The sequence below is a fragment of the Panthera pardus genome, unplaced genomic scaffold (assembly GCF_024362965.1).
Source record: "Panthera pardus isolate Hobbes unplaced genomic scaffold, ASM2436296v1 HiC_scaffold_6, whole genome shotgun sequence".
NCBI classification, from domain to species: Eukaryota; Metazoa; Chordata; class Mammalia; order Carnivora; family Felidae; genus Panthera; species Panthera pardus.
This window is the reverse complement of record NW_026526991.1, coordinates 55,022,943-55,095,031: the sequence shown is the minus strand read 5'-3', so window position 1 is coordinate 55,095,031 and position 72,089 is coordinate 55,022,943. Positions and strand designations below refer to the sequence as shown.

General features: G+C 34.9%; 1 pseudogene; it reads left to right on the top strand.

Annotated features, from left to right (window-relative positions):
* Positions 1-40,704: 40,704 nt before the first annotated feature.
* Positions 40,705-43,576, top strand: LOC109270254 (bcl-2-associated transcription factor 1-like; annotated as a pseudogene).
* The last annotated feature ends 28,513 nt before the right edge of the window (positions 43,577-72,089 follow it).

Sequence of the window (72,089 nt, the reverse complement as noted above, 5' to 3'; positions counted from 1 at the left end):
TTCTGCAATGTCTAATATCTCAGTCTTTTACACCACATTTTTAAATAACATGTAACACTTTTATAGAAATGAGATTTTTTAAATATTTTCCACATGGCTTTACACATTCAAAATATATTCAACCTTCTTGAAAATGTGGAATAAAGTGATCAAAGTGTTTTGTAGTGTCCTTGTCTAAAAATTCTATCTGTTTTATTTTTTGGCCAGTTTCAATTGATTGTCATTTCTCCTCCTAATAGAGTTATGAAGTTTTCCAGTCTGGCTTATGGAACCTGGTAATATTCTCATTTCTCTGTGAGCTTCACACGTTGTTCCCTTCAGTTTTTTTCATGGAGTTCTTTCATTGTCTTCTAACAGTTCATGCACTGAACAGTACTCAACTGAATACTTGAGATGGACTCTTTGAAGATGTCTAGATTTTTCTCTCTCTGTACAGTCTGTTCTTCTCTCATACTCTTGCAATGAAATCTTCCCTGTGTCCTAAGGGAAACTATTTCTATCTTCCCAAGTCGTCTGCTATACAGACATATTTGAAAAGAAAATCCAGAACAAAAGCCAATACAAGGTGTGCAGCAATAAGAGAGGTCCAGGGAGAATTTTATCTCAACAGATACCCTCTTCTTACCATCTGGCACCATTCTAAGCCAGGCAACCACTTAGACTGTCCTAATCCCCTTGTAAATTATCTCTACATACATCTTTCCCATTCCAATACTATTTGTATATGGAAGTTAGCATGAACTTTTAAAAATATGACTTCATATTTTTTTATAAACTCTTTGTGGACTCCCAAATGTATGTAACATAAAATCAATTACCCAACTGAACCTCTATACTTTTCAAATCTTCTCTTCCCTCTCTTGTTTCATACTGTCATTTGAAATGTCTTTATAAAAGATTCTAAATATTCCATGTATGTCTCATATTAGGGCCTTCATAGATGCTACTGCATTGACCTATAATGCTCTTTCCCCAACATAGCTGTATCCTTCACATCATTTTTATTTCTAGTTATTGTACTTTAAAAAGAGCCAACTCCAGTAGTGCCTGGGTGGCTCAGTTAGCTGGGTGTCCAACTCTTGATTTCAGCTCAGGTCAATATCCCAAGGTCATGGGATGAAGCCCCACAATGAGCTCTGGACTGAGCATGAGTGTGCTTCAGATATTCTCTCTCCTTCCCTGTGCCACTCGCCCCCACTTGCTCTCTGTCTCTCTTTAAAATAATAAAAAAGAGCAAACTCTAACTACTATTACTATATTAATTTCAATACCACCCCTGTTTCTATATTTTTAACCATCTGTTTCCTTGATTGCATTGTTTATCTATCTATTTATTTATTATTTAGATTTTGTACATCTCCACTTATAATCTATATACAGGAGGAAGGACTCATGTCAGTATTGTTCAGAGCTCATCACAGGGTTACACACAATGATGCTTGATACTTCTTAAATATATTGATAAGTACTTAAAACCCCTGGTTAAATTATGTCACCAGTATTTGTGTATGGGATTTTCCCATAGTTCCCAAAGTACACTATTGAATTGTATGAGCTACACTTTATCCATCTTTATAGTCTCCGCTGGTTTGCCTGACCTAAAATGTTTTGTTCAGTAGTGACCTTGGTTTTTTGGGGTTTTTTCTTTTCAAAATTTTATTTAAATTCTAGTTAGTTGACCTACACTGCAATAGTGCTTTCAGGAGTAGGATTCAGTGATTCATCACTTGCATACAACACCCAGTGCTCAACATTGTAAGTGTCCTCCTTAATATCCATCACCCATCTAGCCCATCCCCTACCCACCTCGCTCCGTCAACTCTTAGTTTGTTTCTATGGTTAAGAGTCACTTATGGTTTGTTTTCCTCTCTTTCTTTTTTTCCTCCCTCCCATCTGTTTATCTGTTTTGTTTCTTAAATTCCACATTTGAGTGAAATCATGGTATATGTCTTTCTCTGACAATAGTAACTTTGAACGTGATATAACAGTACAGTCATATATTCTGTTCTACGTCCTGCAAATACAGCACTGAACAAAATAGGAAATGTTTCTTCTTTCTTTGGATTTACAACTTACTGGAAGGAAAAAATTCTAAGCTAACAAATATTTCACATTTAGGCTGATGATAGGTACATTTTTTAAAAAGTTGGACATGGGGGGCATTGGAGTGGCCCAGTCAGTTAAAGCGTTGGACTCTTGATTTTGGTTCAGGTCATGATCTCATTGTTCTTGTGATCAAGCTGCATGTTGGGCTCTGTGCTGATAGCATGGAGCCTGCTTGGGATTATCTCTCTCTCCCTCTCTCTGTCTGCTCCTCCCCCACTCACATTCTTGCTCTCTCTTAAATACAAAGTTGGACTTGTTAAGGTGACAGTCAGTGATGGTGGGTGGCTAACGATGGATTTAGAATGGTCAGAAAAAGCTTTTGAATAAAATAACATTTAGTGGAATTACATAAATTCAGAGGGAGCAACATGTTTTCCTTGCATTAGGCATCCCTGGACATAAAATGGTACACACAGACACAACAATAAACATGACACAAACAAAGGCAGTCCACCTAGAACCAGGAAAAAAATATTTTTATGTCATTTATTGCTCTAAGTAGAAAAATGATTTATCCATATTGTACTTTTAACTACAAGGTTTTTTTTTTTAACTTTTATGAGAATTTTCATCTCTCTGTATAGTTTTTTTAAGTTGTATTCATGTATATATACCCTGTCGGTACAGAATGTGATTTCTCAGACTTACAAACTACACTGTATGTATATAAAATGAAATATGGAACTATTCTGAACCCTTAGGTAATTGGAATGTGAGTGGTAATCTATATTGTACATATAGGACAGTCAACTTTTTAATATGGATTTCTCAATTGCATAGAAAACAAACACTTCCAAGCATGCTGTGTCACATTATTTAATGAATATATAAAGTAATTTATATGCAAAGGCATATTAAGTGACCATTTTTCTTCCCACTGTAGGTAAAACAAAACCAGAGGTTAAGATAGGGCATGAGATTTCTTTCAGGCATGAGACACTGAACAGCAAGGTAGAGTTCTTAAGTTTTATAGATGTTAAAAATGGGGATGGAAATGAAAGTGCTGACACAACTTTTACTCCAAAAGTGCTTCCCTAATAAAATTTACAAGGTTCAATAAAATTTCTATGATGTCTTAGCTCATGTCAATCTTCTCACGTAACTCTGAGGTTTTAAATGCACCAAGACATTGAAAAGAGTGACAACTTTGAAAACTACATTAATGTATTAAGTAAGCAAAATATTTCTGGAAAAAAAAAACTTTGGGGAACTTTGAGGTAAATATGTTTTTCAGATATGGTATTTTTATTGTGGTGAGAACACTTAATCTGAAATTTGTCTGTGTGCCATACAATACCGTTAAATTCAGCAATATATTTTACAGCGAATATCTAGAATTTATTCATCTTCCATAACTGGCACTTTATACCTATTGGTATAAAGGCATAAATTTCACATTTCCTCTTTCATGTAGTCCCTGGAAACCATCATTCCCCTCTCTGCATTTATGAGTTTGATTATTTCAGGTACCTCATATAAGTAAAATCATGCAATATTTGTCCTTCTGCGACTGGCTTATTTCACTGAGCATACTGTCCTCTAGGTTCATCCAGGTTGTTGCAAATGACAAGATTTCCCTTTTTCTAGGACTGAAATATATTCCATCGTATGCACCATATTCGCTTTCTCTATTCATCCATCAATGGATATTTAGGTTGCTTTCTTATCTCCAGTTACAGATAATGCTTCAGTGAACATGGGAGTGCAGATATATCTTCAACATCCTGATTTCAGTTACTTTGAGTACACCCAGAAGTGGGGTTGCTGGATCATATAATAGTTCTTTTTTTTTTTAATTTTTTGATGAACTTCCACACTGTTTTCCATCCTGGCTGTACCATCTTGTTTTCCCACTAATAGTTTTAGTTTCTCTACATCCTCTGTAACAGTTGTTATTTTTTAAAATAATATCCATCCTAGCAGATATGAGGTAATATTTATTTTTTTTTAAATGTTTATTTATTTTGAGAGAGACAGAGCACAAGCAGTGGAAGGGGAGAGAGGGAGGGAGGGAGGAAGAGGGAGGGAGGGAGGAAGAGAGAGAGAGAGAGAGAGAGAGAGAGAGAGAGAGAGAGAGAGAAAGGAGAGAGAGAGGAGAGAGAGAGAGAAAGAATTCCAAGCCAGCTCTGGAATGTCAGTGCAGAGCCTGACATGGGGCTCTATCTCACAAACCATGAGAATCATGCATGACCTGAGCTGAAGTCAAGAGTCAGACTCTTAACCAAGTGAGTGACCCAGGTGTCCCTGAGGTAATATTTCATTGTGGCTTTGATTTGCAAGTATCAGAATACATTTTGGACATTAAAATCAAGTTAAATTGACTAAAAATAATTATCTAAATTTGGAATTTTAAGAACCAAAGCTCTATCTTTTCAGTATCCATAAAAACAAATTCATTTTTATAGAAGACTTAGAATCTCAAATTCAGACTACACTGTAATATTCCTTTTTTGGTTATATTTAATATGTTTGTTTTTATATATGAAGTAAAAGCCTCCTATTGCCTTCTCTAATTATCCCTTTAAAGCCTATTATTATTTACATGTCTGATTTATCACCTTATAAGCCTTTTACTAAGGTTTTAATCATGAAGAAACTTGTCTTAAAACTTGTGGAAAGTTGGTTTAGATAGTCTGCTCATGAAAAAAATTTGGTTTTTGTTCTGAAATAAAACTAGTTTTGGAATCGTCTTGTATTTTTCAGAGATTTTTGCTTTGCAAAGAATATATACCTATGGGAGAACTTTCTCCAACCAATGAACATTCTTGCTATTTTCCAAATTTTGGTAATCATGTTATGCATCAAATATCACACCATCTTACGTTGTTCCCCAGGTCTGTGCAGTCAGAAACTTCAAGATTTCTCAAGCAATACAAGCTATTTCTTATACATATGTTCAGTACTTTTCTACATTACCTTAATTATTATTGGAATATCACATTTGTCGCACACACATACATCAGTGACCAAGACATAACCTGTGCAAATCTCCTGTATATTCCTTGCCCCCATTTTAAAAGATTCTTGCCTACTATGCATACACATACATTAAAAAATTATTTTCTAAAAAATTTCAAAACTGAATGGCTTTGAAATTAAATTTTAATTAAATTGTTAAGACAGATATAACTACCAAATGAAAGTAACTGTATTTTAAATTTGTAGCTTATGGTAATCTGATGTTCACACACACACAAAAACTGATTTTGGGTAATTAAAATAACATGCAAATGCAATGACTACGAAAACCTCTTGTAACACTAGTCAGGATTAATAAGAAGGTCTGCCTTTAGTTAGAAGGGGTGTCAAACAGTGGTTCTGAGAATAGTATTTTAACTATTACTGGAATTTTTATGTTTGACGTTAAAATAAACCAATATTTGATTTTTGTGTCATTCAGAGTGTCTAATAAGTCACAGTTCTTATAATATGAAACTCCAGTAATGAGAATAAGGTTTATGTGGCCAACTTTTTAAATGAGAATTTAAATGAAAAATAATTCCTTTTAAGAAAATATTTGAGTATAAAGTCATGATTTTCAGTTGCTAGGACCATTCAATCCATGTGGAATTATAGATAACAGCAGGATCTAACAACAACAAAAAAAGATTGTACTCATCACATGTTAATTAGTCATGTGATAAGAAGAGGCACGCCAGTGAGGTGAGAAAATAGAGTAAGAGTTCACAATGTATCAGAAAAAATGAATGTGAAAAGTCAGTACTTAATTTAGAATCCATATTAAATATTCATGGCTTAGATTCATTGCAGCGTTTTAGTGTGCTAGTAAATATTTTGATGTAATTGAGTCAATGACTTGTTTTGTGGTGTGGCTGTTGCTTTATTTGTTTTGTTTTGGTTTTAGAAATATATTGAACTACCTGAAAAAAAAAGATATTTATTCAACAGCCTTGCCAGATGTTTTATGGGCACTGTGAGCAATTTTCTAACATTCTACACTTGGAAGAAAATTTTGCTTTATTAAATTTCCTTCAAATTGCATCACATTAAAAAAAATGGTTCCAAATCATCAGATTGAATGTAAACTTGTTGCATACAGCTTGGATTGGAATATTTAAAATTTTAGTTAAAATGTAAACAGCAACATTGTCAACCAGTAATTATTGCTTTAACACACACACACACACACACACACACACATTTTCATAAATGTAAATGACAATCTGAGGGTTGTATTTATCCCACATCAATTATGTATGTAAAACATGTTAATATTTAGATTCAAGAAGATGCATTTTTGTGTCATGTGTGTGTGACTGTGTGTATTCATTCACTAAAAACAAATTAAACAATTTTCTATGGACATTAAGGATCACATACATTAATCACTGACATTTTATACCACATGATATTACTTTAGTCTACAATTAAATATCGCCCAATCTCATGTTCATGAAGGACTATTTAGTAAGGTAACCACAGTATTTTATTTTATTTTTTAAAGTATAGAACTTTTTTTTTTTTACATGTGAGCTTTAGGTGGGAAAATTTGCAAATAGCAATTAAATCTTGTCCTAACTTTTTAACATTCTTGTTAATACAAATAACAGGAGTTGATATATTCAACAGTATGCATTCAATGATAAATGTATTTTGCAGTTACCATATTATGAATCTGAAAAGTAAAAGAAAGAAAATAGACAAATCAACAAAAGAAAAAAGGGTATTCTAAAAATAATGGTGCCCAAATATGGTACAGCTCAGAGCCTGGAGCCTGCTTCTGGTTCTGTGCCTCCCACTCTCTCTGCCCCTCCCCTGCCCATGCTCTGTCTCTCTCACTCTCAAAAATGAATAACTGTTAAAAAATGTTTTTAAAAAGTCTCTCTACCAATAACTGGATTGCCTGATAATCCTTTCTTTTGAACCCTCTTTTAGGATTTTGAAACATCTTAGTTTTGAGAAGTTCCATTTTGGGAAGAATGTAAGATATTAGAGAGACCAAGAGGGATTTTGCTGAAAGAAGCAGTAAAAAACAGGTAAGTCACCCATTTAAGCATTTTGCATTCAAATGACTTTGATTACAAATTCTACATAGTTCAAATAGTGTTTGATCATGTATTAAGAATTTTTGGTACACAATTTATGCTATCACATGAGCCCTAAGAATATGCGATTGATACTCATTATTTACAAAGTCTGTATTTGCTAATTGTTTTGCTAGCTAAAATGGGTCTGTAAACCCAAAGTCTCAATCCATGCAGCTCTTTTATAGTCATTTGTAGATATGTGCACAGTAGTGCTAAATTTGAGTTTCTGACCTGAGCATTCCCAGCTCAGGTCAAACATGGCACACATTTTTGCCTTTTTATTTCAGCTTTTATGTTATAAACAAATGTCTTTCCATTCTATTTAGTGCCACTACATTGTTTTCTTAATTTCTTCTTTGTGTGGTTTTTAGTGTAGAGGAGCACAATAATATTATTGTTTTTAATGTTTATTTATTTTTGAGAGACAGAGAGAGACAGAGCATGAGTGGGGGAGGAGAGAGAAAGAGAGAGAGAGAGAGGGAGACACAGAATCTGAAGCAGCCTCCAGGCTCTGAGCTGTCAGCACAGAGCCCGACACGGGGCTCGAACCCACAAACTGTGAGATCACGACCTGAGCTGAAGTCAGACATTCAACCAACTGAGCCAGAAACAAAACTTATTTTTATATGCTGATTTTGTATCTTGCAATTTAAATTAATTTATTTATGGGGTACCTTAGTGGCTCAGTTGGTTAAACGTCTGACTCTTGATTTCAACTCAGGTCATAATCTCACGGTTTGTGGGATAGAGCCTCACATTGATTTCTGTGCTAACACCATGCAGCCTGCTTGGGATTCTTTCTCTTTTCCTCTGTCTCTGCTTCTCCCCTGCTCATGCTCGATCGCGCTCTCTCTCACTCTCAGCATAAATAAATAAAGTTTAAAAAATGAATTTATGTATTAGTTCTAAATAAGTGTGTGTATGTTTTCTTTAGGATTTTCTAAATACAAAATTATATCATCCACAAACCTGTAATTTTACTTCTGCCTTTTTGATTGGACTTTTTACATTTCTTTTTCTTATTAATTTCTCTGGCTAGGACTTCAAGTAGTATGTTAAATAGAAGGGGGAAGAGTGGTCATCCTTGTTTTTCCTGATCTTAAAGGAAAAGCTTTTTAGCTTTTCACTGTTGAGTATAATGTTAGCTGTGAGTTTGTTAGACATGTTTTTTTATTATGTTGAGCTACTTTTATCTTATACCCAATGGGTAAAGGATAGTCTCTTCAACAAATAGTGTTGTAAAACTGGATATAGACATGTGGGAAAAACAAATTAAATTGGACCCCTACCTTACACCACACACAAAAACAAACTCAAAATGGATTAAAGATTCAAACATAAGTCCCCAAACTGTAAGACTCCTGGAAGAAAACAGAGGAAAAGCTTCTTGATATTTGTCTTGCCAGTGATTTCTTGGGTAGGACACCAAAAGCATAGACAACAAAAGCAAAAAGTTGATAAGTAGGACTTGATCAAACCGGAAAAATCTACACAACAGAGGAAACAAGAGAATGAAAAAGCAACCTGCAGAATAGGATAAAATATTTGCAAGCCATATATCTGGCAAGGGGTCAATATCCAAAATATATAAGTAATGTCTACTATTCAAAAGTAAACAAAACAAAACAAATTAGCTCAATTAAAAACTGGGCAAAGACCTCGAACACACCATTCTCTGAAGAAAACATACAGATGACCAAGAGGTATATGAAAAGATGCTGAAAATCACTAATTATCAGGAAAAATACAAATCAAAATTCCAATGAAATATGACATCATATATCATATGAAATGTTAGTGTGGGTATTTAAAAACAAGATAATAAGTTTGGCAAAGATGTGGACACATTGAGATCCTTGTACGCTATTGGTGGGAATGTAAAATGTATAGCCACTATGGATTACAGTATGGAGGTTTCTTAAAACATTAAAAATTAAATTACCCTATGATCTAACAATCCAAGTTCTGGGTATATATTCAAAAAATTAAAATCCAGATCTTAAAAAGATAGGTTCTCTCATGTTCATAGCAGCATTATTCATACTTTTTAAGATATAGGAGCAACCTTAATGTCCATCTACAGATTATTAGATAAAGAGAATGTGGCATATATATACATTGGAATATTATTCAGCCTTAAGAACAAAGGAATTCCTGCCACATATGATAATATGCATGAACATGGCGGAATTATGCTAACTAAAATCAGCTTGTCAGAGAAGGACAGATACTGCATGATTTCACTTATATGAGGTATGTGATTTAATCAAAGTCAGAGAAACAGAGAAAACAACTGCCTGTATGGGAAGCTAAGGGAGGGGAGAAACAGGAAATTGTTTTTCGGTGGGTCAAACGTTCTAGTTATGCCAGGTGAATACTGTAAGTTCTAGATATCTGCTGTATAATGTAGTACCTATAGTTAGCAATATGTTTTTTGCACTTCAAAATTTGTTTAGAGTGTAGATATCATGTTAAATGTTCTTAGTGCACGCAGCATACACACACCACACCACACCACACCACAAATAAGAGAAACAAAGAGACACAAGGAAACTAAGTTATGTAGTAGTGCATCCATTTACTTGACTGTGGTAATGGTATCACAGGTATTTGCATATGTCCAAACTCACCAAATGGTGTACCTTGAATATGTGTAGTTCTCTATACATCAATTTGTTCTTTGTAAATACCTAAATAAAGCTGTTTTTACAAAAATAATCCCAAATACAGTGCTGCAGTGTTCTTCAGTGCTCCTCCAAGTCCGTGTTGTGCCTTTCAGAGAAAATGTATGTGTTAAGTAAGCTTTATGCAGGCAAGAGTTAATAAACTATTGACTGTGTGTTTAATGCAAGTGAATCAACAATATGGTCCATCCAGATAAAAGAAAAAGAAATTCAGGGGCGCCTGGGTGGCGCAGTCGGTTAAGCGTCCGACTTCAGCCAGGTCACGATCTCGCGGTCCGTGAGTTCGAGCCCCGCGTCAGGCTCTGGGCTGATGGCTCGGAGCCTGGAGCCTGCTTCCGATTCTGTGTCTCCCTCTCTCTCTGCCCCTCCCCCGTTCATGCTCTGTCTCTCTCTGTCCCAAAAATAAATTTAAAAAGTTGAAAAAAAAAAAAGAAAGAAAAAGAAATTCATCAATCTGTGTGCAAGTCCACCCTAGAAGGTGCTAAAGTAACATCTATAATGTGTTATGAAACTATGGAAGAGATGAAAAAGAGGCTAAATTTGAATTTTCATGAGGTGACAACCAATTTAAAAAAGCATGTTGTTAGGAAATTGTGAACCTAAGTAACCATGAGATACCACTGCACACCTATTAGAATAGCTAAATCTAAAACACTGACAATATCAAGTAATGGTGAGGATGTAAAGAAACAGGTACTCTCATTTCTTGCTGGTGGGGATACAGAATAACGCAACGACTTCTGCCAATTTCCTATAAAACTAAGTACACTCTTCTGTATGATCCTACAAGATATGGAAGCAGACAAGGCGTGCTTCCGTAAGTGCATGGGTAAACAAACTGTGATACATCCAGGCAATAGAATATTATTCAGTAATACAAATAAAACAACAAACAAACAAACAAAGCAGGAGCTTATAAGCCATGAAAAAAACATGAATGCAACTTAAATACATATTGCTAAGTGAAAGAAGTCAATATGGAAAGGTTATATACTACATGATTACAGGAACATGACATTCTGGAAAAAGACAAACTGGAGACAGTAAATTAATCAGTAGTTAGAGGTTTGGAAAGATGAAAAGAGGGATGGATAGGTAAAGGAGGGGGAATTTGTAGGCCAGGAAACTACTCTATTTGATACTGTAATAGTCAATACATGTCATTAGATACTTGTCAAAACTCTTAGGATGTACAACACAGAGTGAATCTTAATGTAAACTGTAGACAAATAGGAACTCAGTGTACATTTCACTTATTTTTCTGTAAACCTAAAATTAGTCCAAAAAAACAAGGCCTATTAATTAAGGAAAAACAAAAAACAAAAAACAAAAACAAACAAACAGAAAACACTGTGGACAGCATTCTGGATATAGAAGCCTAAGAACTTTTTCACTTTACCCAGGTTCAGGAAAATGTTAAACTGTCATGGCCAATGCTGTCTGCCTCTTGTGTTTCAAAAAGCAATATGGCATGCAAAGGAGGCAGATTTTGCAGATCAGGAGATACCTTCATGTTATACAGGAAAACAGGTACAACAGTGGATTTTCAATACTGGTGAGACTGCCTTGTTTTACAAGGAAGTTGAAAAATCTATATAATGCAAGTGGCAATTCAGTTGACAAAAATGTTGTGACCTGAAATTTAGCCCTGTACTTCCACTTGGAAAAAATAGTTCAGTGTTTGCTAATTGTTTATGGCATTCAATTTATGTTTGGAGAGCATGTGAATAACACATGCTATTAGTGAATAACTATAACTGTGTGAATAACAAATAACTGACAAATGATACAATATATAAGCCTCAAATTTTAACATAGGTCATGTCTTTTGAGTAAATAGTATGCAAAGCAGCATAATATAGATTGTGCTTTCTGTTTTGATCCATGTCAAGAAAGAATTCTTCCTTACAATCTTTTCAGCATTTATTGTTTGTATACAGTGTTTGATATTACATGACAGAAACATTTTATATAATAGAATTAGATTAATTTCCTACCAAACATTGAATTAAATGAATTCATCAATGGTATGTTTAAAAAGCCATAGTTAGTGTAATTAGCTTTTCTGTTGTTTTTGGTTCAAATTATTATGAGGATAGGTAAGTGTTATACAAAAAATATCCTGATAATATTCTCAAAAGAAAGAAGGACAGAGGGTCCCAAATGAATGGCAGATAGATATACATGTCTCATTTAACTTATTATAAATTAGCTATTATGAAACTCCTTTTGAGAAAAGTGAACATTGAATTATATATGTCCTGAACTTTTCATAAATAAGAACAGGAGTAAAGCTAAAATGACATATTTTCAGCAAAAATGCCAGAAGTAGACTTTTAGGAACTCAATTCCTCATTTAAAGCTCTTTAAGAGTTTAAATAATTCTATTTTCAAAGGGAGAAGGACCTTTCTCTTAAAATCGTTTACTTTCTCTACTCTTTTGCCATGTGTCTCTCTTGTTTCCTTTGTCTTAGCTTTAGTTACATAGAGTATGCAAGATTATTGACTATGTGACATTTGTTCTAAAGATTTAAAAAGGTATACATTAATTTGCAACATACATTACTTTAATATGAAGAATCTTTTTAACTTATAACATTCTAGGCTTTGTTTTGATAGCTGTAAAATAAGCATGAAATGATTCAATCATTTTAAAGCAGCTGGCAAAATGAATAAACCATTAATAGAAAAGACTTACATGACTTATAAAATATTAAGAGGAGTAGAAATTACATTCTCTTTATCCTAATGTGCAGAAACATTTGAAAAAGAGAAGAGAATGATGAACATACTTTTGGAACTCTTGAGAACAGAAGAATTATTTGGAAAATAACCAAATAGCTGGGTGCTATTGGAAGAAATGATTTAATTCTTAGGATGCAGTAGAGGCTATATTGAAAAGTAGCATGTGCATGTTGAGAAGAGATGAATAAAGCTTCAGATGCTCTCCATTTTTCCTCTGATTTTTTCAGAAGTAACTTGCAATGAATATTTTAGTGTTTATAATTATAAAATAAAAGTAATCAATTGCTAACTTGCTGTTAAATATTATGGTAGTGGATAGTCCTTTATTAATTTTTCAGCTATATATCTGATTTCTCTTGACACATTTAGCAAGTGCAAGGTAGAGAAAGACAAATGAGACATTGAGTATGCCTCCAAGTAGGATTTAGTTTAGTGGATATATAGATAGAAAACTTAATTGACACTGACCATAGAATATATCACAGTGAACCATATAAAGTTGTTATTTTGTAAATCAAAAATGTTTGCCTATTGGCAACTGCACATGGCTTAATATGGTGCTGAGGTATGCATGTTTGTGTCCCCTTAAAATTCATATGTTGAAGTCTGAACTCCCCAACATGATTATATTAGGAGTTGGAGACTTTGGGAGATCCTTACAGGTGGGATTAGTGCCTTATGAAAAACACCCCACAGAGCTTCCTGGCCCATCTGTCATGTGAGGACACAGCAAGATATCAGCAGTCTGCCACCTGGAAAACAGTCCCTCACCTGACCACGCTGACACTCTGATTTTGGACTTCCAGCCTCCAGAACTATGAGAAATACATTTCTGTTATTTATAAGCTACCTAATCTTGCTATTTTGTTATAGCAGCCCGAATGGACTAAGACACATGGCATTATAATAATTGTTACAATGGAAGAATACATAGAGTGAGTGCAATGAAAGCAAAAGTACATTAATTTCAGATTGGCAAAAAGGAGTTGGCTTTCAGAAATCGTGGACATGAATTATATTTTATCTAGAAGGCATTAGAAGATGATGGAAGGGCAGGTGGGCTGGTTTATAAAAAGCAATCTCCAAGTCTGAATTACTTATTCTACCACAACAATAATTTGACCCTATTCTTAGAGTGACCACTTCTAGTAAAACTAAAATAGTATCCTAACTGGACTTCAAAAGTCTAAAACTAAATATCTATAAGACTTGCACTGTATTTTCAGTGTTGTGTGACACTACATTGGAACATAAACTTTAAAAGTATTTATTCAGAATTGGTAACATTAGTTTAAAAGAAGTGTAGTCTTTAGTTAGCCATTCTCTCTGATAGAATATCTTGAGGGATACTACTTGTCAAAGAACTTGCATTTAAAACAGTTATATTCAATGATTATATCAACGGGCAAAGATACTCCATTATGCATGATGCATAGCAGAGGTTTAGTTATAGAACCCATCTTGTTGCCTTATATTTCTGTTTATTTTACAAGAATATAGTTTATTGTCTATTCAAGGGGATAACATGTCTCTTTATTTTTCTTCTTAGATGTTGGTTTTTTAATTTCCTAAACTTTTTATTATGTAATAAATCCAACACAGAAATGAGAATTAGTAATAAAATATAACAAAACTGTGCAAAAGAGAAAATTTTGCAAATATGCAAATCTTGTCAATAAATGACAAATTACAAGTTTAAGTAGCTGCTTGTCAAAAGCAATCTACTAGAAATGCTAAATTGGATCTTAATAAAACTGAAGGCAAACCACAAACCATTGCCTTTCCTTGTAGTATAAAACCCTCTCTTTTAAACACAATATGCCGAAACAAAATAAAACAAAAGAAAAATGGCATTGAAAGTGCTAGTAATGTTTCTTCCCTAGCAGGCAAACGAGTATTTCTAGTATTTCTAATGTTTGGCTCAGAGCAAGGTCAATTTCATCTTTTGGGATGTCAGAAAAGTGAAATAAATAGTAACAAATCTCACTACTTCCATCTCTAGAGTGATTAATATATTACCTAACTTCACTGAAATATATTTGATTTTTAATTCTAGCTAAGCTTTCCTTATGTACGCATGTAATTTTAAAATGTTTTACATGATGACTTGATTTGAATTATATGCCATTTGGATTTGTTGCTGTTTTTAACTTGTTTTCATTAATTTTAATTTTTGAACTATGATAACTTTGTAGCTTTTCCCTTTGAGAGTGTTTGTAGATTAAACTTTTATATTCTCTTTTCAATTTCCATTTCTTTCATATTCTCATTCCCAAGCAATTGAAGCAAGGCAAATGGGATGCTGTAAACCCTTTTACAAATTATTATTTTTATTCTTAGTTGATAGTATTGCAAATATAAGAATAATATATGGACTATGACTGAATGCAGATTTATGGGTCTGCACTTTCAAAGAATGCCATTATTTAGTGTTTTTATGTGCTATGTGATCTCTTTCTTACTTATCTAGTGTGTATCTTCTTTTGGTCCTGTGTTAACAAAATCTATTTTCTTTTTGATTCTTTTGTTGAGTTACTTTGCATTTCCTTATGCTGTACAATATTATTAGCAGAAACAAATTCAGTTTTGTTTTTTTTTTATTAAGCAAGTTAAGTCTCTATTTCATAGTATATTTCACAAGGGTGTAAGCATTTTTTGTCTTATTACTGACTTGAAAATAAGTTTGCTTCTCATTTAAAAGGCTATCTTAACAGTATTTATTAAACATTTTGTGCACTGTTGTCTCCATAAATCTAACACTCTTTGTTTTATAGATCTTATATTGTTCTTACAGAACTATCAAAAGTGAATTATAATACTTAATATGAATCTGTTCTTAAGAATAATGAGTTATAAAATAAGTAGCAGTTTTCATGTTACTTAGAGCTGTTTTCTCCTGCTACCTCATTTTCTGGTATAAAACTTTTTGGTACAAAATGTGTGCCATATTTTGTATTCCATATTCTAATTGTATTTGACAAGGCTATGTGTGATTTCCCAGCTTTTGGAATCTCACTAGGGAACTAGATAAGAAAACAAATGTCATAATGGACCAATCTTGAATTATGCAAATAAGAATACAAGGAAATCTGTGATAAAAGAGCATATATTCATAAAAATAATTCCATTCATTGGTTACTTCATGTATGGTAGTACCTTGCGCATCAGTTCTTATAATTTCATGGTTAAGGTGTTGGGCCACCCAGAATGGGTGAACGGCGATAAATGGAAAGCAGCAATAACCTCAAAATTTTGTGCTATAAGGTTGCCAGTCCAAACTGACATTTCTGTCACTAGATGTAAGTTGAATAGAAGTTGACACAGACATGTAAGCGTCGTGTCTTCATTGGAAGTTGATCAATGCTAAGCTTCAAATTGAGTGTAAGAGTCCAGCTTAGTGTCCTCCACCCACTGAAGTGAAGAAAGAAAGAAAAAAAAGAACATTTTTGAAAGGTGAGAAGAACTTGTATCTGAGTCTCTTTTGCAACTCATACCAATTCTTATGCATTCTATATGTTTGCTTTGAAGTCTAATTTTTACTTGTTTAGTAAAAAAGGTTTCATTTTCTTAGCACTAAGTCTCTAAAACATAGGCGAGCTCTAATTCTCAGTTACTTGCCATTTTCAAAGTGACTGTGATTACTTTCTCAAATCCATATTTATTATAAAATTTGGGGACACTCTTGTGTGTCTCTAATCTCTTGTGAAACCATAGCTAGAGAATTAGAAATCGTATCGCTACCCTGAAAGTGCACCTCATAAATAGTATAATGAGGCTGGAGAGTACTTGGCAGAATTAGATTCAAATCCCCTGTTATTAAAAACTTTTAAGCAAATTCTTTCAAGTCTTTTTAAGTAGACAACATAGTGTAGTGCTTAAATTCATGGATTTTAGAACCAGACTGATTGGATTCATCTCCTGTCTTTAGCTGTGTACCTCTCAGCCCTAGGTACTCTCCTCCCAGGAAAAGGGAAAGAGAGTTGTCCAAAGTACTGCAGGTACCAGCCTATAGCTGGCTAGAGCTAATGGAGGAGGGAAGAAATTTGCTCTTAAATTACCTGTATAGTTTGATTACTAGTATCTAGACTTCAGAAATATTGAACATACACTGTGCCTCAGGAATTAAACAGATTTTTGTTTCCTTTAGTTGCTTATTTGCTTTTTAAAATAAAAGGGATCAGAAAAGTCTTGAGGACGGTACTTATTATCATTGAAATCAAGTTAAAACCAGACAAATTAATGCCTTAAAGGAACAGTGGAAGCAAAAATAAAATTGTTTTCTGATTACTGCCCTATGTCCTGGGTTTTTGCAATAACAGTTATACACAGATTTTGCAAGGATAGAGCCTCTATATTGAGAACTCTTCTAATCCACTGTAGACCCTGAACTTTACTGAATGCAAGTTAATAAGTACATATAAAGGGACCCTATACCCTAACTTGAAGAATTCTTCCTGACATCCTCTTATTTTATTTACTTCTGCCTAACCCTGATCATATTAAGATTATCTTAAGAGTCTTCTACATTTACGGAGTATTGTATTCCTATATTGAAAAGAATGATATTAATATTAATAACATTAGATATAATAAATATGGTTAAAATACCTCAGGGATCTGCGTGAAATAAATCTTACTTTTCAGACTAGTTGAAAGAATTCTCTGTGGTTCACTAGTTTAATTAGTCCAGCGCAGTTTACCACAGGAAGTTACAGTTTCATATTAGTTTTTGTGGTCCTCTACTTATTCTGTGTGTAGAAAAAGGGCATGTGGATAAAAATAAATGGTAGCAATATCTTCACCTTCAATGAGTCTCAAACACTGTACATAATAAGGACAATTGGGGGATATATGCTGAACAATCAATAACAAAGTATATTACTTTTTTGCATTTGGTGATGAACTTACCTAACTATTTGGTTGACATTATCATTTACTGAGGAAATATTCCACTATAGGCAACATATCCATGTTGTTTTTTTTATGGGAAACATAACATAATAAGAGATAATATGTCATTTTAAGCTAGTGTAAGTGTTGGGGGCATTATAAAAAGTAACTTATATAAAGCTTTAGGCATAGAACTTCACATATTGAATGTGAATCATTCCCTCATTCTTACTATTCTAGCTTGGATTTCTATGGAAGATTCTTCTCTTTGTGAACTTACAGCATCTTCTAGTATATATCACCTACCTGAAGTATACCATGTCAGCAATATTTGAAATATATTATTCAAACTATAAAAGTCATAGTGGTGAATGTCACATCTAGAATGAGTTTTTCTCTTCTTATAGATAATTCCCTTGCACTCATGCTTTTTTAAGGTCCTTATTACATTATAATTTCTGATTTATCTTAATTATCCACAGAGATCTCTAAAAGCAAAGGAAGAGAAATTCAAATAAGTATAGTTATCAAGACCATGGGAGAATGTGGACTAAAAGCTATTACCTTGGCTTTCAGAAATTCAGGACAACTGCCTAAATGTTGAATATCTTCTTCAAGATTCATCTATGCTTTCTCTTTAAAACCTTCCATAAGTCAATAAAATTTAGAAAACTAGATACCTGACCATAAGCTTATCTGTACAAATTACCTCTGTATATCTGTCATCATAAAATGACTTTTCATATTCCAGCTATGCATTTTTCTCATGTTTGCTAATTATTGATTATGTACACTGACATCTTACTCCTGTGGTAGCTTCTGTGTAGCGTATACAATTGTGAAAATAACTCAAGGGGAATGAGGGAATAGAAACAAAAAAAAAACCCACTAATGTTTTCATAGCTCATTTTGTGAAACATGAATACATTCAAATGTATATAATCAATTTATTGCTTTTTTAAAAGGTGTACTTCTCTATCAGCCTGTGAGAAAACACACATGATAATACCAATAATTGAAATTTTTAAGAATAGTTGTTTTGATAGAAGAACTTGAAAAAACAACATTACTGTATCCTTTAGGGACCAGTGAAACAATATTTACTAATCACAATGCTTAAAGATACAGATCTATTAAATGTCTCCTGATAAAAATATATGCATATTATCTAATAGAAGAATTTCCCCAGTGTCCTTGTTCACAGATTATAGATTTACACTTTGAATTGCATTCAGACCAGCACTATAAAACAGAATGTTTATGGGGGGCCTGGGTGGTTCAGTCGGTTAAGCATCCAACTTTGGCTCAGGTCATGATCTCACAGTTCATGAGTTTGAGCACCGCATGGGGCTCTGTGCTTGCAGCTCAGAGCCTGGAGCCTGCTTTGGATTCTGTGTCTCCCTCTCTCTCTGCCCCTTGTCTCACTCATGCTGTGTCTTCCTCTCTCTCAAAAATGAATAAACATTAAAAAAAAACCAGAAATTTTAGGAAATAAAGTTAACCTCCAAGTATTTCTGTCTTTCCAGATTTTTTCTTGTGGTTGATTTTGAGTTTCATAGCGTTGTGGTCTGAAAATATGCATGGTATGATCTCGATCTTTTTGTATTTGTTGAGGGCTGATTTGTGTCCCAGAGTGTGATCTATTCTAGAGAATGTTCCATGTGAACTCAAGAAAAATGTTTATTCTGCTGCTTTAGGATGAAATGTTAGTGTATCTGTTAAGTCCACCTGGTGCAGTGTGTCATTCAGAGCCCTTAATTCCTTATTGATTTTCTGCTTAGATGATCTGTCCTTTGTCGTAGGTCGGGTATTGAAGTCCCCTACTATTATGGTATTATTATCAATGAATTTCTATATGTTTGTGATTAATTGATTTATATATTTGGGTTCACTCACGTTGGTATCATAAATGATTACAATTATTAGATCTTCTTGGTGGCTGTACCCCTTAATTATGATATAATGCCCTTCCTCATCTCTTATTATATATAGTCTTTATTTTAAAATCTAGTTTGTCTAATATAAGTATGGCTATTCCAGCTTTCTTTTGACAATCATTAGCATGATAGATGGTTCTCCATCCCCTTACTTTGAATCTGAAAGTGTCTTTAGGTCTAAAATGAGTCTCTTGTAAGCAGCACATAGATTGGTCTTGTTTTCTCATCCAATCTCACACCCTATATTTTTTGATTGGAGCATTTAGTCCATTGACATTTAGAGTGAGTACTGAAAGATGAATTTAGTGCCATTGTATTGCCTGTAGAATTGGAGTTTCTGGTGGTGTTCTCTGGTCCTTTCTAGTCTTTGTTCCTTTTGGTCTCTATTTTTTTCTTTTTCTTTTTTTTTTTTTTTCATCTTTTCTCCCCTCAAAGAGTCCCCTTTAAAATTTCTTGCAGTGCTGGTTTAGTGGTCACAAAGTCCTTAGTTTTTGATTATCTGGGAAACTTTTATCTCTCCTTCTATTTTGAATGACAGCCTTGTTGGATAGAGAATTCTTGGCTGCATATTTTTCCAATTCAGCACACTGAATATATCCTGCCACTGCTTTCTGGCTTGCCAAGTTTCTGTGGATAGGTCTGCTGCAAACCTGATCTGTTTTCCCTTATAGGTTACGGATTTTTTTTCTCTTGCTGCTTTCATAATCCTTTCTTTGCGTATTTTGTGAAATTGATTATGATATGCCTTGGTGATGGTTGGTTTTTGTTGAATCTTATTGGAGGTCTCTGTGTTTCTTGGATTTTGATGTCTGTCCTTCCCACATGAGGAAAGTTTTCTGCTCTAATTTGCTCACATAACACTTCTCTTTTTTATATCTCTCTTCATCTTCTGGGACTCCTGTGATTCATATGTTATTCCTTTTTAATAAGTCACTGCATACTCTAAGTCTTCTATCATGATCTTTTGCCTTTGTTTCCTTCTTTTTTTCTGCTTCAGTATTCTCCGTAATTTTGTCTTCTAATCACTGATTCAGTGCTGTGCTTCGTCCATCCTTGCTGTCATGGAATCTATTCTAGATTGTATCTTATAGCATTTTTAATTTCTACTGACCAGATTTTATTTCTTTTATCTCTGCAGAAATTGATTCTCTGGTGTCTTTTATGCTTTATTCAACCCCAGCTAGTATTCTTGTTATTGTGCTTCTAAATTCTCGTTCAGACATCTTACTTATATCTGTGTTAAGTCCCTGACTGTCATTTCTTCCTGTTCTTTCTTTTGAGGTGAATTCCTTCATTTTGTCATTTTGGAAGAAGAAAAAAATTAATAAAATAAAAATTAAAATAAAACAAAAAGGATCAAATTTGGAAGCTAGATCCTAGGTGTGTTTCGGTCTGTTTGTTGAAAGTAGCTTGATAGAATAGAGGGAAATAAAGGAAATGAAAGAAAAAAAAATTTAAGAAAAACTTTTAAAATTTATATATATATATATATATATATATATATATATATATATGCACACATACATATAATAGAATAACATAGAAAATGAAATAGAAGTAAACATTTTAAAAAGAAAATAACAAAAAAATAAATGTTTCTCTTTCTGTGTCCAAGAAAGAGAAAGAAAAAAAGAAAATAATTTAAGCAAAAACAGAAGCAAAAAACAAAACAAACCAAACAAACAAACAAAAAACCCAACAATGAATAAATGAACCAGCAAACAGAATGCCACCTGAATGAAGTTACATCTATTTTCCCTTAGAACTGAAACTATGAAGCCCTCTATAGTCCATATGCTAAACAAGTGGAGTGACTTGTGCTGGTCTTCTGGGGGATGTGCTTGGAGTGCACAGTTGGGCAGGGCTTGGTGTAATGGCTCCACTCTCCACTAGGTGGCACTGCTTAGCTTACTGGGGTGGATCAGTGTGCTCATGTGCATGCGCATGTGTGGGAGAGGTGGAAAGGGCTTTTACCCAGCTCCCCAGTGGCCTTTGCCCTCTCACCAATCAGCAGTCAAACACACCTCATTCATCTCAGGTCTCCATCCACTCCCTTCATTTACCCTCGGTCCAAATTTTCCACCTGCTAGGTGGCACCTCTCTCCATAGTTTTGTCTCAGATGGGGTGGTGTTTCAACACCCCACATTTCAGAGACCGTTGTGGCTTGGACCTGCACCGACTCTCTGGGGGAGGATATTGTGAGCAATAACCAGGTGCCAGCTTGCCCCAGAAAGTGTTCGTGCAATCCCCCACCAGCAGAGGTTCAGAGAGTATGACAAATCACAACACACAGCCAACACCAGGTTTCACCACACTCTGGCATGTTTGTCCTAATACCCGCAAACATGGCTGCTCTCCGGGTCTGCTGGGACCTTTGCCTGTGGGCAGGCTGTATGGCCTCCCATGAGTGTTTTCATTCTTTCTCCCTCTTTCTCTCCAGCTACTTTGGGGGGAGTGCTTTTCTTGCATGATCCCAATGTGCCTCACTCTCCCCCATTCTCTTTCTCTGTCCTCTCTCTGTGAAAAGAACTCTCTACCGTCCACAGATTTTCTCTCATAGAGTTCACATCTCCATACCGCATACCTGTCATATTCTGTGGCTCAAGTTATGCGATTGTGGTGTTAATCTTCAGATCAATTTCCTAGGTGCTCAAAATGGTTTGGTGCTGATCTACCTGCATTTTAGGAATGAGACAAGCTCAGGGTCTTCTTGCTGCTCTGTAATCTTAACTCCTCTCCTAGGAAATAAATTTAGAAAACATTGTTTGCCAATCTAAGTCAGGTTAATAATGGTTATTGGCAAAGAACTAAATAAAACTCCTATTTTTTATGTTTAAAAATACAACTGCTATTTTAAAATCTCTAAGTATCTGAGTGATTTATTGGATTTATTGTAATCAGCTGTGTTATCTCATCAAAACCTAACATTTCAGAAAGTTTGTTTTGTTTTCCAGTAGTCACATAACACTGTTTTTTTGTTTTTCTTATGTTTTCCAAAACTGACCTGAAGTAGATAAATGGACAGATTATAAGACAAGTTATAATATAGCTAAATTAAAATTACCAAGTTTTCTTTCTCATCATATTGAGAAAAATATGATTCAGAAAACACAATAAATATCACCTGTTTTCTCCTAGTAAATAACTTTTATTATAAACATTAAAGACTAAAATTTAGGCTGTATCCCTATAACACAAAAATACCTTCTGCTGTCTTCAGACTAAAAATTTGGTAAAAAGCTTTTTATAAGGCTGGTTAAATTCTATAAAATGTAACACTGTTTTAATTTTTAAAAATCATTGGCATTATATAAAATTTGCAGCCACAAATAGAGTGATTCAATCATAAATATAAGTTTCTCTTCTTTTAAATTGAATCTGAAATTAGAGTAGTTGCCACCAAACTAGCCTTTATTTAGATTAGTGTCCATAGTAATATACCCAGCATCTCTACTTAATTAATAAAAAATTTAGTTAAAAAAATAAATTGATGTTAGAATATTTATAAAGGTAAGGTTGTTTGAATAAGGCTAGCCTTTCTTCAGATGATAATTTTAAAGTCTTGACAGAGTTTCACATTTGAATTTTAAACATATAGAAATACTTAAAAGTACTAAAGAGTGAATAAAATTAAGCTGAAAAGGGAGGGGGTTTGACCTCTAAATGAAGGAAAATGCATTGGTTGAAATTAACATGCATATGTTTTCCCCTGAGGGTACTATCCTCTGTTTATAGCAGAGGGCAGGAAGCCACAGACTAATTGGTTTAAGTTATAATATGATGGATGATATAGCTATCAAAGCAACTGGAGATTGAGGTAGGAAATACTAGAAAGGGGCAAGTAAATAGAAAATGATGAATAAAATGTGAAAGAAAAGCCAAAGTGAGCAAAATGAAGAATGAAAAAGGGTATATTCAGAGGTAGAATGAAAGAAAGATAGGAAGGTAGAATGTGGAGGGCATATATTTAAAAAGTAGTACAAGCTGGGTGCCTGGGTGGCTCAGTTGGTTGAGTGTCCAACTCTTGATTTCGGCTCAAGTCATGATCCAATAGGTCATGGGATAGAGCCCTGCACTGGGCTCCATGCTGAACATTAAGCCTGCTTGAGATTCTTTCTCTCACTCCCTCTGCCTCTCTCCCCTTCTTACATTCTCTCTAAAATTAAATAACAATAATAATAATAACAAAAATTAAAAATGAGTTAGAAGCAAATAAATATACACATCAAAACATGGAGTCATCTTAAAGCCAGTGTTTAGTAAATCAAATTTAGAACCCAGAGGTATTCTATAGCTTAGTAATTGCTAGATGGAAAACACACAGACAAGCAGTGTGGATGGATGGATGGATGGATGGATGGATGGATTTTAGGGATCATATATCAAGTATATTATAGAAAATCCTTGTTTTAAAGAGCATGAAAAGAAGTAAAAGTTAAAACAAGCATAAAATAAAAGTCAGGAGGAGGGCTAACATGATTATAATCCCTGTGCACTGATGCATAGGAGTAGCCCAAATCACAGATCATGAGACTATAGTATAAAATAAATGATATTTCAAATCAAATTTAAATTATTATTTCACTGGGCAGTAACCCTATGTTTTCCCCGAACCCTTACAACAACACTGTAAGGTAATTATTGTACGTAGTCTCGCCAGGGTGTTTTTTTAGACATCCATGTTTTAGAAGGTGGAGAAGGGACAGTAAAGTATTCTCCCCCACCCCGCCATCCCCTGTGCCACTGAGGAGGCATTTTAAGATTAGAAAACAAAGATGTGACTCCACACAGTTTACTCAGGGTAATTTACTGATAGGATCAGGTGGACAGTGATTCAACTGTGCATTTATTCTTAACAAATCTAGAACACAGTCCACAGATTTTACAGAGCAAGGGGACACGTGGAGGGGTACTGTAGTGAGATCAAAGGATTCACATGCATTTCAAAGGGCTTGCATGTGACTAATTGACAGCTAACCTGTAATTAGATCTTGTGGAACCACCACCTATGCATCAGGAAGGGGAAAGACTATGTTTTCTCTCACAGATTTATGGGAGGCCAAAACATGCCTCCCCCATCCTGGCCTTGGCAGGCATTTCTAAGGTATATGTATTAATGTCCACGGGGACTGGAACACATAGACCCAAGAGAGGTCATCTGCTGAACATGAGTAAGATGGAGAGCCAAAGATAGAGTCATTACTGTCAGCAGCCCTACAAATGTAACCAAGATTTAATATGCCAAAACTGGTGTTTTACTTGTTATTATTATTATATGGATAATGTGCAAATGCATGTACCATTTATGAATTTCCTAGACAAAGCTCTATTTTTTATATTTAATGATTATTGTATTGTTGAATATGTTTGGATAATTTAACTTTTAAGCCAGTTAGCTCTGCCTATTTTTGTTTCCACCATAACATTTGGTAAATAAAACTTTGTAGAAGGAAAGGAAATGTTTTCTCTTTGGTGGTCAACATATTCATGATAATGTCATTTAGGAAGCAGGTTAACTTATATGAGATATGGATACATTGAGTCCGCAGCCTAGGAGGAACTAAACTACTGGTTCATGTGATTGACACCATTAATAATTTTTATTGTGTTTCCTTATTCAGACTATCATAATGCTACTTTGTACTGCATGCTTTCTTTCCTTTACAGTGCCCTATATAGAAAAAAATCAGGTGAGTTCAAAAGCCCAGTACTAATTAGAACAATTTCCCTATAGCATTTGTTGGCTGGAGATTCAATACTATATTTTCAAATATGTTTCCAGTCTCATGTGAAGGAGTACAATAATCTAATTTTAAATTTTACATATAAAAATATACATCAATGCTTTTAATATAAAGTGTATTAGTTATAAAACAGTCAGATATGTTTAAAAAATAAATGGTATATACTAATGATGATGGTATATACTAATGTGCATTGATGTACTTAATGTAAATACACTTATTTTGGGTGGGTATACACAGAAAACTGTATTATTTTTGTCTGTTTTCTCATATATTTCAAGCACTGTCACATTACCTACTTCTATAGACTGCAAACCTCAAGACCTAAGTGTACAAAATTCTACAATAATTCCTACAATAGTAGGGATAGTAATAAATGTATACCAGTGGTATGCACAAAAAATATAATACTCAAACTACATGTTAAAATGCTGAAGTATGTGAAAATACTTAAAAATTAAGTACAAACATGACATACATACCTATATTATTCAAATTAGCAAAACACATCAAAAAAGTTAAAGATATATAATTATAGTTCTAAGTATTTTGTTGGGTAGCCATTCACAAAGATCACATTCTTTTCGATATAGTAAAACAAACATTTTAGATCTATAAATATTCACAATTATTTTTAAAATACAGTCAATTTTTACAAAGTTTGTGTTCCTTCTTTATTTATGAAACCACTCCATAAATTCACTTTCCACTTGCACCTTACTTGCTACTTCACTAAGGCATATTAATATGCAACTATTGTTTTTTTGTTAAGTACCTGCCTTTTTTAAAATTAAGGCTAATTTTTAGAGCATGTTTAGGTTCTCAACAAAACTGAGAGGAAGGTACAGAGATTTCCCATATATCTCCTGTTCCCATATATGCATACCCTCCCCATATTCAACATCCCCCACGACAGTGGTACATTTTGTAAACCTACATTGACTCATCACAGTCACCCAAGGCCAAAGCTTACATTACAGTTCACTCATGGTGGCGTATATTCTGTGGGTTTAGACAAATGAATAATGTGATATATCGATCATTATAGAATCATACAGAGTACTTCATTGCCTTAAAAATCCTCTGTGCTCTGCCTATTCATTCACCCTCCCCAAGAGCCTGACTTTTAAAATGTTTCATTTTTTTTTCAGAGCCAGGAATGTCCTAGTAATCAACAATGTAACTACTATTTATTAGCTAGTAATTTGTCTCAAACAGTATGCTCAGTAAATTCCATGCGATAACTTTTTTTTTTCACAATATCCCTGTGAGGCTGGTTGTCATTGCCATCATCGTCATCGTCATCGTCATCATCATCACCATTATCACTTACATTTATTTAATTTAAAATCAAGATAGTTAATATTCAGTGTAGTCTTGGTATCAGGACTAGAACCTAGTGATTCATCTCTTACATGTGACATCCAGTGTTCAGCCCCAGATATACCCTTCTTAATGCCCATCACTCATTTGAAACATTCCCCTACCCATCTCCCCTCTAGCAATGCTATTTGTTCTCTGTATTTAAGAATCTGTTATGGTTTGCCTCCTTCTCTTGTTTTGTATCTTATTTTTCCTTCCATTCCTCCATACTCATCTGTTGTGTTTCTCAAATTCCACATATGAATGATATCATGTATCTTTCTCTAACTGATGAAATGGAGCCATTTGAAGATTTTTTTTATAACATCCACAAAACCAAATTAGCTTAAAAGCAACTGAGCCAAGATTTGAATTAATTTTCTCAATTCCAATGTTAAGCTTTTAGCCATTACACCTACTTCCATGCCAAAGCACATTATAAACATTTATCTTGTCTAGACAGTGAGGCAAAGTCTGATGCTGTAGTAACTACACATCCACCTCTAAGGTTAGAAGACAAAAGGGATTTATTAATTAAGAGCTTTTTACCTAGCAGGAGTACCCTATCTTCATGGAAGCCTTTGAGTTTAACTTTTGATGTAATATTCTAACCCACTCTAGCTAATAATGCATATATTTGCCAAGTACTGTGAAGTTACATTTAAGTAAAGTACTTTCAGAAACTTTCCATCCAGTTTTGTTTTATAATTTTTTTTTAATACATTGAATGGACAGTGTTGGGAGAACAACCTACAGAATGGAGTTATTAGTAGCCTCTCCATCCAGTTGTTAAGAAACTGGAAAATTAAATAAACTTAATTTGAGCATAAACACATGTTCTTTTTAAAGCTGTGTTACAAGAAGGTATTAATAAAACTCTCAAGCAAACTTAATTTCCTATCTTGTAGGTTGTGATAAAGTTTGTACATTTAGCACTGTTCTAGGAATAAATTAGAGATTCCACTTCTTTTGGAATTGCCAAAAAGTTGAAGAGGAAACTGCAAAGAAACATCAATGCTGTAACAGTATAATCTTAAGGAATCAGAGTAAAAACTAAACAAAGGAAGGGCAGTAGTTGAGGAGTTTGCATAAAGTCTGTGGGGCATTTCATATTGAAATGAATTATTAAAGATATGATGGAAATAACTTTTTTTAAATTATATAGAGATAGTATGTGTGTGTATGTATGTGTGTGTATGTATATATATGTATGTGTGTAGATATAGATATAGATATAGATATAGATATAGATATAGATATATTTCTTTATCAACCAAAGGACACTTTTGAGAATGAAAGGGGGCACTATTAAGAATTACATTGGAATGACAGGCATGCAGTGAGAGTGGTCCTAGGTAACCCTGGATCTTTGATCATTCTACTTGAATGTAAACCTACCTCTCTTGTATAGTTGGAGGTCTCTATCTGGAGTCTCTTCTGTGTTCTGGTTGTGTGGAGTATTTGAAGTACACCACACCAGTGATCTTTACATTTCTGTAAATGTTTTTTTCTTTGTAATCCATGCATTGTAAGGATAAGCCTTCTAAGAATTCCCAACATAATTCCAAAATTAAGCCTCTTTGTTGTAAGTTACAGAGAAAAGTAACAATTTCATGCTCCATATAAAATCCCATGTGTTACCCTAGGAGCAGAGGAGAACTAATTAACCACTTGGTATGTCTATTGTTGGGGTAACCAAGAGTAAGCTTATATGCATTTGCACTGAATTGTCACCTAAATAATATGCACTTGAAAGATTATTTATAGCAGTGAAAAAAAATCAAGTCAGTAGTATCAAATGTTTATGATAAATTTTTAACAAGGGGCCTAGAATTTCAGAGTAGAAATGTATCTTAAAGCCAGGCTAACAGTATTAATTTATAAGTAAGTAAACTAAAGTGTTTTTTTTTTAAGTTTACTTTATTTAAGAGAGAGAAAGCAAGTGTGTGAGAGAGTGAGAGAAGGGCAGAGAGAGAGGGAGAGAGAATCTCAGGCAGGATCCACAATGTCAGTGTGGAGCCTGATGCAGGGCTCAATCTCACACATCATGAGATCATGGCCTGAGTCAAAATCGAGAGATGGATGCTTGTCCAACTAGGTCAGCAGGCATCCCAAACAAACTAAAGTTTTAGTCAGTTAAGCGATGTACCAAAATGAAGCAAAAAATTGGTGAAGAGCCTACTAATCTTGACATCACACATTCAGTGCTTTTTCTACTACAGAAGATTATTCCTAATTAAGTGTATTGGCTATAGTCTTAATTTGCTTTTGTCTTATTTCATCATGAGGAAGTATTAAATATCTAAGGATCTGAATGTTCCATACTGTATATTTTGTTAGTCCCTTCCACGTCCTTTTGTCAATAAAGGGGCATTAGCTCACTATGATCCAAAACAGAATTTCCTTCCATTTTATGGTCTCTATAAGTAGAAAGGGTTAACTTTTAAAATTCTACAAGGATCTGAATAACATTGGTCTCTTTCCAGAATTAATAATTCCACAAATTATAATGATAGAATACAGAGTACAACACAGCAGAATTAAAGGTTAAAGCTCAAATGCTGTAATTTCAAGGTATTGATCAATGGTAATTTTTGGCACCTTTGGGTTGGTTCACTGGCATATGGCAAACAAGCACGGTAGGTTAAATATGAATGATTAATATTAAAGTAACTCAGTTACATAAAAAAGTAACTCAATTATTTTAATTTTCATAGATTTACTAAGCCAATATTTTCTTATTCCCCCACGGTTGGTCTACACTTCTAAGCAACCCATTCATTTGTTTGTTTTTGGAAAATGATATTACCTCTAATTAGGGCAGAACTAGAAGAAAATTTAATTAGGACAGAGCTAGAAAAAGAACTATCTTTTTTTTTTTTTTTTTTTTTTTAAATTTTTTTTAACGTTTATTTATTTTTGAGACAGAGAGAGACACAGCATGAACGGGGGAGGGGCAGAGAGAGAGAGGGAGACACAGAATCGGAAGCAGGCTCCAGGCTCTGAGCCATCAGCCCAGAGCCCGACGCGGGGCTCGAACTCACGGACCGTGAGATCGTGACCCGGGCTGAAGTCGGACGCTTAACCGACTGAGCCACCCAGGCGCCCCAAAAAGAAATATCTTTAAATGAACCACTTGCTGGAAAAAAAATAGACCAAATTTCATTTTTCCAAAGGTTTGATTAACCATCAAATAATACTATTTTAATAATCTTTAATAAGACATTATAGTAAAAACAGTATATTTTGACCACTTTTCAATTCTCAAAGACAAGTATGTTGTACTTTCACCTGACACTTTGAAACATTATAACCTAAAGTTAACAATGAATTAAAATATATTCATATTCTTCAGTTCAAATGTCATAGTCTTTTTCATGTAAAAGTCTATATTTACACTGTGTGTGTGTGTGTGTGTGTGTGTGTGTGTGTGTGTGAATACAAAATAAAATGACCTAATATTTGAAAAGTGATTTGGGAGCATTTTAAAGATAATTTCCTTATAGCTTTAAAAATTGTCAGTTATCTTGGTTTTTGATATATTTTTCATGATAGTTCAGCAGTATTGGATATTGCATATTTTATTTCTAACTGTAGTGAGATAAAAACATCAGTATTGAAATTGAACTTACGGGAATACTTGGGGCACTTGGGTGGCTCAGTCAGTTAAGCATCATACTCTTGATTTTGGCTCAGGTTATGGTCTCATGGTTCATGAGTTCAAGCCCTGTATAGGGCTCTGCACTGAGGGCACAGAAACTGCTTGGGATTCTCTGTCTCCCTGCCTCTCCCTCATGCTTGTGCACACTATCTCTCTCTCTCTCAAAATAAATAAATAAACTTAAAACATTTTTTAAAATAAAAAAACTTAAGGGAATACAAATATGGGTTAACAAATGAATGCATTTATTTTGAAGTTGGAAATGAAGGCAAAAATATTTTTTTTTCACCTAACCTGGCCCTGTTTATGAAGTCCAAGGTAACTTAAACAGGTTTCATGTAAGTATGAGGGACTCACCCAACTGCTACTTTATTTCAAATCCACAGTCGTGGGCCACCTGGATGGCTCAGTTGGTTGAGCATCTAACTCTTGATTTCAGCTCAGGTCATGATCCCAGGATGGTGGGATCAGGGTCCTCTTGTGCTCGCTCACTCTCTCCTCTAAAAAAAAAAAAAAACAAACTGGGGGTGGGGGCGTGCCTGGGGGGCTCAGTAGGTTAAGCATCTGACTACAGCTCAGGTCATGATCTCGTGGTCTGTGAGTTCAAGCCCCTCATTGGGCTCTGTGCTGACAGCCCTGAGCCTGGAGCCTGCTTCTGATTCTGTGTCTCCCTCTCTCTCTGCCCCTTCCCTGCTTGCTCTCTGTATCTCTCTCTCTCTCTCAAATATAATAAACATTAAAAAATAAATTAAAAAAAAGTGTGTTTCACATCCACAGTGGAGGCTTCACTGAAGATTTTAGTGCTTCTGTTCTTCCTTTTACTACCTTTTGTTGTTGTTGTTGTTGTTGTTGTTGTTGTTGTTTTTTCCTGGAGATGTCCCTGGAGGAAAGTTATCTGCAAGAGTAGGGAATTAGACAAGCCCCTTCCAAATGGACCTCTCGGGAAACAGTCTTTGACCTTCAGGAATGTTCTATGATCACAAATCCACCACACTTCAAGGTAAATCTTTTCTTGCAGTTGATAGATTTGTAAATTTATTGAAATAAATCACATGTTAACAAGTAATCAGACTTCATTAGGATTCTTCACTAGGATTCACAATGCTCTGAATGTGTAACCCCTTTATAAAGATTTTGACATTTTAAACAAAGGGATAATCAGATATCTTGGTGAGAAATGTTTTCCTGTTTTATGTGTTGAATAGTTGTTACCAGTACCAATTTCCATTCTTTCATTACTTCCCTAAACCTTTACATGTAAATACATACACGCACACATACACAAATGGATAACCCACAAACATGGTTGTGTATCATTTGACCCTTCCCTAGGTTCCTGGGAGAAAGAGTATTGACAAAGAAAAGATTTAGTTCACAGTAACTAAATTTTTTAAAAATCTCATCATCTAAAGTTCAGCTCAAAGAAAGAACAATTATAATGATGTACTACAGGGGCCACTATTTATATGTTGATTCCTTCTTCAGTAACTAACCAAATTCGTCCATCACCATAAATAGCACATATCCCACAAAATAAGATATTAGAAAGAATAGATTTGAATACTTATCTTTTGAAGCATATCATATTTAAATCAATATCTTCATCTTAAAGTGTTTGATTTTCCCTGATCTTCGAAACTTTCAGTTAAGAAGCACAGGTGTAAGTGTCCAGTCATTCCTGATTCAGTTGAAAAGGGGCATATATTCTTTCTCCACAGTGCCCATCTTATGTATGTCAGAGTTCCCAGAACACTTATATTGTGTTGGATGAATTTGGATAATTACGGCTTTATATTTAATTATAAATGTGGACTATAACCTGAGAAAATGAAATTGCATAGTAAGAGTGGGGGTTAATTTTTATCACCAAATGGCATGATTAGAGAAGCAGAAGTACCCAAAAAGGACTAAATACCAAAAACAAAACAAAACAAAACAAAAACAAAAACCAACCAAACAATAAAAGCCCTGCCTTATTAGGTCTTGGTAAATCACTATTTATTATGCAACCCTCTGACCATTCTAAAAAGAAAGTAGCTAAAATAAGAAAATTCAAAATTCAAAAGTCTTCTATAATACTTCTATATAAATTATATATATGGTCATAGTCTTTTGTTCTAACGTCATAGTTGAGAGAGAGAGAGAGAGAGAGAAAGACGGAGAGAGAGAGAGAGAGAGAGAGAGAGAAGGAGAGAGAGAGAGAGAGAGAGAGAGAGAGAGAGAGAGAGAGAGAGAGAGAACTGTATTTCTCCTATTGATACTTGATAAATTCTCCACACATGGGAATTTTGCCACAGAATCTTCAAGTAGGTATCCTTGAGTCTCTATTTTAGAATCTGTTTTCCTAAGTGGCCATGGCTAGTAATTTTAATTCTATCCTGAAGAACGCAGGTACTATATTTTAATTTTGTTGCATCCATCTAAAAATTGTATCAAGTTTTATTCTAGCAAAAGGCAGATCAGCTGATGCCAGCAAACCTTGGTTTCATGCATTGTTAGGCAGGATCAAGTCTATTCTTTACTTAAGGGCTAGAGATGCCCTACTTCTAAAACCCCCTTCTCAGGTTCCAGTAGAATGTCCTGGTGTTCAATGAGGTGTCTCCACTTTGTCTATTCCCATCTCCATAATCTCCCCACAAGATGATGCCTCCAGAATAAACATTAATCACACTGCCCTCGTTAGCTCTTTGCTGCCTGGCCTCCCAAATCTCCCTCAGTGCACGCACAGGTTAGTATCTAGGCAGAGCCTTAAAGGAGACCCTGTGCAGTGCTCTAGATCTGCTTATCTGCCCACTCCTTCACCTCTGGTGTCCTTTCTTCCAAATTCCAGCACAGTCAGCAGCCCCAGCCCCTGAGCATCTACTAGTTAGACTTGACTTTTAGGCTCCAATCCCCGTGTCACAATTTGGATGGTGACCACCCACAGAAAGCAAGGGTGTTGTCCAATGCCTGATAAACAGGTGGTTCATGTGTGCTTACAGTCTTTGCTTTTCAGATATTATGGCAGAAGGATATGTATAATACCTGCCACTCTATCAAGTCTCCACCTGAAGTTGTCTGCCTTTGAGGCTTCTTTGCTTCCTTTTATCCTCCTCTGAATTGTGTCTTTAGCAAAAATTTGGAAACCATGCATGTGTTTGTATTATTAAAATCTGTGATTTTATAACCATGATTTCCCAAACCACTTTAAAAAGTGCATTACTCCTGATAACTTCCATTTTAGATAAAATATTTAACATGATTTTACTTTTTCTTTTTCTCTTCACCAATGGAAGAGGTTGTTTTACGAGCAAAACTAATATAGCTTTTATTAATGGAATTAATGGAATTTCCTCCAGGGATTATCTATAGCATTTGTATTGTCTCACTTTTTAAGAGATTTATATATTGTTTTATCTTCATAATCAAAATCATTCCTTCCTACCATATTTTCCCATTGGTGAATGGTCTGTCACATGAGATAAAGTATGAGAAAGCCTGGCCTAGAACAAGCATTTCTTGAACAATGTCCATTGTTACTGTCGTCATAATCATTGTCATCATCATTAAATGGCACCACAATCATCAGCAACATCAAAATTTCTCAAGCTGCAAATTGCCTTTTGAATTCATTTATCAATTACAAAGATGATAGATCTAACTCTTTTGGAAGAAACTGATTTTTCTCTCCCCTTGTCTTTCTCTCTGTCTCTCTGTCTCTCTCTCTCTGTCTCTCAGAACATTTTGACAATTAGTTGGCTATACAAATAAATAATAGTAGTAGAGGAACAGACAAGTTGTATATATATTTTTTGCAATACTGTGATTCTAAGGACTAAAAGTTTCTGTAAGGTTATCTGATTTATGACCTACTTTAGAAAATTTAAGAAGCATCAAGTGTCACTATAAAGTCACTATCTAATTCTGTTGCAGAGATAATTCACAGCATCTATAAATCACTGTGATTAGTTTAAAATAAAAACACAGGTCTTCTATTCAAAGAGAAATACTGCCTAAAATAGGAAGCAATCTTATATACTTATAGTGACTTTGACCATAACACCAAGGACTTTGAACCTAAATATCATTAAGAACTTTTCCTGACCCAATTCTCTCAAAAAGCGTTGCAGTTATGAGTGTGTAAGTGATTTACAGCTGGATTCCAATCTGGTTTTATGTCAAATACCAACCTTAATTAATTGGAATAATGAGTTTCAAGATTCCTAGAATTGGAATGCCATGTCCTACCTACCTTTCCGTAGTACTCATTCCATGTATAGGCTGGAGGAAACAAGGAATAAGTTTTAGACTTGGTATCAGTGATATGAGGAAGACTAAAACAAAAAAGTATGTTGATAACCATTTGTCTTTTCATTGTTCTTCTATAAAGATTTTATTATATGTCAAAGATGATTTACTAAGCTCTTTTCCCATATATGTAAGTTTCCTGGAGATGCATTTGTGTATCCAACAACAAAACTGTACCACTTATATAAAATAAGTATGGAAATTCCATAAATAAAGGTTCAAAAGAAAATAGAAACAGTTTAGAAGTCCAAGTCAGGGGTGGAATATATGTGCAGACTTAAAGTTATGAATGCATTTACATTTTTAAGGAAGCTTAAATCAATTCTCTTTATACCTACCTGTCACAATTTGGGTTTAATTTCTAAAATATATGGTGTGAGGAGTGCTGGCCACGTAGCCCTTGTAATACACGTTGTTTTTCCCATCTTAGTGATGATATAATGAATCATGTTCATAATAAATCATTAAAATAAGTTTCTCTGGTGGAGCTCAGGTTCACACTTTAGCATTTGATTCTTTAAACAGCCTATGGATTCATGGGCAGAGAAGACCCTTTTGAGGTTGATGTTGTAGTTCTCAATATAACCTGATAATAGAACATAAACAAATATGGACACCAAAGAAAAGTAGATTTTTGAATGTGGAAACTTATCCCAAAATCTTTCCTCAAATTGGAAAAAACTAAAGCTTACATGTACAAGACAAATTGTACCCTCTGCACCCTCATATATAACTTTAAAGAGATGATTATGATTATCTTCAAGTTTGCCTCTAGCTCAAACATTCTATAATTTTATGAAAAATTTAATTATACAAAATTGAAATCCTTTTTTACTGAGACGTAAGATTTTTTTCTTCTTTTTTTAAAGTTTTATTTATTTATTTTGAGAGGGAGAGAGAGAGAGAAAGAGAATGAGCGGGGGGGGGGGGGGCAGAGAGAGGGAGAGAGAGAGAGATGATCCCAAGCAGGTACCACACTGTCAGTGCAGAGCCCTATGTGGAGCTCAAACTCACGAGCTGTGAGATCATGACCTGAGCAGAAATCAAGAGTTGGATGCTTAACCAACTGAGCCACCTAGGCACTCCTCTTCTTCTTTTTTAATGTTTGTTTATTTATTTTGAGAGAGAGAGAGAGAGAGAGAGAGAGAGAGAGAGAGAGAGAGAAAATCCCAAGCAGATGCCACACTGTCTGCACACAGCCCCAAGTAAGCCTCAATCTCATGAACCATGAAATCATGACCTGAGCTAAAATCAAGGGTCGGAAGCTTAACCGACTGAGCCACCCAGGGGCCCCCAGACTTAAGCTTTTCTAATAACAATTTTATCTCCTAGAATATATTAGTTGACACAGAGTTGGAATCTGTTTTCCAAAGAGTCTTAAAAACCATGATGAATACTTGTCATTCTGGGATTTTTCAGATGTAACTGCCATTTTCCAGCTATGGTATATGTAAAAATCTCTTCTAACATATCTAAGATATAATACCTTACAAATAGAAGGGACACAGGGGTGCCTGGGTGGCTCAGTGGGTTAAGTGTCTGACTTTGGCTCAGGTCATGATCTCATGGTTCGTGAGTTTGAGCCCCACATTGAGCTCTGTGCTGACAGCTCAGATTCTGTGTCTCCCTCTCTCTCCTCCTCCCCCACTCGCACTCTGTCTCTGTCTCTCTCCCTCTCTCTCTCTCTCAAAAATAAATAAACATTAAAAAAATTTAGAAGGGACACATAATTTGCTTGTGTACGTACAGAGATTCTTTTCAAATGATGTATTAGTTTTGTGTTGCTGCCATAATAAATTATCACCAATTCAGAGGCTTAAAACAACGCAATTTCTTTTTTTAAATAATTGTTTAGGTCAGAAGTCAGACATGGGTTAAAAGCAAATGTGTTAGATAGCTACATTCCTTTCTGGAAGCTCTAGGGGAAGATGTGTTTCTTTGTTCATTCAAATTATTGGCAGAATTCAGTTCTTTGCTGTTACAGAACTGAAGTCCCTGTTTCTTTCTGGAAGCATCGTTCTCTTTTGTCCACCAGATGCCTTAGCTTGTGCCCTCCTTCCACCATCTTCAAGGCCAGCAAGCCTGTCCAAATTCATCTCAAGCTTTGAATCTCTACAGTTTCTTGTCTTATCATCTCTTTCTGACTCTATATGTGAAAGTTTTTCTCATTTTAAGGGTTCATGAGATTAGACTGGGCACACTTGGATAATCCAGGATATATCCCTATCTCAATATCTAAATGCTTAATCACACATCTACAGCATTCCTTTTGGCAAGTAATATAATATATTAACAGGTTCCAGGAATAAGGGCATGGGCAGCTTTGAAAGGCCATTTTTGTACCTACTACAGATAGTCTTTCAAAGATCTTACAGTTCTAATAACTGTGATTGTACAATATTGCTCCCTTAATAATCTCTCAACTTGTTGAGGAGACTCATTTGGTACCCCAACTTCTTGAAGCTCCTTTCAGTAATGTTCAAAGAGATGTTTTCTTCTTGCTCTAAATTCCATTTGGACTAAACTTTTAATGCCCGTTTTTCACTTATTGCATTAAACTTTTTTTGCTTTTTTCTTACATCTCCACACAAATATACTAACATCTATGTTTTTTTTTTCACATTTCATACAGAATAAATATTGTAGCTATGTAGTGATTAAGTCTTTCAGCTGTGATATTTGTCTATGTTCAAATCTAGCTCGCTCAGGTGACTTAGCTTCCCTTGACCCCAGTTCATTCATCTGTCATATGAGGGTAATAATCATATTTATCTTATAAATAATGCTTTTGGTTAATAATAAATAAAATTAAGTGTAATAGAAAATTAGCAAGATTTGGAGAAATTTGGGGAAATCCTTATGCCTAATGAGAGCAAATTAATTGTTAATTGAATAGCATATGCAATTAACTGAAAAGTTATGTAAAATGTATACATTCCATTTGATAAAATAGGTCTTTATAATTTGTGGCTTAGAGAGGTCATGTTCTTTAAATTATTACATATAAAACCAGTGAAAGAGAAATAATTAAATCACAGTCCTCTTAACTTCTGTGGTGATAGAGCTTTCTATCATGAATCATCCTGCGTCTTTGATTTAAATATATATTCATGTAGTTTCAAAATGTTAATGCCTAAGGTTATGAGAAGTCTAAATTTTCAGTAGTTTTTATTTAGTTTGATTCTCCAATATTGCTCACACTGATTTTTGTTTGTATATTTTAGTTCACCTTGTTTCATTAAGAATTTAAACAGTCCACAATATACAAGAAGCATTTTAAGATAATATTACTTACAATGGTGTTAATAATAAAGAGAAATAGGAATGAAAAATATTTAGAACTAGTAGAAATATCAACTTATGTATAATAATCTGTTTTCCACAGTCGAAATGAGACAATAAATCCATAACCTTATGTAATTGTCCATGTACGTGAAAAATATAGTTATTACATCTTCTAGAATGTAACTCTCTAAAGGTAGGGTTGGGTGTCTGTTTTGCTTTTAGTTGAGCATCCTGCACTTCAAACAGTTCTTGCCACATAATATGTGCTCAATATACATTTGTTGAATAAATGTTTGAAAAGGTTTTTCTTCTCTGAAAAACACCTATAAGAAAGAACAAATCTTAAATTGATATGTGTGGCTTAGGCCAAATACACAGTGGAAAGTTTTCTAATACCTGAGAAAGTGTGTCACCTGTCATCTCTTGATAAATAACATCCACAAATGCTATTTATCTCAATTGAATTTCTGAGGAATTTTGTGTTGCAGTTAGCTTAAGTTTGTTTTCTTGGTCAGTTACATACAAGGCAGTTACTTTTTGGTGTCCTTCTCTCTCATTCTGGTTTTACTGAGCTTTATTCCCTGATGGCTCTGGAGTACAGGATTGGAAAAATTGTTAAATTTAAGGTATCGTTTATGACATATGGTAATATTGTTATTAGCAGTAAAATTATATCCCTTAGGTTTATTAATAAACGATGTTGCCTCTTCACTTTAGGAATTTTCTAACCCGAAATAAAATGAGTTTTTATACACAGTTTAAAAAATTGTTTTAAAAGAGGACATACCTCTCTAGGCATAATATTTAAGTGAATTATGAGTTACTATTTACTTATTTATTTATTAACAATCTTTCTCTTCAATCATGATGGTACAATTTATTTGTTACTACAGGTGCTAAAACTCTAGACTTGCAAAAATTTGGGAATAAAAATAGTTGTGGTGAGGAAGGAAGATATGGTGAGAAACATAGAACATGAGGCAATAATGTTTCAATCATTCTGAGCAAAGCCATTAACTTTTCTTTTTATTTTACCAGCCCAATTAAAGGAATCAAAGGGTTGGGTTGTCATACCAGAACTCTTACAGAAATTGGACAGTATCTTCTCTGTTGCAAGTGCGGGAAGCTTGTGTGGTTCATTTTGGTTTTCTGGTCTCTATAGATAAGTTGCCTTGTAATACTAGCTCAACTAGTGCAAAGAGAAGAAAAGAATATAAAAACGAAAGCAACAGGAAACCCTCTGTCTTGCCTGTTTAGTCTCCCAGTAAAAAATCATCACATCTATTCATAAACTAACGCCTTCCCTGGGCCTAAACCACTTGTAACTTCACCACTGGATGAGATTACAGTGTAAACCATACCAATTTGAATCCCACAGTTTAATCACAATCTCTCAGAAAGGCCCCTGTCTGAGGAGAAGGGCCTAAAATCTAGAAGTCTGAAGTAAGGGCATATTTGGAGTCTCCAGGTAGACCGTGGTTAAGAAACAAACAAACTTTACTATCTCTGTTTTTCTTTTCTGAAAAGCAAGAGGCCTCCAAGGAGTACAATGGGAGTAATTCTGTCTATGATAGTTTACAGTCATCCAGAAGCCTAAGGTTTTACAATAAAAGATGACTCCCTCGCCTTCATTGATGAATGGCTATAATTTTCTATCGGACACTCTGAATCGGCTACCCTGCCAGAACAGGGAAAAAAGCTCTCTAACTCTGAATTGAAGGTATAATTCTAAAATATAAGACTTTACTGTGCAACAATAACGTATTTTCTAGGAACCCTTGACATACAAGGAGCTGTAGAGAAAAATAACAAGATAGGTATTTACAGAGCGCAGGCATTTAGATAAATTTATAAATCCCATTATAAAGAACAAAATGATAACGAGATAAGGAAATAAATATTCAAAACACAGTAGTAAGAAATTCAGTAAGAAATGACCTCCAACCAAAGCTGTCGTGCCCTGAGACACAATCAGTCAAAGCATCTTAAGTGTCTATTGTTTTCTCAATCTTGTAATAAAAAAATTTGGTGACGGAGGGCATGCTCCGACTTCTACACAGCCCCAAATCTCACATTCTATTTTAAAGAACGTACAGCATACAGTAGGTAGATATTTGATAAATGCCTAAGTATGAGCATGGTTATTTTACCATAGGATAAATAATACCTCTTATTTTGGTGCTAATAAATTGTCTTTTTGGTTATTGTTCCTTCTCCATGTCATAGTGCCCCTGAGTGTAGTTATTTCTCCCTATTTGAAGGCATCCCAACTTAATTTATTCATTCCTTTTATTCTGAGAGGTTAGCAGCAAAGCTGTTTTTTAAAGTAATATAGCATGAACATTAGTAACTGCATTGCATTTAAGATCTATATTAATTTTTTTAATTCAAAAGTTAGAAATTTGGTCTAATTAATGTTATCTTGCAATTTGGATATGACTATTACACTGTAATGCATCAACATTGGCAGCTACTGAATAATTTGCCCATTCAGTGAACAGAAAGAAGCAATATTAACTCCATTTGATAATATACATATTTCCAAAACAGTTCTAATGCTGAATAAACAATAATATAACTGAGATGAGTAATCAAGAAAAATGACTGAGTTTCTGTCCATAAATTGCTTTTTAATAGTACTTTTGTGTAGAAAGTGTCAAGGCTTCTATGTTTCTGCTCAATGAATCCTTTCAACTTGGATTCCAGTAAAAAAATATTTTTCCCCGAAAAATCGGAAGTGACAGAAACGAGCTATCGCATTGAAGATACCTCTATGGTTTTCCTCCTGTGCTTGAGTTGGGAAATGGCCACTGTGTAGTTACAATGGAGATAAGGCCCCGGGAACCGTGCTTTCGGCATTTCAGGAATTTGAATTCAGAGTTTAATTTCTCAGAACGTTTTCTCCAGGAAGAATTTTAACGTCTCAAAGACTTCACTTGAGTGCTTAATCCTGCATAAAACCCAAGGACAAAAGAAAGTGTCGCTCCAAATCTAGATCACATTCTTCGAGATCAAAGTCTAGATCACATTCTAGTTCTCGATCAAGATCAAGATCACATTCTAGAAAGAAGAGATACAGTTCTAGGTCTTGTTCCAGGACATACTCAAGATCTCATAGTAGAGATCGTATTTATTCTAGAGATTATCGTCGAGATTACAGAAATAATAGAGGAATGAGACAGCCTTATGGGTACAGAGGAAGGGGCAGAGGGTATTATCAAGGAGGAGTTAGATACCATTGAGGTGGTTATAGACCTGTCTGGAATAGAAGACACTCTAGGAGTCCTAGATGAGGTCATTCACGTTCCAGGAATCCAAAAAAAAGATCCGTTTCTTCTCAAAGATCCTGAAGCATATCTCACCAGTCATATAGATCTTCCAGGTCTCCAAGATCATCCTCTTCTTGTTCTTCATCCCCATATAGCAAATCTCCTATCTCTAAAAGACAAGGGTCTTGGGAAAAACAAACCAAAAAAGCTGAAGGGGAGCCCCAAGATGAGAATCCTTTGAAAAGTAAATCATAGGAGGAACCGAAAAATACATTTGAACATGATCCATCTGAATCTATTGATAAGTTTCACAAATCATCAGCCACATCTGGTGATATTTGGCCTGGCCTTTCAGCTTATGATAATAGTCCCAGATCTCCTCATAGTCCTTCAACGATCACTATACCACCTAGTCAGTGTTCATCTTGCTCTGAGGCTCCCATGTTCAGTACAGTTCACTCTGAAAAAAAAAAAAAAAAAAAAAAAAAAACCAAAAAAAACACCCACTCTCAGCATTCACATTCCATTCAGCATAGTCCTGAAAGGTCTGGGTCTGGTTCTGTTGGAAATGGATCTAGTTGGTACAGTCCTTCTCAGAATAGTCCAATTCATTATATCCCTTCACGAAGAAGCCCTGCAAGGACAATCACACCACAGAATGCTCTAAGAGATGAAGCTAGGGGACGTTCTTCATTTTATCCTGATGGTGTAGATCAGGAAACTGCAAAGACAGGAAAATTCTTAAAAAGGTTCACAGATGAAGAGTCTAGAGTATTCCTTCTTGATAGGGATAGTACCAGGGATAAAGAGGCTCCAAAGGAGAAAGGATCAGAGAAAGGGAGGGCAGAGGGAGAATGGGAAGATCAGGAAGCTCTAGATTACTTTAGCAGTAAAGAGTCTGGAAAACAAAAGTTTAATGATTCAGAAGGGGATGACATAGAGGAGACAGAGGACTATAGACAGTTGAGGACGTCAGTCCTTGCAGATCAGGGTAAAAAATTTGCTACTACATCTCACCAGAATACTGAAGAGGAAGGACCCAAGTACAGTCCACAGTTTCACTGAAAGGCAGTAGAGAAAGTGATGGATTTAGAGAAGAAAAAAAACTATAAACTTAAAGAGACTGGCTACGTAGTGGAAAGGCCTAGTGCTGCAAAAGATAAGCACAAGGAAGATGACAAAAATGCTGAGAGAACAACAGTAAAAGAAAGAAACTCAGTCACTTGAGCAGGTAAAGTCTGAAAAGCTCAAAGACTTCTTTGATTACAATCCGCCTGTATACAAGAATCTGGATGCATGAGAAAAGTCTACCTTCAGAGAGGAGAGCCCACTTAGGATCAGAATGATAGCCAGTGATTCTCATCGACCTGAAGTCAAACTCAAAATGGTACCCGTTCCACTTGATGATTCTAACAGACCTGCTTCCTTGACTAAAGACAGGCTACTTGCTAGTACACTTGTGCATTCTGTCAAGAAAGAACAAGAATTCCAAACCATCTTTGACCACATTAAGTTGCCACAGGCCATCAAAAGCACTTCAGAGTCATTTATTCAACACATTGTGTCCTTGGTTCATCATGTTAAAGAGCAATACTTCAAATCAGCTGCAGTGACTCTAAACGAGAGGTTCACTTCATATCAGAAAGCCACTGAAGAATATAGTGCCAGGCAAAAGAGCCCTGAGGTACACAGGAGAATTGACATCTCTCCAAGTGCCCTGAGGAAGCATACTCATTTAGCAGGAGAAGATAGAGTTTTTAAAGAAGAAAAGCAAAAGGGAGATAAAAAATTAAGGTGTGATTCTACTGATCTTTGGCATGACATTGATCGTTGGAGAAAAGACAAGTAAATAACGGGGGATTCCAAGGACTCCAGGGAATCCAGTGGAACAAGAAAGCAGGAAAAAACTCCAAAGGATTACAAGGAATACAAATCTTACAAAGATGACAGTAAACATAAAAGTAGAAAGCAATATCATTCTCGATCCTCATCATCTTCAGCATCACCTTCTCCCAGTTTTCAAGAAGAAAAGGAGAGTAAGAAGGAAAGAGAAGAAGAGTTTAAAACTCACCACGAACTGAAAGAATACTCAGATTTTGGAGGAGTTAGCCAACCACGAGGAACCTTTCATTATGACAGAGATGATGGTGTGGATTATTGGGCCAAAAGAGGAAGAGGTCATGGAACTTTTTAACATGGCAGAGGGTGCTTTAACTTCAAAAAATCAGGTAGCAGTCCAAAGTGGACTCATGACAAATACCAAGGGGATGGGATTGTTGAAGATGAAGAAGAGACTATGGAAAATAATGAAGAAAAGAAGGACAGATGCAAAGAAGAAAAGGAATAGTAAATCTGAAGTGAGATTGCAACAGAGAGCAGAACTTGCACCCACCATTTTTTTTACCTGATTTTTGTTTTCAAATAAGAATGTAAGCATTTTACTTAAATTTTACTGTTTGCAAGTAGTCAATAGAAATTTTGTTTTAAGTCTTCAAATATCTTGAAAAATAGTAGACTGTATGTTGAAAGTTGTACTGAAATAAAGTAGAAAATTGTTACGTACCATAAAAAAAAAATATTTTTCCCCCAAACAAAAGCAGAATATTACTATGCCAGTGGATAAAACACATGGTTCTCTAATAAAATAGATGAACAGTTGAGCCCATATACAGGATTTATGGGAGTTTATATGGGGCACATAGGGAGATCCTATGTTTATATAGAGAAACAGGCCGGTGATAGATAACCAGGGACACTCACTGCAATCAGAGGTATTTGCTTCGATTGTGTGCTTATGAGGAGTAGCTTGTGGTACAAAACAGATTATTCCCAAGATATGCTTTGATGTCCACTTACCACATCACCCCATAAAGAAGGCAGGCAATTTGTTCCTAATGTAACTAATAAAAAAGGCATCAAAATTTTAAGATTTTTGAATAAGTACTACTTAACAATGTAATAGTGCAGTGTACTTAAATTCACCTTTGAAGAAATTCATTGAGAAAAATTAAGAATGTGAACCTTAACAAGGAGACATGAAAGTATAAATTCTTAGAATAGAAAATCTCTATCAAACATAGATAAAAATCATATTAACCATATTTAGTTTGCGTCTCTATTGTTGTGTTAAGAGACTATATTTTATCCTTGGGGTTAGGTGATTTACTCACTTTACCAGTCATTGACAGGAGATTAAGACCTTACTACAAAATCTTAATCTTTAGTATTTAAAAACAGATATTTATACTTAAAGTAAATTTACAATAGTTAAATGTAGTTTTCATTCAATAAAGTTAATTCATTGTCAAAAACATTTTTTTTCATAAAATTATCACTTGATCTGACCTAAGCAAACATCTATTTCATCCTGGTTCCTATCACAGGATGGATCCTGTATGGAATATGTAACAGGAATGTCAAATTGTTCAGTGACCCAGCTTAATTAGACTCAGTTTTTAAGCCACTGTGGTGCTGTTTCACATGTCAGTGCCTTCAGTTTGCTGTTCCTTCTCTTGGAATGTTCTCCTTGTTTTTGTTCCATGTTTACAACTTAGTTCATCCTCAAAAATTTTATTAAAACTCGTGTTTATTTTTTTGCTACTCTGCTCTCCTATGTATAATTGACCAACATTCAGCCTCTGTATTTCTGTTCTTCAAAAGTGCTACATATTATTTCAGATTTCAAACATTAATATATGTTTGTCCGATATATAACAAATGCAACATATGCTATATTATAATATTTGTATTATGTTTTGTATTATTTGTTGCATATTATACATTTTATGTTTAAACATCATGTATTCTATATTGCATGAACATTTACATATGAATTTCTAATATTTAGAAAGAGTCATAAGTAAATACCAGAAAGTAAACACCAGAAACAGACAATTTCAAAGTGGAACACAGTAAATTGAGTGATTTTTCTGTCTTGCTCGGATGAAAAATTTGAAATCCAAATGTAAATAGAAGTACTAAATATGGAGAAAAATATGAATTTATCTGTTATCTTCTATGTTGAAGTTAGTATCCAGTGCTGGTCAGATGCATTTGTTTTGGAACACATGTAATGTGAACAAGAATAGAAGGAAATCATATGGAGAACTGCCACAATTACAGTGATTGTTCATTCGCTATCGAAGCACCTTGAGACTTTTGTGTTAAGCCCAAATACTAAAATGACTCCTGTATCCAAAATACGTATCCAAAGCAAGAAGAAAGAAAACTTAAAGGCATTCTTCAATAAGGAATGAAAAATGAGGCCTGGGGCTCTCTTTGAGGGAAGGATAGTTTCTTCTCTAAAATACTGCTCAACTACCAGATAGATCACATAGTAGGATTACCTAAAAGCTACTGAAAACCGGACTCACATCAGTGAGGCTCAGGAACTAAAGCTCCTGAGATTGATAGGTAATCAAGCACAGCAAGCCTTAGACTTGGAGTGGAGGGACATTTTTCTTTTCTTGTTGTGCTAAAAATTACCCCAGGGAAGAATAGGGCCTCCTGAGAAACAGTATAGGAAAGTAAAAACAAAACACCACATTCCACAATCAAGTGGAAATATTATGTACCTAGAACTACAGAATATTTCGGGATTGTACTTTTTCTGTTGCCTTGGATTTATATAGCCACTATTTGCAGTAAATTTTTACAAAATGAATAACTTTGTTTTAATGGGAAAACTATATTCTTAAAAGTATAATACAATGCTTGGGGCTTACTCTTTATAGCCAGTATACTTTAAAAATAAAATGTTCCTGCAAAAATAAGTTAAGTTATAAATCATTATGCAAATTTAGAGAATTCAAAGCTGTTACACCCAAAACTGCATGTGAAGAGCAATGAGTGATGGGGGGATTTGGGGAGGAATACATAAACCTAAATTCTTCCTCTTCCCTTACCGTGTTAGAGGCATAAAGACTATGATAAGCCACTGGTGGAAACTGGAAAAAACCCAGGATAGTGCTGAAGTTCTGACTCTTTAGGTGATAAATGATGGTCTTGGGGACAAATGTGGATATAAGGGGTAGAGAGGCCAGAGAGGAGAAACAAAGCTGAATATAGATAAAAGTCCTGAATGGAGCCAGATGGGTAAAGCACTAATCCCTCCATTGGGGAAATAACTCAGATGACTATGGTTATGCCCTTGGGTTGGGCTGGGCTGGCACTGCTAACTTGTTTATGTCCTCCTGTACTGTTTCTACGAATGCTGACAGGATTGGAGATGGGTATAGTTTGTACTGATAAGTCTTCCTCCCTTCTTATTTCTGTGTATATCCATGTTGTCCCCTATGAGCCTCAAACCAGAGGTCAGAGCTTCCCAAGCTGAATTCTATAAAATTTAAGAACAAAGAAGGCTCTCTCCTCTTCTACTACTGCTTACTAATCCACAACTAACTATAGATCTCATCAGGCAGACTCACCTGATGATGGAGCAATCCCTCACTGAACTTAAATAGTCAAAAAATGAATACAAGACATTTATGAATGAGGATCAAGAAACACAGTCCAGAGACTGAGTATCGCTGTGGTCAAGGAACACAGACTCCAAAACCTGATAAATAACATGTTTAAATTTCTTTTCCTACTGTTTACTAATTTAGGAGCTTTAGAAAATTACTTAATGTCTCAGTGTCTCAATTTTTTATCTATAAAAAATGAATTGCTATGTCCAGCTGAGAGAGCATTTTTAAAGAATTAAATGAATTGATTTTTATAGAAAGCCTTTATAACACTCTGTGCATACAAAGTATTCTATATGCTAGATTTTGTGGTGCCCTAGCAAAATAGTTGAAGTGGAGAATCAATAAAAATAAAAGCCAAAGCCTCTAGATAGACAACAACATGATATACTCAGGAAAGAGAATTAGAAAATCATCAGTCTTTTCAGATGCAATATTGAAAATAACAAAAATCACTGAACCAATATTGGACTATTGTAACAAATTGCCATTGATTTAAAAATAAATTACCTAGCTGTGATGTCATTCAAAAGAGGGTAAAATACATTTTTGGATACTCAAGTATTCAGAAATCAAAACATTCTTATAGTATTTTTGAGAATAATCTCAATAAATGATTCTTTTTTTCAATAAATGCTTCTTAAAAAATAAATTTAAATTTATAAAAATGTTATCCCAGAAATTGTGGAAATAAAGTAGATGAATAACATGAAAGAACAATATATAGTGGAAAATATTACAACATAGTAAAATGATGAAATTTGAACTCTAATATATGCTAAAGGTTGGATTATTAAAATTTTTTGAAGATTCATGGAAGACACAAGACACAATAACAACAACAACAACTCACTAAAAATATCTTGATGAGGTTAAGGATGGAAGTTAAAATATATTAGGGAGGGTCATAGTCATATTTTCAATGTTATCAAGTTAATAAAAAAATATTTTCATTGACAGGAGCACCATTGACTGATAATTTCCAGCTGCAGCTCCTTTTAGTCCACCATGGAGTTCTAGCTGAGACCACTCTAGCCTTGACCCAATTCTAAGAGTTTAGAGACCTCTTTAGTAGGTGACTTTGCTTGGTGACTTCCAGTAGCCTTCCCCACCAAAACATGCTCAGGACTCTGAATAACTGAAGACTGGAGAAAGGTAGGCATCTAGACATTTTTGGAATGTCAGCACCAGGTATTGGCACTCCCGCACAAGCTAGCCTCAGAGTGCAGACCTCTGAAGTTCAAATTCTGAGAAGAAATAATCGAATTACTGGGCCTGGGTGTGATGTATAACCCTAGGCCTGATATTCATCCCTGAATCAATCAGCCATGCTTGGGATGAAGCCCCTGGCAGGGGTAATGAGAAGATTATGCTTTGTTATCCACTATAAATATGATTGTCACACATCTATGCATAGAGGGTTCTTTATTTTAAAAAAAAGGAGACTCTCATTTCTTATTATTTCTGTTTACATTTTTTAATGGGTCTTAGAGAAAAATAAGCAATACATATGAAAAATTTCAAAGGGAAGGGTAAAAGTATAATAAGCAGGGAGAGCACTGATTGAGTTTGTGGCTAATAGGTTACACATCTTCCCCAGTGATATGTTGGACTCTACAAATTTTCTGAGAAATGTACAGAAGAAGCAAGCAGAAGTCAGGTCATAGTGTTGGTAAAAATGGATCTTTAATTATGTAGCTGCTGTCCCCTCTACCCTTCGGAATGGAGAATGTCTGAGTCAAAACCGTCTTTGGGTGCAGACATGAGAAGAGACTTGAAGGATCAGCATTCATGTCATTTACTTTCTTTCCTTCTTTGTCCCAACATATATGCTTCCTTTACCATGGCTATTTTTTAAAATTTTTTAATGTTTATTTATTATTGAGAGGCAGAGACAGAGCATGAGCATGGGAGGTGCAGAGAGAGAGAGGGAGTCACAGAATCCGAAGCAGGCTCCAGGCTCTGAGCTGTCAGCACAGAGCCTGATGCAGGGCTCGAACTCACAAACCATGAGATCATGACTTGAGCCAAAGTCAGATGCTTAACCGACTGAGCCACCCAGGCGCCCCACCGTTGCTATATTTTTAAACTAGCATTTTAAGGTGCCATTCCAGTGAAGGGACATGAATATGTTGAAAAGAATTAGAGTAGATTTTAATTCCTCTGCCTGGTTCAGAAGCCAGATTTGATGGTCAATAGAAAACAGTTTCTAGCAAAACAAGGCAATGGGTAAAGTTTGATTTTATTACATGTTTTAAAAATCTTAATCTTTCCTTCCTATCTCCTCTCACCTCCAGGGAGCCCATCAACTCATTTTATCCACAGTGAAAATTTTCCCTGTACTGTTCTCAGAGGGGATTACTTCAAAATTGCACAATTGTCACATCAAATGATCCAATTCCCTGAGGGTCCAAGTTTTAGCTACCTGCCCCAGGAAATAATCACATGAACCATGCTGAGACCATGGCTGATACCCCTGAATGTTATGTAATTTCAGTTTGTGGTAGCTATAAGAAAGCATGTGTGTGGAGTCAGTTTTCTAACAAGTAGATAGAGCATGAGTATTATTAGATAACAAAACAATGATAAGAAACAAAAGTGTGTAATATTGTATTTTGTAAAAAGGAGGGAAAAAATCCCCAGCTTCACTATTAACATTTTGTGCCACTCTTGTTTTGAACTTTTGGTTCTTAAGATTATGCTTGTCTTTCGTTTGTTTTTCAAATGTACTGTTTTCTCTCTCTGTCTCTGTGTGTGTGTATGTGTGTGTGTAATTTTGGATATTTTCCCAATGAAAAGTGATTAAGTGGGGTTATTTTCATACTACAAACTCCAGAGTAAATTGCTTCTTACAACCTGTTTTTTATTAACTATATCATATTTTCTTACAGTATTATATTTCAAGCATTTTTAACATGACTGAAAACATAGTGTCTATAAAATTTTGTTATCGTCTAGTGTAATTTTTATAGAGAAATAATCATGCAGAGAGTGCATAACACATATATACATATAGTCAAAGAATATTTATGAAATGAACACCTAGTTAATTGCATTCAGTTACATCCCTCTGTCTTTAGTTAATCACCATCTTGACTTTGTGATGATCTTTGTCTTGATTTTTAAAAGCTTTTCCCAGTAACCCCAAAATGATTTCATTTTTACCTATTTAAACTTTATATAAATGAATATCAAATTCGATTTCCTTTTTCTTTTTTTGGTTTCAGGAGTAGAATTTAGTGATTCAATAGCTTACATGAAATACTCGGTGCTCAACACAGCAAATGTTCTCCTTAATACCCATCACCCTTTTAGTCCATCCCTCACAGCAACCCTCAGTTCCCAATACTTAAGAGGCTTTTATGGTTTGCTTCCTTCTCTTTTTTCCCTTCCTCTATATGTTTTGCTTCTTAAATTACATATATCAGTGAAATCATACATTATTTGTATTTCTCTTACTGACTTATTTCATTAAGCATAATACTCTAGATCCTTCCATGTCACTGCAAATGGCAAGATTTTGTTCTTTGTGATGGCTGAGAAATATTCCATTGTATGTATGTATGTATGTATGTATGTATGTGTGTATATGTGTATGGAAAAAACTCATAGTTTTTTTATCCGGTGCCACTTACAGCTCTGCCCACTAGAAAACTTTTTCATCTTAGTTATCTTTTAGGGCCTCCCCTGAATATGACAGCAGTACAGCTGCCATCTATTTTGGGCTTGTACCCCAGGTAATTCAACAACAAACCAATCTCGTGTTGCAGACTTTGAATCTGGAGTTCTCTCTTGTACAGCAAGAAGCGGATGCAGAATTGAATACAAGAGAGGCTAATGTCTGGGAGGAGACAAGAGCCCCAAACAGGGGTTTCATTTCTTTTTATTGAGTTTGCAGGGTTTTACATACGTGGTGAATGTGCAGAAGAAAACAATAAGATAATGGCCATTAATTTGTGTGTGTAAGAAGCAAAGGGCTTACGGGGTGAGTGGCGTTTGAAGTTGAGATTAAAGCACAATGATATACTGATGTGCCCAATGCCAGAAGGACAGTGTTTCTCTGTAGGTGATACAGCCAAGTAGCTGTTATCTCCATAGTTTAAGGTTACTGGAGCATGCTGCCTCAAAGCTAACAAGGCACCCTTTTCACTCACTAACCTTGGGCACTTTCGCCCCCATAGTGACTTGCCTCCTCTTACTGTTCTGGGATGCTTTCATCCTGTGGAGGCGGCTTTCTGCCCTAAGCCTTGTTTTACTTGATGACTAACCTTGGGTATTTTTGCCCTATGGCAGCTTTTGGCCTCTTTGCTTTGTCTAATGATTGGCCTTGGGTGCTTTGGCCCTGTGGTGGCTTTCCACCCTAAGCCTTGTTAACCCATTGGTGCAAGCATACAGAACTCTTAAACTTATTTCCCACAATCTCGGGCTTTTTCTAACTTTTTCCTATGGTCCTATGAGACCTCCCATTCAGCCATAGGTACAAGTGGAGGCGGGTAAAACCATGGTAGGTGCCATGGTCTTTTGGGCTATTCATGATCTACTTCTGCCTCCTACTCATAGTTTTTTTGTTTTGTTTTTATCTGGTTTGTCCCTGACCCTGGATCTATAGACTGCCATGGGGCCCTTGCAAATATGAAATTTGATAGGCCCGATAAAAACCGCCTAAAAACTAGAAGTTCTGAATACAGGACCTTTTGGTGTACCATGAGTTATGCAAATAATTCTCCACTGCAGATGAAATGGCCTTGCCCTCTAACTCTAGAGGATTTAAGTATAATTCTCCCATTGGGGCTTGCTATTGAACACATTATCCTTTCCTAACTCTGTCACGTCCCATACAGCAGGGACGTGGTTAGTATGTTCCAAGTATTGTACTGTGTTCTATACTTAAATTGTACATTTTTTTTTCCTATTCTAAGCCTTTCTCACATGTGGCCAACTTTTTTAGCTGGTATATTCCAAAGTGTGGACTCTATTGTGTCCAGAACCCAAAGAGTTGCCTAAGACACACTTATTATTTCCTTGTAATGAAGATATTAAATGAAGCAGTGCTTTGTTGTTGTTATTGTTGATGATTTTAGAAGGAATATCTAGGCATACTCCTCACCACTAAACATCTAAAAATTTGCTATAGTAGCAGGCACTTGAAATTTCATAGGATTAACCTTCCACCATCTGTTCTTAAGAAGACTTCTAGGATACTTGCCTTGCTTGCTGGACTTTCCCAGTCAGCCTAACGTGTTGTTTTATTGTTATGTTATAATCAGTGTTATGGTTTGTGAGGTTTCTAAGTGACCATTATCTCTTTGTACCATATTCAGAGAAGATGGGGTGGGGAGTAAGAAAGTGACATAGCCCCACAACAGAACTGTAGGTGAAAATTGCTGTCTCTTCCAACTGAATGCACCATTTCTGATCCCCCCCCATTTTTGTTAGAATATAAATAATAATGTATTTGCCAAATCAGTGGCTAAATCATGTAGCTCAGGCCACATTAGTCTGCTTTGGCAAAAATGCCTTTTCTTGGCACAGTGACTGAGACCAAAACTTACTATAGTCAATTCCTGATATGCATAGCAGTTAAGGTCTATAAAGTCACCATGAACACTGAATAAGTGATGCTAAACCATCACTCCTAGGAGAAATATAGGGTTCAGTTTCTGTGGCCTCTGGTCATGACATTTTTATCAACCAATAAATACATATATTATTTTATGTGTATTTCTTTTTAAAGATAATGTATTTAATATATACTATTGACGCATTTATCTTGAACTCATAGCCAACCGCACTATAGTTCATACTTGAATGAAGCTTATCTAGCACATATATCTTCTCCATAAAGCATATCATTACATAGTCTTTGTAGCTAGGAACACTAGACACTACTTTACCCCTATGCTTAGGGATTATTTTAAACAATGAAATCAAAAATTAAAAATATATATACAATACTAAATAAAGCACAAAAAGAATACTTATTACAGTATGAAAGCTAAAACAAGATAGTGTCATCTTATTAATTTTTTTAGGTTGATTAATTTATTTTGAAAGAGAGCACGCATATGCCAACAGGGGAGGGGCACAGAGAGAGGGAGAGAAGGAATCCCAAGCAGACTCCATGCTGTCAGTGCAGGATCCAACACAGGGCTCGATCTCACAAACTCTGAAATCATGACCTGAGCTGAAATCAGGATTTGGACATTTAACTGACTGAGCCACCCAGGTGCCCTGAGTGTCATCTTGCTTAAACTCAGCTAGTAACACATTTGTTGGCTGACGCAAATTTTTCACCATTCTGTGCATGTCCATAGATGACTACAAAAATGCCACAAGTATGAATTTTGGGGTTACAAATACATTTTAATGAAAAGACAAATTTGGAAATATGGAATGAATCCATGAATAATAAGAATCAACTGCCCCTTGTTGAGCTAAAAATATTCTTTACGAGGTAGCAGCCAACCATTTTTTCAGGGACCAGAAAGCCAAGTTAAACAGATATACAATAGGAATCACCTTTTCTCCATTCTTCAAATCAGTAATAATAGCACTACTCTTGTCACTCATCTGATAGAATGTTAATTTTTTATTTATTGATGAAAATGGATTCTCAGATCTGAAAGTGGACTTAGGTTGAGGAATTGAGAAACAGATTCTGACTTTTTACAAGGATGATTTCTCACATTCTTTTGTAATTCCATTCTTGCTTTGTATGGTTTATAGATTTTGGGCAATAACCTGGTTGCTTGCTTACCTATTTTCCTTCTCTGAACTTCAAGCTATTCTAACCATCTCTACAACTCTTTGTGAGTCAGGCATCTTGGGTGTTGTTCTGATCATGCTCATTGTTACAGTCATTTTAGTCCCCTGACTTGTGGAAGTAAAATGCCACCACCTGGACCAAAACTTTGGAGTCTCATTATCCTTGTGACTTCCATTATGTTAAGCTCAATCAGTGCGTATTATTAGCTCTGGTTTTACTGAAGAGCCATCACTGGTATTCTTAGTGATGTGCTGTTCCTCTGATTAGCATATTCCTGATATCCTTGAAGAATAGTTTGACTCCTGGTCCCTCCTGTGGAGCATAATCTGCTTAATCTACTGGCCTCACACATTATTAAAAACAAACAAACAAACAAAACCTAATCATATAATAAAATTGAATCTTTTAAAATATAAAACCTCTGAAGTTTATTTGTAATTAATGTCAGGAGAAAATACTATTGGTCTTATAAACATTTAAATACATTTATTCTCCTCTAAAGAACATAAGTAATAAAACTCAAAGCAAAAATATATCTGGGTTAAGTGCAAATTTTCTTAGAAGCCGGGATTTGTGGCTCACAACAGATTCCATGAGAAATGCCTTGATCCTGTTCTTCACCCGTAGAAAGACCTTGGGAACAGGCAAAGGAGACCAGCTCTTTGATCTGGCTGAAAGCTCCATGGAGAAGCTGCTATGAAGTGAGCACCTCCCACACTGATGCACCATAAAGTAATCACCTGTGATGTGGCTTGACCTAGGAAGAAGTTAGAGATTGATACACAGAGAGCAGAGCATCTTGGGCAACCAGTGAAGGACTCCTAGTGGTCACTAGAGTGGAACCCACCTTCTGGGTACATCAGAAGGGTAGACACGGAATGAGGCAGGGATGGGCTTTAGTTGAGGGGTAAAAGAAGAGAAGATGTTTTGTCTCATATAATAATCCTACATTTCTTTTATGGTGACCACCACCAGTCAATAGATACGGTTCTTTGAGGAAAGACATTGTTCTCTAGTAACTTCCTGTTAAATTACAAATATCTCTTTAAAAGGAAATATTCCATTAGCAACTTCACATGAGATAGTTTAAAAAAAATTATTTCCCAAAAGAATTTGTCTGAGTATTAATAAAGCAGCCATGCATTTTGGGGTAGTAATAGAAAAAAAAAAGACATTTATATTGTCAACCCCCTTCAAATATTACAATATGATTTACCATCATCTGCAACACAATAAGTAGATATCCTTGTCATGGAATCTAAAATATTCCCTAATCTAGACCTTGCTTACTTGTATGTTCTTTTTTTTATCACCTATTCCCCATTTATATGTCATTTAATTTTTATTTTTACTGTTTCCATTGCTTCAATCTGTCCCATCAGTTAACTGATACTGAGAGTCCTAATACTGCAAAAGAGATGCAAAATTACAAGGGCTGCCTCCATCAGATATTTTGCTGAGAATCAGCCTAATGAAAATATATATATTATTTATAGTTAATGTCATGTAAATAATAAATAAGTATACATATACACACCCATCTATATATTGCTGCATAGACCCTACACCCCATAGGAAAATGAAGTTGTTAGCTCTAGAGTTCTCTCAGAAAATTACTTTTATAAATCATCAGAGAAAAAGATCCAGAAATTTTAACTGTTTGAGGTATTTACAATAAGCAGTAATACAAAAATAGAGTAAACTAAGTGATACACGTTGTTAAAAATATTTTTTCTTTTTTAAATTTTAAATTCTTTAATTGCATGTAAATATTTAAAGTTAGACTGAAGGAAATGGAGGCACCATTGATGTCTCCAGTGATGCTTCCTTCCAGTGCTCCTGAACCAATGTCAATATTTAAATGTTTGAAAAGTCATCTTTGAACAGAAGAAATTCTTCATCTTAAAATAGTTTGCCTTTGGTGCAGCCTAAGAAATGACAGATATTTATTTCAGAATCTGCATACTAAAAACACCTCTTCATTTATAATGCAAGTTAATTTGCCACAAAGTCACTTAAGTAAAATTCAACTTCCATTTTCTGCATACTTTGCTTCTAATAATTGAGATAGTAACTATTTATTAAATGCCTTCTTTATTCTGAGACTTTATGTAAATTATCCCTAATTTTCACCCCTAGTTAAATATGATATCTTTATAAAAGAGTTGAGGGAACCCTTGATAAAAAAGGCTAGCTGACTCAGTAGCTACAAATATCTTCGGGTATATTGTTACAGGAAGAAGCTTTTCTGGGGAGTCAGTTGTCAAAGACTATACTAAAAGTAAACTTTAAGTATTTGCAAGGCATAAAACTTAAAAGCAAAGTTAAAAAAAAGACCTAAAAATAAACACACAATTCCAGTAAAAGAGTACTGAACAAGAATGTGTGTGATATGTAGGAAAGGATGAACAAAAAGCAGATGTTAAAAGATACTATTGTGAAAGATGTTATTCTCTTATCCCAAGAATTTTCACACTTTCCTTTCTGAGAAAAACTAGAAATTTATATCAAAATCTCACATTACATTAATCATTAATTTTCCTCTTTAGTTTATTTGCTTTCGAGAAAGACAATGATTATTAAGCAGTTTTACAGATTTTAAATTAAAGGTACAAAAATACTTTAGACCATATAGGAATAAGTTAGATTATGGTGCAAATACTATAATCATATCTCAGTTTATTTATTGTTTCAGCTGAGTCACTGTACAGGAGAACAATGAAGGTATGACTATAAAAGGAATGTTACTTTAAAAATTAATAGTTAATCTGAGTGCTTATATATTTATGAGACATATTTGGGAAATCAGCTTATTCCACCAATAATAACTTTATAAATTATCATTTATAATACTAGGTTTAGAAATGTAAATGGATTTCCTTGACCCCCAAATACACTGTTAAATTAAGGTGTCATAGAAAAATAAAACATAAAATGTTACCTAGAAAGCTAATACACCCTTGCCAAGGCTAATAAACAGAATACTTTATCATGAGTGTAACTATCACTGGCCAAGAAAAGATCTGCAAGGGGGCGCCTGGGTGGCTCAGTCGGTTGGGCGGCTGACTTCGGCTCAGGTCATGATCTCGCGGTCCGTGAGTTCGAGCCCCGCGTCGGGCTCTGTGCTGACAGCTCAGAGCCTGGAGCCTGTTTCGGATTCTGTGTCTCCCTCTCTCTCTGACCCTCCCCCGTTCATGCTCTGTCTCTCTCTGTCTCAAAAATAAATAAACATTAAAAAAAAAAAAAAAAAAAAAAAAAGATCTGCAGGTGAAAGATGCATCACCATTAGTAGTTGGCTGTTTGAAGTTGTATTAATGCCACAGAGAAGTTTCATCCATGATTCTCATATAGCATATACCACATTACACAGTCAGTTAAAGCTCTCAAAATTATAAATACTACAACCTGGCCCACTGGAGTGGTTATTTTGAAAAGCATAGATGTTAAGAAAAAAAAATTAGGTGCTCAATAATGTCTTATGAGACTCTCATAGTGCTGGTCAAAGAAATAACTTTGCTCTGTCCCTGGAGGATAATTCCTTTTGTAAATGTCCATGTTCTGCAGGGGTTTTTGAGAGAAAAACTATACAAAGCATATAATGTGAAACAAAAGAAACAACAACAACAAAAAAATCTATTGCAAAGAGCTGAGATTGGAGAACCAAGGTCATTAGTACATAATTGTGGAAATCTAAAATAAATCCTTTCACATGAGCAGAAAAAGTAATGGCCTCCTTGCCAGAGCATTCTGTGGTTGCAAAATACTGCTTATTCCAAATTATGACTTACCAACACTTTGAGGCTTAAATGGCCACTATAATTTTCATTCTATTCTATATCAGTGAATAACCATCTGTAATAAAAAATTACAGTAATGGTAGTAATGCCACAGATCTTGACATCACCATTAAAGTCTCACTTCAAATGTCACCATATCAAAGATGCCTTCTAAGATTGCTTAAACATAAATAGTTCTCATTATTTTTAGTTTTTGTCTAGCTCATTAGTCTCAGTGATTCACCACATAGTACCTAATCCTCTCTGAAATTACTATATTAATTTGATTATTTATTATCTAATCTCTGCTCTTAAATGCAAGATTAATGGGTACCTAGGGCTTTTAGTTCCAATGTTTATAGGGGTTAATAAAGGCGGGTGCTCAAGAAATTGTTCAATCAATAAATTACTCTTCATATTTATTTAGGTTGTGCTGTACTATAGTGCAAAGTTAAGCATGTTATATAGCTTCTGTATTTCATCAGAGACCATTTTAATAATGCAAAAGTACCTTGCATAAGTCAATATTTTAGTTAAATCAGCTAATATCTTTCATGATAGCAAAGAGAAATTTGAAAAAAAATTACTTAGCACTCATTCAATGACTGTATGACAAAATGTGTTAATTGTCTTCTACATACTAGCTATACAAAGTTTTCATTTTACAGGTATTTTCTGACTCAATCCTCAGAACATCCATGTAAGATCATTATTATGTCATTAATGTAGGGTAAGGGAAACAGAATTTAAAAAAAGATCCAACTAGTGAATGCACCAGTACAAGGCAAGAATCAATACTTAACAATTGTGAGACATCGTTCTATGTTTTGCTCTATATTTTATTTATTTATTTTTAATCCCTGTATAATCAACGTACATGGTTGTATTACCTTCAGGCATATAATATAGTGATTCAACAGTTGTATACATTACTCAGTGCTCATCACAGTAAGTGTGCTCTTAATTGCCTTAACCTATTTTACCCATCACTCCAACCACCTCCCATCTGGTAGCCACCAGTTTGTTCTCAATAGTTAAGATCTGTTTTTGTTTTATGGGTTTATCTCTTTTCTTCATTGTTTGTTTTGTTTCTTAAATTCCAAATATGAGTGAGATCTTTTGGTATTTGTCTTTCTCTGACTGACTGATTTCACACAGCATTTACTCTCTAGATCATTCATGTTGTTGCAAATGGAACAATTCAAATCTTTTTTATAGCTGAGTAATATTCCAGTATGTCCACACACGTGTGTGTGTGTGTGTGTGTATGTGTGTCTATCACATCTTATTTAAACATTCATCTATTTGTGGACTTTTAGGTTGCTTCCATATTTTCACGGTTATAAATAATGCTACAATAAACATAGGCTTGTATATATCTTCTCAAATTAGTGTTTTCATATTCTTTGGATAAATACCCAGTAGTGGAATTACTGGATCATATGGTAATTCTTATTTTAATTTTTGAGGAACCTCCACACTGTTTTCTACAGTGGCTGCACAAGTTTTTATTCCCACCAACAGGGCACAAGGGTTGCTTTTTCTCCACATCCTCACCAACACTTGTTTCTTATGTTTTGATTTTAGCCATTCTGACAGGTGTGAGGTGATAATGTCAATGTAGTTTTGTTTGCATTTTCCTGATAATCAGTGATGTTGAGCATATTTTCATGTCTGCTGGCCATCTGTGTGTTTTCTTTGGAGAAACGTCTATTCATGTCTTCTGCCCATTTTTCTAATTGGATCATTCGGGGGGTAGGGTTGAGTTGTGTAAGTTCTTTATATATTTTGGATACTAATCCCTTATCAGATATATTATTTGCAAATAACTTCTCCCATTCGGTAAGTTGTCTTTTAGCTTTGTTGATTGTTTCCTTTGCTGTGCAGAATCTTTTTACTTTGATGTAGTTCCAATAGCTTCTTTTTGCTTGTGATTCCCTTGCCTTAGGAGACATATCTAGAAAAATGTTGCTATGGCTGAAGTCTGAAAAATTACTGCCTGTGCCGTCTTCTAGGATTTTAATGATTTCATTTGTCACATTTAGGTCTTTAATCTATTTGAATTTATTTTTGTGTATGGCATAAGGAAGTGTTCCCATTTCATTCTTTTACTTGTTGCCATCCATTTTCTCAAACTTACTCAAACTTGTTGAAGAGACTGTCATTTTCTCAGTGCATATTCTTGCCTCCTTTGTCATAGATTCATTGACCATATAATTGTAGGTTTATTTCTGGGCACCTTCTGTTGATCTAGGTGTCAGTTTTTTGTCAGTACCATACTGTTTTGATTACTAGAGCTTTGTGATATATTCTGAAATCTGGATTGTGATAGCTCCACTTTGGTTCTTCTGTTTCGAGATTGCTTTGGCTATTGGTATCTTGTGTGGTTCCATACAAATGTTAGGGTTATTCTAATTCTATAAAAAATGCTATTGGTATTTGATAGGGAATTCATGAAATCTGTGGATTGCTTTGAGTAGTATGGACATTTTAACAATATTGGTTCTCCCAGTCCGTGAGCATTTGTTTGTATCATCTTCAATTTATTTCATCACTGTTTGATAGTTTTCAGAGTGCAGGTCTTTAACCTCCTTGGTTAAGTTTATTCCTCAGTATTTTGTTATTGTTGATGCAATTGTAAAGGGGGTTATTATCTTAATTTCCTTTCTGATAATTCATTATTACAGTATAGAAATGCAACAAATTTCTGTATGCTGATTTTGTATCCTGAGGCTTTACTGAATTAATTTATCAGTTGTAGTAGTTTTTGGTGGAATCTTAGGGTTTTCTCTATATAATATTTTTTCATCTACAAATAGTGAATGTTTTACTTCTTACCAATTTAGATGTCTTATCTTTCTTTTTGTTTGATTGCTCCGTGTAGGACTCCCACTACTATGTTGAATAAAGGTGGGGTGAGTGAACATCTTTGTCTTGTTCCTGATCTTAGGGGAAAGGCTCTCAGTTTTTTACCATTGAATATGATGTCAGCTATGGGTAATATGGTCTTTATTATGTTGAGGTATGTTCCTTCTAAACCTACTTTGTTGATGGTTTTTATCATTAATAGATGGTTGTACTTTGTCAAATGTTTTTTCTGCATGTGTTGATGATCATATGGTTTCTATCCTTTCTCTAATTGATGTGTTGTACAATGTTGATTGATTTACAAATACTGAGTCATCCATGCATCCTGGGAAAAATCCCACTTGATTGTGGTGAATGATTTTTTTAATGTATTATTGGGTTTAATTTGCTAATATTTATTGAGGTATTTTACATGTATGCTAATCAGAGATATTAGCCTATAATTCTTTCTTGTAGTGTCTTCATCTAGTTTTGGTATCAGAATAATGCTGCCCTCATAGAATGAATTTGGAAGCTTTTGTTTCTCTTTTTTTTTTTTTTTTTTTGGAATAGTTTGAGAAGAATAGGTATTAACTGCACTTTAAATGTTTGGTAGAATTCACCTGTGAAGCCATGTGGTCCTGGACTTTTTCTTTTCCTTTTTTTTCTTTTCTTTTTTTGATTGCTGACTCAATTTCATTCCTGGTAATCCTTCTACTCAAATTTTCTATTCCTGATTTCATTTTGGGAGGTTATATGTTTCTCGGAATTTATCCCCTTCTTCTAGGTTGTCCAATTTGTTGGCACATAATTTTTCATAATATTCTCTTATAACTCCTTGCGTTTCTGTGTGTCAGTAGTTATTTCCCCTCTTTTATGTCTGATTTGCTTTGTCTCAGCCCTGTCTTTCTCTCTTTTTCTTTCTTCCTTTCTCCCTTTCTTTTTGATGATTCTGGGTAAAGGTTTATCAATTTTGTGGAACTTTTCAAAGAACCAGCTCCTGCTCTCATTGATCTGTTCTGCTGATTTTTTTTTTTTTTTTTAGTTTGTCTTTCATTTATTTCTGCTCTAATCTTTATTATTTCCTTTATTCTACTGGTTTGGAGTTTTGTTTATTCTGCTTCTCCTAGTTCCATTAGGTATCAGATTAACTTGTTTATTTGATGTTTCTTACTTCTTGAGGTAGGCCTGTATTGCTGTGATAAACTCCTCTCTTAGAAGAGCTTTTTCTAAATGAAATATGGCCTTTTGTAGCAACATGGATGGAACTGGAGAGTGTGATGCTAAGTGAAATAAGCCATACAGAGAAAGACAGATACCATATGGTTTCACTCTTATGTGGATCCTGAGAAACATAACAGAAACCCATGGGGGAGGGGAAGGAAAAAAAAAAAAAAAAAGAGGTTAGAGTGGGAGAGAGCCAAAGCATTAGAGACTGTTAAAAACTGAGAACAAACTGAGGGTTGATGGGGGGTGGGAGGGAGGGCAGGGTGGGTGATGGGTATTGAGGAGGGCACCTTTTGGGATGAGCACTGGGTGTTGTATGGAAACCAATTTGACAGTAAATTTCATATATTAAAAAATAAATAAATAAATAAATAAATAAATAAATAAATAAATAAATAAATAAAAAAAGAGCTTTTTCTCCATCCCAAAGATTTTGGACTGTTGTTTTTTCATTTTCATTTGTCTCCAGGTATTTTTTTATTTTCCTTTTGATTTATTGGTTGACCCATTCATTGTTTATTGGCATGTTATTTAACCTCCATATATTTGTGTTCTTTACAGATTATTTCTTCTGGTTGATTTCTGTTTTCATGTTGTGTCCTAACCTTTGCTTTGTTTTGGACAGTGTTTGATGTGCCCTTGAGAAGAATGTGTATTCCCCTATTTTAGGATGGAATATTGTGATTATATCTGTTAGATCCACCTTCTCCAATGTGCCAATCAAACAACTGTTTGCTTCTTGATTTTCTGTTTGGATGATCTATCCATTGATGTAAGTGGGATGTTAAGGTCCCCTACCATTATTGTATTAGTATTGATTATTTTTTATGTTTGTTATTAGCTGCTTTATGTATTTGGGTGCTTTCAAGTTAGGTGCATAGATATCTACAATTATTATATTTCTTGTTGGATTATTCCCTTTATGATTACATAGTGTCTTTTATCTTTTGCTACAGCCTTTGTTTTAAAGTCTATTTTGTCTGATATAATTATTGATACCCTGGCTTTCTTTTCAGCTCCTTTGGCATGTGGAATGCTATACCATCCCTTCGCTTTCAATCTGCATCTGTCTTTAGTTCTGAAATGAGCCTCTTGTAGGCAGCATATATATGAGTTCTTGCTTTTTTATCCATTTTGTCACCCTAAGTCTTTTGATTAGAGCATATAGTCCATTTATATGCAAAGTGATTATGGATAGGCATATACTTATTCCCATTATTGTTTTATGGTTGTTTTTGTAGTTCTCTGTTCCTTTATTCTCTTGTTATTTTTCTTGTGTTTATGGCTTTTGTGACATACTTGGATTCTTTACTCTTTATGTTTTGCACATTTATTACTTGTTTTTGATTTGTGGTTACCATATAATGTCATATGTATATAGCAATCAATATTAAGTTGATGGTCACTTAAGTTTGAACCCATTCTTGAATTCTCTCCCCTCCACATTTTTGGTGTATGGTGCCATACTTTTCATCATTTCATTTTGTGAATCCCTTGACTGATTTTTATAGATATACTTCATTGTACTGATTTTGGGCTTTCTACTTTTCTTATCTTACTCCTATATGTGTTCTTTCCTTTTCACTCAGAAAGTCCCCTTTAACATTCCTTATAGGGCTGGTTTAGTGGTCATTAATTCCTTTATCTTTTGTTTCAGAAACTCTTTATCTTGCCTTCTATTATGAATGATTGTCTTGCTGGATAGAATGTTCTTGGTAATAGATTAGTTTTTTCTTTCAACACTTTCTTTTTTTTTAATTTTTTTAAATGTTTATTCATTTTTCAGAGAGAGAGAGAAACAGAGTGAGAGCAGGGGGAGGGGAAGAGAGAGAAGGAGACACAGAATTTGAAGCAGGCTCCAAACGGCACAGAGCCTGACACAGGGCTCAAACCCACGAAATGTGAGATTATGACCTGAGCCAAAGTCAGAGGCTTAACTGAGCCATCCAGGCACACCTCTGTCAGCATTTTCAGTATATCAACACACTCCCTTATGGTCTACCAAATTTCTGCTGAAAAATCAGCTGATAGGCTTATGGTTTACCTCATATATAACTGTTTTCTTTCCTCTTAGTGCTTTTAAAACTCTTTATCACTACTTTGTGCCATTTTAATTATTATGAGTCTTGTTGTGGACCTCCTTGAGTTGACTTTGTTGGGGGCTCACTATGCCTCCTGGTTCTGGATTTCCGTTTCCTTCTCCAGATTCAGGAAGTTTTTAACTATTATTTCTTTAACTACATTTCTGCCCCTTTTTTTCCCCTCTTCTCCTTCTGGGATCCCTATAATAAGAATGTTTTTATGCTTGATGGTGTCACTAAGTTCCCTTAATCTATTTTCATATTTTATTTTTTGTCTCTACTATCGGTTGTTTTCTATTCTTTTATTTCAGGTTTCTGACCCATTCTTCTGCTTCCTCTAGTCTACTATTTATTGCCGCTGGTATACTTTTAATTTCAATTATTAAGTTCTTCATGTCTGGTTGTTTTCCATCTCCTTGTTGAGGGTCTCAATGAGATCCTCCACTCTTTTCTTAAATTGAGTCAGTATCTTTATGACCATTACTTTAAATTCTCTATGAGGCACATTACTTATCTCCAATTCATTTAGATCTCTTGCTGTTCTTTCATTTGGAACATATTCCTTTGTCTCCTCATTTTGTCTGACTCTCGTGTCTGTTTCTGTTTATCAGGAAATTCAACTATGTCTCCTACTTCTGAAAGTAGTGGCCTTGTATAGAAGAGGTCCTACAGTACCTTGCAGTGCACTATCCCCTATTCACCAGAATCTAGTGCTTCAGGGGTATCTTCTGTGTGCCTTGTGTGCATCCTGGTGCTGTTGCCGAGCCATGTTTGCCTTCATTCCAGTCATCTGCAATGTCTTTCTTTGCCTTTTGTGGGCGGGGATTGGTCCCTATGGTGTTAGTGAGCCAGTCTGGGGCTGACATGGGCTTGAGTTGAGCTGAGGCATTTTCCAGAGCTGTGGTCACACAGAATTGCAGAACACTCTCCTTGCATTGTCCCCTGAGAAACTTCTGCTGGTGAGTGGGTTCTATAGTCAGACTACCCATCTATCCCCAGTGCACTGCTAGAGTTGAAACAGAAATGGTGTGTGTGATTATCTTTAGAGCATTGTTGGCTTTTGTCAGTGCTGCTTGCTCACTGCTATGCTTGTGGTGCTGCTTTGGATGGATTCCTACTTAGGACATGTTGGAGGAGGTGGGTCTACAGGAGTACACAGGGAAGCACAGTGTTAGCAAAATTTGTCCTGGTATGCTATGGTCAGGACCTGTAGCTGTTTAAAGAAGTATTGAGAGTGGATTGGAGGGGATGGGTCCTCAGGAGAGTGTGGAGTGGGGCACACTGTTAGCAAGCTAGGTCAAGAATGTGCTGGTTCCCACAGGTAGGGAAGGGAAATGGCACCTGCCAGCTCTTTTGTTCTTAGAGAATTGTCTTAAAGAAACCTGCTCCTCCAACACATGTTCTGAGATTAGTACATAATTCTCCATTCCTTATACCCCAGGCATTTTTCAAACTGCTCTTTCTATGCTGTATCTCAATAGGTCTGTTTATTATGCTGTCTCTTTAAGGGTGGAGATTCAGTTTCCTATCACCCTCTGGCTTTCCTAGATCAGAGCCCACAGATTTGAAATTTCCAGGTGTTAAGCCTCACTGATGGTAAGAACTCAGGAAGATAAGCCCCTCTGTTTTTTGTTTTTGTTTTTTAATGTTTACTTATTTTTTAGAAAGAGAGCATGAACAGGGGAGTGACAGGGGTGGAGGTAGAGGATCTGAATGGGCTCTGTGCTGGCAGCAGAGAGCCCGATGCAGGGCTCAAACTCACAAACCATGAGATCATGACCTGAGCTGAAGTCAGACACTTAACTGCTTGAATCACCCAGATGCCCCAAGACCATTTGGTTTTTAAAGCCAAATGTTATGGGTATTTGTCTTCCCAGTGCAGGTCCCCCATGCCTGGCATGCCTGATGGGGGCATCTGTTCCTCTTCCCTTCCTTGTGCTAGCAGTGTCTTTCCCTCGTGGGGACAGTCTTTTGGGTTATTTTGGTTCTCAACCATGTCCCTGACCTTCCTACAGTTTTTGGTGTGTCTCTCTTCTCTTGACCAGCTGTGGAAAGTCTTTTCTGCCAGTCTGCTGGTTGTTTTCTGTGTTACTTACACTTATGTGTGTGTTAATCTGGGTGGACATGAGACAAGGTAAGCTGAGAATCTTCCTACTCTGCCATCTTCCCCGGAAGTTGCAAGACACTGTTCTTTATGCCACATCACAGGTGGATAACTAGGCATTTAGGTTATCTGGAAGGTCAGAACTGATAATTTAATCTTATATTTATATTGATTTATATTTGTATCTTAGAGTCAAACTAAAAAGAAATCATTGTCCCATAAATATCTCAAAAGTTTTGAAGTGCTTCAGAACTCTTAATGTGTTTTGAAACATAATGAGCTAATCTCTTATTTGGATTGAACAGGATTTCTCAGTATCTTAACAAGTGATTGACCAAGTATCATAAAGAACATCTTTGTTGATATTAAATAGCTCTTTTTTCTAGAAATCTTGCTTCATTTCTAGCATTCTAGCATACTCATTGTGATTCCATGAGCAGATTTAGTCTAGACTTAGTAAGATTCAGATGCAAGAATGTAGAAAACAATCTTCTTAATTCAAAATTTGTTTTAAGAGAACCAGTAGACCAAGAAGAAGGGTAAAAGAAGAATTGTTTTTATATTTACATACTTGCATGCACTGTTTACATTGTTCAGAAGTGCTGTAATCTATGCTGGAGACGGGGAGGCAATGAGGTATATGCAAACATGAAAATCGGCTGAAATGATAACTTTTATAGTATTCTTTATGCTCCATGGGTTTGAAGAGGTAGAAAAAAGGAAGCATCTCTTTAAAGATATAAAAATCAACATTTGTCTTTATATGGGTATGCTTAATGTAAGCAGAGGGTCCAGAAGATTCTGAATTTGTATTTTCTCTCATTGCACTATCATATTTTTAACTTTTAAAAATCAAAACAACAGCCCTACAAACTTTGAAAAAGTAGGGGAAACTTGCCTTCCTCGAGGGAAGTATTTGAACTCTATGGGGAATAAGGTTATCACGACACCACGCCAGTCCACAGACCAGAGAATGTTACAACAATTCAGAAAGGAAACTTCTGCATGAGTAGCTCAAAACCAATCAAATTTAATCACATCCAGGGCTACTTCTCTCCAAAGGGAGGAATAAGATTAAAATAGGGAAAGGACATCACTATGAGTTGACAAAGTGAAGTTATTTTCATAAGTCCTCACTCCCCCCCACCAATATTATTTATTTAGTAATTTAACAAATATGTGCTTACTTTTGTTAAGTATCTAACAAATTATGGTTTTAAATTTGCTTATCAATAAAAAAGCTAGAAAGTTATAAATGTCTGTATAAGGCAGACAGTATTAGGAGGATGCTGATTACTTCCAAGATCATATATTATAAATATATATCTGCCATAAAAATATACCTGCCATATTTCAAAGAAAGCAAGAAAAAATATGAACTGAATTATTTTCTCATTCTGGAAGAAAGCCAGATTCTAGACATTTCCAGTGTCCTAATATATCCCAGAATCACATAATATTATTTATTTTATACACACACACACACACACGCACACATATATATTTTTTTATATATGTATATATATAATCCCAGTCATTAAACTTTGGAACATAGACTGAAGGATGTTTGTCAAAGGTAAATGACCTCATACTTGTAACACCCCAGAAAACAACCAAATCGTAGCATTTACAGAATGCACTAGTGCTTTAGAATTAAGTTTCTGTTGACATAGCATAAATATCTATAGAGAAGAGGAAATATATCTATTCTGCATATAAAATGCTATTTTCTAGAGGTGTTTTTTATATCATGTATTACAACTGTATTTGTTTTAATGGAAATATTTTGTCATCTTTGCATTTTCACATCCTCATGTGTATGATGGTGATGAATCTCGAGCTACTTAGTTGTGTTATTCCAATGATCATTCATGATTCTTACATGGATGATATATAATTATTATATAATATGTAATTATTATATAATATGTAATTATTATAAAATATTCAAATTTTTTTGATCTTCATATTAATTAAACATAAAATAGCTCATCTTTCTCCTTGACAAGAGAAAAAAATGTTATGTAATTTTCACCCTCCCCGTTACCTTTAGCAAAGTTAAAGTGTATCTGTCAGTAGGTTCCGATTCTTAAGCAGGTGTAAGTGTGTGCCTGTATGTATAACATATAATATTGTTGAAGGACTTATAAGGACTACATTAGTTATAAGAAGACAACTTCAATATTCCTGAGAATGGGAGAAAAGAATAAGTTAATAAAATTCAGTCAGATAGGTACAGGTATCACAGTGCACAAAGGGAAAATGTTTTATTAGTACATGTCTCAAAAGCCAAATCATTGCTCTCTGGTCTGTTTCAACACCATCTTTGTTACAGACTATTTCCTTCCTGGATTTGTAAGCACACCATCCCTCTGCCAGCTTCATTGGCACTATCGCCCCCACCTTAATCACAAGGGAAAGCTGTGTTTATGTGATTCCTCACAGTGTTGTCCAGCTCTTCCTACAAAATTCTGCCATGTCACAGCAAGCTGCAATGACTGCTTTAACAAACAACCGTCTTTTTGCAATATAGAAGACTCACCTATATTTTCTGGAACAAAATATTAGCCCTAGCATTCAATAGCTCAATCTTCCATTCTTCCTAAAACACTTTCTTCATCTGGATCTAGGAGCAGCTCTTTGATTCTTCTCAGTTTTCTCTGAGGTTCCTCCTCCCAAGTCCATGACCTTAAGAGTGCCTCAGGATTCAGACCTTGTATTCCCCTTCTCTGTCTATACTTATTTCTGGGAGGATGGGAGAAGGGAGAGCTCATCCATCTAATGGCTTTAAATACTGTGCACTTGCCAGTGATGCCCAGATTCATGTCTGTAGCACAAGTTTCACTCAAACCACCAGACTCAACCATGACAACTCAGCACCTACGTTTTAGTCCTTTATATACAATTTATACTTAATATGTTCTAAACTGAACTTTTTTTTTGTCTCTGATATCTTTTCCCCTGTCCATCTTCCTTATCTCTGTAATTGACATCACATCCTTCCATATGTGTTTAGGAGAAAAATCCTTGGAGCCATCCTTCATACTCCTCTTTATCTGATATTATACAGACAATCCCTCAGAAATTCTTCTTAACCTTAAAGAATATGTTGATTTCAATATTTCCTACCACAAGGTTTTTTCTTTACCATCATAGTCGAAGTCATCACTCTCTTACAAATTAATGTAACAAGTATCTACTATAATGTTCTAAAGAAACATGTTCAAATTGTTTAATGCAGTATTTAAATTACTTGACCACGAAGGTACTTTCTTTCATACCATCTATATTTTCATTGGAAACAGAGTATATTTTGGAAGACACTGCTATTAAAAATACTAGTCTCTCTTCTTTACTTCCCTTTAAGTAACTTATCTTTCTCAATTTTCAGTTTAGCTAAATTTTGCTTTTAATGCCCCTCCTTCCTGCTATAACTCAACAAGTCAAAAATCAGATATTACCCCTGTGTGGACATACAAGATTAGTGGCTACATATACTTATCAACCTGAAACCTAAGTAGTTCTCTTGGTTAGCTCCTCTGTCAACAATCATGATGATGCTTTTAACATGTTTGATTGAGTTTGAGGCTTTTTATATTTAGCTCATATGATTGCCATTGCCAGCCAGCCTAAGCTCTAAATATTACTTTAATATGAATACTATTGAAAAATCATATTTGACTTCTTCACCACAAAATTCAAGTAACATTATAGCATTCTAAAAGGAGAAAGGGGGAACTAATTTAATTTCTTTTATTCTAATGGAAGAAAATAGAAATGCATGTGAATCCAAACAAATTGTTGAAGCAGATGAAACAAATGGTATATTATACCCTGCCACTCATATTATTTTATTGAAGTAATGAAATATTTTATTTCATTATATATATTTATCACATAATATTATATATAACATATTAAATATATATTAAATATATTACATTAATAATAAAATATAAATATAAAATAAAATATATATTTAACATATAATATTGTTGAAGTTGTCTTCTTATAACTAATGCAGTTCTTATAACACATCTAATACAATGGATCCTTTACCAGAAAATCTTTTTGGATTTAGGTGCTCAGTGGCATTATTCAATGAAATTTAAGTTTGATTTCTTTGGGGGAAGAAAGAAAACAATGATAGATCATTGGGAATATAAGTATCATTTTTATCATTTTTATTTTATGATCCCTCACTGTTTATTAAAGCAGTTGAGATTTTGACCACTTATCTACATGTTTATCTCTCTAATCGGACTATTCTTTCCTGGAATATAGTGATCATAACTTAGTAGTAGTTGCAACTCTATTGCATGGCTCAGTTCATGAAAAAGTATAATCACTGAATGAAATGCTACTGAAGGAGAGATTCAGACTTAAGAATTTACGAAGGAGTAAGAATAGAATAGAGAAATAGAATAGAGAAAGCTTCTAAAATTGCAACAAAAAAACAAAATTTACCATCAAGTTAATGATTTATTTTATCTATATGTTTAGGAAAAATAAAATATTTCATTCTATTTAAAATGAAATGTTACCATTCTTTTAAAAATCACTACATAGTGGGGTGCCTAGGTAGCTCAGTTGGTTGAACGTCCAACTTTGGCTCAGGTCATGATCTCACAGTTCGTGGGTTGGACCCCGCATTAGGCTCTGTGCTGACTGCTCAGAGCCTGGAGCCTGCTTCACATTCTGTGTCTCCTTCTGTCTCTGCCCCTTCCCCGCTCACGCTTTGTCTCACTCTTTCTCAAAAATAAATAAATGTAAAAAAAATTTTTTTAATAAAAATCACTACATAGTATCTAAATGTCAACTATGTTAGTGATTTTTTTTAAATAAATTACAAATATTTTATGAATTATTCTTCAGTTTTAGAGACTCATTTAGAAAATATATTTGATCAAAGAATCCAAACCTGGAATACTGATTGATTGGGAGAAATATGTTATAATTAATTACATTACATTACATACATTAATATATAATTAAATACATTATAATTAAGAAGGTCAATTTCTTGAGCGAGAATAAGAAAGCCTCTCCTATTTATAAGAAATCAGGGGGGGCCTGGGTGGCTCAGTCGGTTAAGCGGCCAACTTCGGCTCAGGTCATGATCTCATGGTCCGTGAGTTCGAGCCCCGCGTCGGGCTCTGTGCTGACAGCTCAGAGCCTGGAGCCTGTTTCAGATTCTGTGTCTCCCTCTCTCTGACCCTCCCCTGTTCATGCTCTGTCTCTCCCTGTCTCAAAAATAAATAAAATGTTAAAAAAAAAATTAAAAAAAAAAAAAAGAAATCAGAATGACTATTTACAAAGCCAAAGAATATAGCCAAGTAAATTTGAAACTAGTGTGATATTTACCTTCATATCTTAAAATACAAATTAGAATGTGATTGAACTGAATGGCTTTTTAAATCTTCTAGTTTGTTGATTTTTACATATGAGAGTATTTCTTTTCACTCATCATAGTACTGGAGGTATGCTGCCTTAGAGCTTTAGTCACTCATGGATATAATGCTGAGTCCGAGAGGTCAATGGTTCATAAAAGAGCCTCTATCTAGTCTGGCACAGTTCTGAGTATTTGGCAGGATTTATTTAAAATAGGTCCAAAATGGGAATAGCAGAGGCATTGCTGGCAGGAACATATATAGGGAAGCTTGCCTTCTCTGTTCTTGGCTCTAGCTGGTGCTATTTAGCTATCATTTTATAAAAACACGAACACAAAGCTCAGTCATGGCTTTGTAAATGGAGAAAAAAGCCAAGCTAAGAATAGACCATCATTTCATTGAGCCTCAGTCATGCAGTCTTACCTGGTGTGCATTTGTTGTTGACTGGCAGACTTCCTCAAAGTAAATGGTGGAGTTTTCCCGGCTTATCCTTTCATGTATAGATATCACTCAGACTATGATGTTTTATTCAATTCTAAGTGCTATGGACCAAAAATTTGCCTTGTAGCAGCACACTGAATGTCTCTCAGCTCTGGCCGTGGAATGCTTCACTCATGTCTAGGTAAAAAGAGAGTGAAATTTGTTTCCTTTCTTACATTTAATATATAATATTGTTGAATTTGTCTTCTTATGACTAAGGTAGTTCTTGTGATACATCTAATACAATGGATTCTTTACCAAAAAATCCTTTTGGATCTAGGTGCTCAGTGGGCATTATTCAATGAAATTTAAGTTTTATTTCTTTGGGGGAAGAAAGAAAACAATTATAAATAATTGGGAATATAACTATCTTTTTTTGCACCTAAACATGTTGAATACATAATCCATTTTTCTTCTAGTAACTAACATATTTTTGGAAGTGAGTTTTGCTAGTCACATGAATTACAAGCAATATTTAGTATTGTTTTGTTTGCAATTTATTTCAATTATATTCTAGTCAAGGGGAGCACAGTAGGAGTGCTCGGTTGGTTAACCATCCAACTCTTGGTTTAGGCTCAGGTCATGATCTTGTGGTTCCTGAATTCGAGCCCCACATCGGGCTCTGGACTGGTGGTGTAGAGCCTGCTTGGGATTCTCTCTCTCCCTCTCTCTCTCTGCCCTTCCCCTGCTTGCTCTCTCTTTCTCTCTCAAAATAAATAAACTTTTTAAAAAGGGGGGAAGCACAACAAATATAAATTATTTTAATTTTTTATGTGATTATGTTACAAATACAGGGTTTTTAAATCTACCTTATTATCCAAAATGTTCCTAAATGATTAACAACTATTATATTAATGTAGTCACAGACACATTTAAAAAAAATAGTCTTACTGTCTCCAATTCCATGACTCTACCATCTTGAAATAACCAATAA